Source organism: Cibotium barometz, chromosome 51, assembly GCF_041138505.1.
Source record: "Cibotium barometz isolate CiBa-2024 chromosome 51, ASM4113850v1, whole genome shotgun sequence".
NCBI classification, from domain to species: Eukaryota; Viridiplantae; Streptophyta; class Polypodiopsida; order Cyatheales; family Cibotiaceae; genus Cibotium; species Cibotium barometz.
Window position 1 is genome coordinate 40,174,732 of NC_141096.1, and position 72,089 is coordinate 40,246,820.

Below are 72,089 nucleotides of genomic sequence, written 5' to 3' on the forward strand. Positions count from 1 at the left end.
CGGCATACCATGCAACTTGAATACATTTTCCATGAATTGGAGTGCCACCATAGATGCTGAGTGTCTCACTTTTGTTGGTACAAAATGCGCAGCTTTTGTCAGTTGGTCAACCACCACATAGATGCTATCCCATCCCCTCTTGGTAGAAGGCAAGCTGGTACTGCAATATACATCCATTTACCCTCTGGAATGGGTAAATACATAGCAATATGCATCCATTTACCCTCTGGAATGGAATACATAGCAATATGCGTCCATTTACCCTCCGGAATGGGTAAAGGCTAAAGCAAACCACCGGGCTTGTGTGAGGGATCCTTGTTGCGTTGACAAGGCATACACTTAGCAACATATTCTTTGACTTCCATCCATAGGCCTTTCCAATGGAAACTTTTCCTTCTAGCATCTTAGGTTTTGAACAAAGCCAAATGTCCCGCCCCCATGGGAGTAGAATGCATCTTATCCATGACCTTTTTCTTGAAGGATGAGTGGGGTACAAGATACACCCTTTCCTTATAATAGAGGAGACCATTGTGCAATTGAAAATGAGGTAAATCATCAAAAACACCATGCTGTAATTTTTGCACTATTTGTGAAGCCTCATCATTGAAAAACACCAACACAAACTTGAAGAGGAATGGCTATGCACTTTGTTTATCAATGTTTGAAAAGTGGCAAGTGTATTACATAAACCAAACGACATCACCATGAAATAATAGAGACCTCTTTCGATACGAAATGCTGTGTTGTGCTCATCCCCACTTTTCATTCTTATTTGGTGGTAGCTGGACCGTAAGTCAATCTTGGTGAAGAACTTAGCACCCTTCAATTCATCCAAAAGATCATCAATTCTTGGGATTAGGTACCTATTGTTGATGGTAATTTTGTTAACATCCTGATAATCAATGCACATTCTAAAAGTCACATCCTTCTTCTTCACCAATAAAACGGGCGATGCAAATGGCGATTGACTCGGTTCCACCCAACCAATATCAATGAGCTATTTAACTTGCTTGCCACTTCATCCTTTTCCACTTTTGACAACCTACATTGAGGTTTGTTGACCGGTTTTGCATTTGGCTCCAACTCAATTGCATGATCAACCTCCCTCATTTGGCAGCAAGCACTTGGGTATATTAAACACATCTTCATACTCTTTAAGTAAATTCTTCATGCCCTCATGTGTAACGTTGCTCTCTTTTTCATTGTCTTCATCCTTACAAAGCTGTAAAACATACATATAGCCACTCTTCTTCAATTCCCTCTTGAGTTGTGTGCTATTAATCAAGGTTAACTTTGAGGTGCCAAAACCATGCAATGTATTAGTCTCCTTCCATGCATAAACCTCAAAAAGCCTTGCTTCAAATTCATGGAAAAGGTTCCAAGAGTTGATAGCCAATCACGCCCCAAACCATATCAATGGGTCCCATAACACACATACTTGATTGACCGATGATTAGTCAATACCACAAACTTGGAGCCATATAAATAATGCCTTCAAACCTTGAGAGCGTAAATGACATCATAAAGCTCCTTCTCGAGGATTGGCCAACGAGATTGAGTGTCGTCCAGCTTTCGACTCTCGAAAGCAATAGGTCTACCTATTGGAGGTGGAAATTCTTGTAGCTATTCTCGGGCTATTGCATGACTAGAAGTTGTGGTCGATTATCCCATATGCAAGAGCATGGCAAGTCGAAGAGCTATATATAGGGTGTGGTGGCACCTTGTCATAGAGATCTCCTCCGGCCGGGTTTTTGGGGGGGAGCAACGGCTAGGAGATGGGCTCACGGCTAGGAGATGGGAGCCCAGCAATTCAGCTTTGCAAGTGTACTCTTTTGAAAGCATCAATTCCACATTTCTGCAAATCATTGTACAATCCACGCTATCCCCATTTGCTACTTCAATTTTTCTTTTCATTGCCAATGCATCCGGGTACAATTTTAGATTTCCCAATGATTTGTAGTTCACAAAACTATGTGTGCTACCACTGTCCACCACCAACACAAATGCATCTCTTCCCTTGACCTTAGCCTTGAATCTCAATGTATGTTCCCCTTTGCAACTGGCATAATATTCATTGGATATGGAACAAAGAGAAGTATTGTATTCATATGCATTTGTAGCACCCAAAGTATGAGGTAAGCCATCATCATAATCATGAAGATCACCAAAAGAGCCACTGGGGTCAAAAGGAAACTTCCCATCCGGATCTAAAGAATAGTTGGCATCCACAAACTCACATGGCTCTTCAAATAGCTTCACTTCTTTGTCATTAGTGTCATCTACCACCTCCAAGTAAACCATATTAATCTTGACATTGCGGGCTTTGCACTCCTTCCAATGATCCTTGCTATACTTCCCACCACATTTGTAGCATAGGTTTTTGTCCCTCATCTCTTTAATGCGGTCTTCCTTCACAAATTTGGTCTTGGTGACCCCATCATTAGTTGGCTTTACACCCAGTTGTGAGCGAAGTATTTCCACCTTTGAAAGCACCCGCATTATATGGTTTTCCACCACTACCATAGACGGTAGGAAATTTGGGTACATTTAGGGTGGTAAGAGATGGCTTTGTGAAAGCATTTGACCCATGATTTGGCTGACGGTTCACCCTAGTATTTGCATACTTTTCTTCATATACTTCAGCCAAGATCATCAGATCCGTGAGAGTTGTTGGTCTTTGTGCCTTCACATCTGTCCCAATTGCATTCTTTAAGCCCTTGATGTACTTGACGATTTTGAATTCTTCACTAAAACCTTCAACTTGAAGCATAAGTTTGAGAAACTTTTGTGTATACTCACTCCTTCACACTCATGTATCTTTGTTGTAGATCATCCCACTCACAAACCATTTTGTCCTTGTGCATCTTGGAAGTGAATGTGTCTCTCATATCTTCTTTGAAAGCATCCCAACTTGTGGCCTCATAACCTTATGATTGAAGATGCCTCTACCATGCATGAGCATACCCTTCCAAGTGTAAAGTGGCGAAGTAAACCATAGCCTTTTTACTTCGAGGGTTCATCTCAAAATAGAGATCCAATTTGTTGACCCACTCCTCAAAGGCATTTTATTAATGCCTTCACCACTAAACTTTGAGAGGACAATCTTATCCTTCACACCCTTGAATTCATCTGCATTGCCATGACGGTCACCACGCCTATCTTCTTTGAAAGCATCCCAACTAGTGGCCTCATAACCTTATGATTAAAGATGCCTCCACCATGCATAAGCATACCCTTCCAAGTGTAAAGTGGAGAAGTAAACCATAGCCTTTTCACTTCGAGGGTTCATCTCAAAATAGAGATCCAATTTGTTGACCCACTCCTTAAAGACATTTTTCTTAGTGCCTTCACCACTAAACTTTGAGAGAACAATCTTATCCTTCACACCCTTGAATTCATCTACATTGCCACCATGATGGTCACCATGCCTATGCATAGGCCCATCCACATAATGATTGTAATCCTCAAACTCACCAAAGAAATCTTCCTCAACATGAGGTCTTGAAGCACCGCCTCGATGAGTATTCCCTTTGAATGGAACGTGACCATCACTCCTTGGACTCTTGGACGTTCATTTGGAGATGCATGACCTTTGCCTTTGGCTTCATTGGGTGAGTGTGTAAACATTGGGTTGCGCATAGCACCATGAGTAGAATGAAAATTTGGGTGATAATTCTCCTTGTCCTTAACATGAGCTTGTCGAACCTTGTGAGATGGTCCACCCTTGTCTTCATCCTTGGTCTTCATGTCTCCATGCATACCCCTAATCTCTTGCACAAGTGTTTTCGTTATGGTGCCCGTAATCTCTTGCATCATACTTTCCATCATGCTTCTCATCATCATCATCATTTGTGACATATCATTTGTCATTGTGGGCATTTCTTGTGCATTTGCTCCCCCCACATGATTTGATGCATTAACCACATTTGTAAAACTTGGCCCAATTTGCACATAATTAACCCTATGTGCCGCATTTGCAATGTTGTCATATTGTAGATTCACACCCTCATCAACTCACCAATCTCTTCTACACGATCCTCATTCACCATTTCCCTATCTTCTCTTATCTCATGAAGCTCCATTGCTTGCTTACGCGGATGTCCCCTTGGCATAATGGCTGAAAATAGGAATTGGCTAGTAGAAGGCTTGAATAATGTTGGAACTGAATGCTCTAGGGCTCTATTGAAAGCTCTTGATGTATAGAGTGCAAATATTCAAGAACAGAATTTTTTTGAATAGCCCTAATATTCTCTATTTTAGGTTTTTTACAACACTGCTGAAAATTGAAATTAGGCTATAGAGTACCCAAAAGTCATCGAATTCGGATGATATTTGATGTGTGGGCTTGTGATGACAAGTACTAACTATGCCTAAGAGGGTTTGACCAAAGTCAAAGTGTAGATATCCTCTGTTTTGACTTTTTGGTCAAAGTCAACCATATAGATTTGGCCCTCCAAACGACATCGGATTCGGGTGTACTATGGACTGTTGGGATGCCCTAATGATGTACATCCATCCTATGATGTCATTTGTCCCAAATAGCTCGCTGTTTCTGACTGGACACAAGTTTTACCTCAAATGAAAAATGGCAAGTTGGGGATTTAAATGATGTCAGAACGAAGATGTTTAAGGCTTGTTGGGAAGGTATAAGGGAGTCTTAAGAGCCTACATAATCACCCAAACTCCAGCCCTAATGTAATTTTACTGAATCATGGTTTTGTGAATCTGCAGATTTTGCTCATCAAAAGCTCCTTTGGTACCCATTTCCCTTCCACATGTACCACCCTTTGTTTCCAAGCATCTTTGGCATCCAAAAGTAACTTATATGTGTCCACAATTGCCCTCAATCCCAACCATGCATGTAAATTTTAAAAATTTTTGGCATGGTCTCCTTTGTATTAGTGACCAAATCTCAAATTTATGATATACTCAAAACACGACCAATGTTCTCTTGGCAATTGGCATAGCATCAAGGCATATCTTCATTGCATAATGCATTGATCAATGGCATAATACATGTGATCTTTGAGCTAATGAAGATTGAATGTTGATGGAGAGCTTTGTTTGCTAATCTCCTAGCCAAGCCTTCCCACCCTCTTACCAAAGTTTAGAGTCAGATGGCAAGAGTTGGGGCCATTTCTTCACTCCAGGTACCTAATCCTCTTCCTTACCGCTTTACCACCACAGCAAGGAAGATTCAAGTCATGCTCCCCTTGGCCTCTCCAAAAAATTGCCAAGGTACCCTTACACCAATCTAAATTCTAGAAATAGAATGTGGGTACAAAGTGGTGATTTGAATTTCAAAAGTATGGGTAGGATGACTTATAATGTTTTGCATGAACTCATGCAAAATATCATAATATCAATCCCTTCATGTCCAATGTCTTCCACAACACCATATGGCTCCAAAAGTATCAATCAAAAACACATGTATGCCTCTTACATAGGCATGTCAAACACATGGGCAATCAACACCTCCATGTACATGTGTATTAGGCATTCACATAAGCATACCATGTGACATTACAAGTATTGATTCATGCCTTCAATGCCAATCAATGCACTCCAATTTCACCTCAATGGTAGATGTAATGGCCATACAAAAGCTCCCAACTCAAGGTAATGCAAACCTTCATTGTATGTAGCATTCAAGAAGCTAGAGTAAGGGCATTCAAGAGGCTAGAATGCATTGATTAAGCCTTCATCTTGTTAAATCCCCAAAATACATGTCTAATTATCAATCCTTGCAACTTCTCCTTTTTAATTCACCAAATGAGAAACTTGATCATAAGGCAGAGCATAAAACTGATTATTCAAATTTATAAATGTTGATTAACACTACCATAAGGGAATCATACTTGAAGGTGTCGTTGCACACAATAGAGATTTGTAGATGTGAGGAGAGCAAGCCTAAGCTAAGCTAAGCTTAAGCTTGAGGTTATGCTTTGAATGCTGTAGATTCTTGACGGATTTTAGCCCGTGACGCCACGACCCCATTGAGGCGAAACGGCAGCCACAGCTCAGTCCCTCACGAAAAAAAACGTGTAGAGTGCTGTTGAAGAAGAAAAATGTAGTATGCATCATTATTAAGGCCTAAATGCTTGCATTAAGCTTAGCCTAAGCTTAAGTAAGCATACGAAGGCTGTATAGACACTAAATTCAGAGAAACAATTGCACAACCCCCTCAAACTGTGCGGTAATCAGACCAGTATTTCTCCATGAAAAAAAATCGTGAAGCACACATTATAAGGTTCATTGGAAAGATTCTGAGATCCTCTATCACAACCCAAAATCAATGATGCTCAATGGCTAGAGTGCAGACCTATTTTCCCTCAGAATCAAACATGTGGAGAAGAAGAAAAATCATAAACGTTTTGATTAAGAAAAAGCTAATCATGATTAGCAGAATTTTCCCCAAAATTTGGTCCCTTTTTTTAAATTTTGGAGCGATTGCCTCAAGATTTGGTCCTCAACCAACTCATAACCCCAAAACTTTAATCAATTCAAAAATCAAGGAGATTTCCAGCATTCCACACTCCCCATACCCCATTTCTTGATCAAGAAATCAAGCAAAATCAAGAAAATTTCTAAGAAACTCCAAGAAGATCAAGAAAATCAAGAAAATGCAGAAATTTTGAAAAAATTCAATGAATTTGGATAAAAGACAAAGCTCTAATACCACTGCAAAGAACTAGGGTTGGCCTTTCAAAGCATGGAGTGACAACATGGTTGTAAGAGCACCATCCATGAGGTCAAGATTGCCATGAAAGCTGATTAGCTTGTAAATTTGATTAATATGAGTTAATTGTGATTAGCTATTCATATTGGCCTATATACCATGGCCCCCATTTCACACACACTTACTAGTGTCCACCCCCACTTGGCCTTTGGTCCATAAGCCTATGGCCCCCTCAATTACAATTGGCCCTTTGGCCCAATACACAAGTCGTGTCCACAATTATGTGTCCACCGCTTCACTGACGCTTGGCCCTTGGCCTCATATGTACAAGTCGTGTCCACAATTATGTGTCCACCTCTTCATTACAAGAAACATCAAGTACTAGAAACACTAAAAAAACCACATGCATTTTAAAAAGAGAAACTTAAACTACATTCCAATTCAGCCACTTGGAAGTTAGACAACAAAAGTGCGCATACTTTGCACTACATCTGAATTTAGCCACTTGGAAGTTAATAGATGGTAAAAGTATGCATACTTTGCACACATATATATGGATGAAAGTATATTAAAAAAAGTTTGTACACAGTTTCATTACCTTGAAACTAAATCTAGAACTTTATTAAGAGTGGATGGAACTCCACAATGATATATATATACCAAACTATTTCCTTAGAGATTCCAAACCATTTCCTTAGAGATTCCATGCTCTTGTTTTGCTAGTTAGTCTTCAAAAGACTATTAAAACCTCCACATTTAAAAAATTAGGACCCTTAAAAAACTACTATCACACTCAACATGAAGAGACAAATCCAGTTATGTAGATGGAACCATGATTAAGGGTGTCGGTAGTAAGGAAATATTATTACATGAAGGTCAATATTCACCATCAAACAAGAGCATAGAGGGAAAGTTGGGTTTGTGTAACTTATCACATCACCAAATCCTCCAGATTTAGGGCAAAATAGAACCCTGATCTCACAGCCCTTAGATCATGTAAGAATGATTTTGATCCAAGTTCTCAAAATATTTGTAAATTATGCCCTCTACACTTCACCTTTCTCCAAACCTGGATCATGTAAGAATGATTTTGATCCAAGTTCTCAAATTATGCCCTCTACACTTCACCTTTCTTCCTCCTTCGGGTGTTATTTTTATTACTAAGAATGTGGATGGTAGAGTTTTGAATATTTCTCTTATTAAGAACCAAAATCATTATTTTTATATGAAAATAAAGTTTAAAAAAGAATATGAAAACCATAGAATGCAAAACTTCATCATAGATGGTTTGTAGAAATACCCCAACATAGCCACTTAACATGACACTTCCATGTCATGTTACCAAACTAGTCTTGATTTTACCTACCCATATCTTAGTTAGCTGCATTTGTGGGAAAGTGTTACTAGACATGTTTTTAGATCTATATCAGTGCAATTGACCACTTTTATAATAGGGGGCTATGAATGAACTTTATTGATTGAAACATTTGTACATTTCAATCTTTACTTATACTTTCAATGGTCCTTTATATGACATTATTCACCACTGCTTTCAATAGACAAATTTCATATACTTTAATTTATGCACTTGTCTACTTTATTATGTTTGAAATATAGTATAACAAGGCTTTTCTTTAAGTCTGTATCATTCAATATTTCAACTCCACATATAAATACACTTTATTGGGTCCTTTTAACATTTCAAAGTTAATCATTACTAATGCACTCATGAATCCTTTAGGATAAGATTCCATTTTATAATTAAAACTTCTACTAAACCAAATGAAATTTAAATGTATTGGGAATAATCAAACATCTTACATTCAAGAACCTCATCTTTGTGTGACCAACCATTACAATCATCTACTCATTCCATTAGTTTGACAATGCACTGTAAGACTTGACTATTAACATAACTCATCGATATAAATATTCCTTCACAAGTTAAATCATCATTCATTTAGTTTGAGCAATGCACTTTAAAGACTTGACTATAAATGTATTGGGAATAATCAAACATCTTACATTCAAGAACCTCATCTTTGTGTGACCAACCATTACAATCATCTACTCATTCCATTAGTTTGAGCAATGCACTGTAAGACTTGACTATTAACATAACTCATCGATATAAATATTCCTTCGCAAGTTAAATCATCATTCATTTAGTTTGAGCAATGCACTTTAAAGACTTGACTATTAACACAATTCATCAATATAAATGTTGATTTACAAGTCGGTTCATCTTGACTGATATTAAAAAGTGGCCACTATTCAATAAGTTCATTTTGCACATGCCCACCAATGGAGAAAAATCATATGCAATGTCTTTGCACGCAAAGCTTCTCCTCTAATAATACCTTAGAATCAATTATTAGTCCTTGATAATAATATAAGAGATGTTTAATAACCAACCTTAGAGCTTGTTGGTACTTTAGAAACTCTACTTTCCTCTACTCATATAAAGTTGGTGTAAATTATTATAAATTGGGCTTCGAAGTAATATATATTTACCCACGGGCATTATGGCGGGTTAGGTGAGAATGCCATGAACACAAAATTTCTAGGTTCAATCCATTGCCCACCACACCTGGTGAGGTGCAACCTAAAATGGCATTTCCCTCTCATGTAATGCAACACTTGCAGGTAAAAAGAACGAAATAAAGAAAGATATTTTAAGGTCATGTTGCACTTTATATGTGGTTAATAAAACTCATGGTTTTATAATAGGTGTAGAGGTTTAGAGTTTGAACCTATTACATAACTAAGAGCCCCCCCCATAACCCTTTAGTCTCGAAAGTTTACGGGGGGCAGCCGGTGGAAAGCTGATAGCATGTCAGCTTTTACCTGCTAACAAGGCCCTCTAGACGTGTGGAGGGTGCTTTAAGCACCCGCTACCCTCTATGCACCTACTATTACAGGAGGTCGACCACCCCCCACACCTTTAAAAGTGGAGGGCTATGGTGGCAGCCTCTAAGCTCTCAAACCAAGTTGCAAATGCCCCTTGGCAAAAGGATGCCTTGTCACTATGCCTTTATGTAGTATTATAAACAACTACTATCCTTACACAAACAATAGATGCTAATCAAAACATATCTACACCAGCTTCAAAAATAAAAATTACAAAACAAATCTCTTCCCTTGGATCACTTGGTGATTGACCCCAGCAACTTTGCCTGACCATTCCTCACAATGTCTTGAATAAGGAAAGACTAAATTACTCATGGTCTTAAATCTAACCTGGTACATTTTGTGATATATTATTGAGGGAAATTGTGTTAGTATCTATTGAGGGAAATTGTGTTATCCCATTAATTAATGCCCTAATTAACGTTAGTGCGTGCCCGTCTCTCTCACAGCCTCATGCCTGCCCGTCTCTCTCTCACAGCCTCATGCCTGCCCGTCTCTCTCTCCTCCGTTTGTCTCTCCCCCTCCTCCCTAACTCTCTCCGTCACTCTGTGTACACGTCCGTCCCACTCTGTCAACCTCCCTGTGTGCCCACCCCGCCCCCCTTCTCTCTCTGTCTCTCTCTCTCTCCCCCTTCCTGTGCGTGGGTCGCTCTCTCTCAGCCTATTGTCTGTTTTTTACCTTGCGCGCATCCTTCCCTCTCTCTCTCTCTCTCTCTCTCTCCCCCCCTCCCTGCTCTGCAATAATGAAGATTAGAAGGCCCATATCCTCTCGAACCTCCCAAAAATAGAAGGCGGTACCTAGGTGATCCGACGAGAATTCGGCGGCCAACTTTTATTTAAAAATTAAAGTCCTTCAAAATTACTAAAAAAACCTTAGACTTATGCTCCATTTATATTTAACTAAATACACAAAAAAGATTTTGGTCCCATATTGGAGCTAAACCATGTCCACAAATTGTGATAGGTATAATTTCTCTAAAACTCCTTACTAGTATTGGGAAAAAATTATTTTACTCCAAATTTCTTGGAAGAAAAGCAGATTGAAACTTAAAAGTATATATCTCTATCTCCATATTAGTATCTTAAGGAAGAGTTTCAAAAAGCAGCACACCATATTAATAACTATGGTCCAGTAATGAGCATCACTTGGCACCCAAAAAACATGTAGTCATGGCTATCCCGATTTCTATTGCAGCCCACTTGATTCTCCTCATTTGCCAGCTTCTTCTGAGAAGCAGTGATTTCTTGCCTATTTCTGAGAAGCAGCGGGAGCTTCTGATGGCTTTCTGACAGAAGTGAGTTTTAAAAAATAAGCTTTCCTGCGGGAAAACTCTCATCAAAGGCCAAAAGGGTGGGATGAAATCTCAAAAGAGGTGATTTTCTGCTCCATTCAGGGAAAATTAGGTTTTTGAACTGGCAGAGTCAGTTCAGAATCAATGTTTTTGACTCCACGTTTGTAGCAGTTAGGGCAAATTACGGGTGAATTGATGGGGTTTTGCAGGGGTTTAAGAATCAAATGAGATATGATTTGTGCTCTCAGTATATGTGGTTTTCCATCAAAATGAGTTGAAGTTCCAGATTTTTGGTCAGGGGTTTTCTGCCAAGAAGCCCGGTTCTAGGGACAAATTCGGGTTTTGGACTTGGAGAAAGTGTTATTAGGTTTCTCTGCGAAGTAGCCAGCAAATAGGTCAAAATTTAGGGTTTTCGATTGTATGAAGGTCTGCTTTGTGACGCTCAAATGTAGTCTTTTTTCTCTATATAGTAGGAGCTTCAACAAGTTCTTTGTGCATGCCTAGTAGCAATAGTAGTACAGTAGTAGAAGCCCCATTGCATCAGAGGCCATCATCACTGGGACAACATGAAAATGGAACTGGATTCATCAGCCCTTGTGCAGAAAGCCTTGAAACTCATAGATGACACGAAGGAGGCGGCGACACATATAGCCATGAACCGTGCAGATTTCCTTGTGATGGTCTACTATCTTCTGGAGCTCCGGCTGCTACTGAAGGAGCTGAGCAGACAACAAGATTTCCTGTCAGCCAATCCTGCCTGGCCGTCTCTGCAGCATTTCACCAACGTTGTGGAGGGTTTGAACACCTTCACCAAAGGCTGTGCTTCCAGAAGTAGGATTTATCTGCTCTGCCATAGCCATGACCTAGTCGAAGAAATGATGAAGACTTCAAAGCAGCTTGCGGAATGCATAACTTTAATCCTCGCGGAAAATTCTGAGATTCCGCCTAGCTGTCGCAACAGGGTGCTCGAAACCCAAGGAAAGCTCACCTCGCTGACTTTCTTCCAACAGCCTGGCCACGCTGAGCTGGCAGAGGAAATCTCATCAGGACTCAAGGATTGCCATGATGGTGGCAGTGATGATGACGCACAGTGGCGGCGAGCTACGGATCTTCTCAAAAGGATTGCAGAGCACATGAATGTACCTGCTTCTAAAGTATCGGAATTGAAGGTGGAGCTTCAGGGAGATCTGAAAGCAGCTGAGTTGGAAGGACGAGAGGCCGACATACAAGAACTCAAGGGACTGTGTGCCCTTGTCAATCCGGCCGAAAATCTGAATGACAAAAGAATGCGGGCATTTGCAGAGTCTCCTTTACATCATTCCATGTGTGTTTTCGAGATCCCGAAGGCTTTCTTTTGTCCCATCACCAAGCAAGTCATGCGGGAGCCAGTCATGGTTGAACAAGGCCACACATATGATAAGGCTGCCATTCTAGAGTGGTTCGAATGGGGTAACAAAACTTGTCCGGACACCGGCCAGGAGCTTCAAAGCCTGGAGCTGATACCGAATGTGAAGCTTCAACAGGCCATGGATGAGCATTTCAGCAACATGTATAAAAGCCAATTAATTCAGGCAATACAAGGGTTGAGAGCTCAAGGCATGGCTACAGACCTGGAGGCAACAATCAACACAATCAGAAGCATTCTTGATGTGGACTCGAAATACAGGCGGCTTCTGGTGTCTCTAGATGGCATATGCCCGCTGGTGTCAATTCTCAGGCCATCAGCGCTTCAGACCAGGGAAAGGATTCTACGCATTCTTTACAGCATCGCTCTTCTCGGAGGTCACTACAAGGTTAGTGATCTGATATATTCTATTAGTGTTTTGGGGATACATTTATCGAATTATTTGCGTGCAGGTTACCTACATAAAGGAACTGGATTAGCTCAACACAGGATTGCCAGAGATAATACAGCTTAAGGCAAGGCTACGGGAACCTTGCAACATCTAGCTTTAGGAGTGGTAGCATAGCTTATTGTGCCTCCTTTCAAGGCTAGGTTTGGTTTGGCTAGCTCACCACCCAGCTATACAGCAGGACCCACCTCTCAGGTATTAGGCTTGAGCCTCCGCTGTGGTGGTTTGATCTTCAGAGGTGGTCTACCAGAGATTAGTTTCTGGAGATCATTAGTTGGAGGAGTCCTTGCCTTTCCTCACATGTCCTCTTACTTGTGTGTCTGCCTTTCAAATGAAGCAGATTGCATGTAAGGGTGGATAGTGTCGGTGCAGAGTTGGAATATGAGGCATTGGATGGGCCCTCAGAGGCTTGCTAATAGTTGAGTTTCGGTGTATGCTTAGTGACAGGATCTCTTCCAAGATGCCTCCCTTTGGACTTGAGGACCATCGCACCAAGATTATCCCATATATGGAGCCTCCTTCTGTTCCTTGCAGGATGAGCAGGCCCAACCTCACAGAGCTTAGTCAATAGTTGGAGGAGATATTGGCAAAAGTTTGATGGTTTTGAGCTCTTCTCTGTTTGGAGCTTCGGTATTTTTGTTAAAAAGGTTGGGAGCATGTGCATGTGCGGCTTTGATCAAGTCCATCCAAAACAAGTTTCCTTTCCCCCGCATCAATAATCTGCCAGCTAGCTGGATCAGTTGTGTTTAGTAACCTGGAATTGAAGCCTGGCTATTATCAGGATTAGATCTATCCTGAGGACCAAAGGACAGCTGTTCAAGCATCTTTTGGATTGTTCCAGTTTTTGGTGAGGTACTTGGATTGACGATGTTCTGGTCTTTAGCAAGTCCAAAGAGGAGCACACGGTCCACTTGGAGGTCATCACAGGGCTGATGCACAAGAACCAGTTGAGGCCTGCCAATGAGAATGTTGAAGAGTGGAAGAGAATTGACTGAGAATACTGACATTGTAAGAAATGTCGGGTCAGTGAGGATGAGCAAAGAGAGCAAGAACTGTCCGGATAGTGGTGTATCTGGCTGTAGGGGCAAAAGTTTCCTCATAGTTAATACCCTCAATCCGAGAATACCCCTTTGCAACCCATTTGGCTTTGTGTTTGTCCAGAGAACTGTCGGCATGAAACTTGGTTTTAAAGACCCACATGACCCCAATAACTTGCGTATGCAAAGGCCGGTCCACAAGCTCCCATATACCATTCCTTTCAATGGAATCAATCTTGGTCTCCATGGCTGCCTGCCACTCAGGAAGAGCAAGAGTTTCTTTAGCTGTAGTAGGCTCATATGACTGTGCCAGTTTACTCATCAAGGCGAGGGTACATGAATGAAGAAGCTGCTGTAGTCTCTGTGCCCGTGTTAAAGGTGCTGCTGAGGAGTCAGCAAGTTGATGAAGATCAACATCTGAGAGATGAGAGTCACGAATAGTGGCTTCAAGCCATCAGGTATGCCTGGGGGCAATCCTCTATCGCGCAGACGCAAGAGGAGTAGGAGAAGCTGAGGGCGGAGAAACCTGGGATGGAGAAGTTGGGGGTGAAGAAGTTGAGGGGGGTGGGGGTGCCGGGGAAGAAGAGGAAGCAGCAGCAGGATGAGGAACCTCTATAGTAAGCTCAGGGTAAGATCGGGAGTCATCGTACAAGGGTTCAACAAAGTGAACATTGCGGGAAATCACTAAGGACTTCGTATCCGGATCCCGTAATCTGTAAGCTTTGGATTGAGAGCCATAACCAAGGAATTCGCACTTCCTGGATTTGGGATCAACTTTGGACCTGGTAGAATCACGGATATCAGCATATAGGATAGGCTTCACAACCGAAAACCTTGAGATGTGAAAGTGAGGGTTTTTGTCGTGTAAAAGCCTCGTCCAATGTCATATTAGCAACCGCCTTTGTGGGAGAATGGTTGATGATGTAGACAACAATGGTCACAGCTTCTCCTGAGAAAGGGAGGAAGATCGGATGAAGGAAGCATGGTACAGGCCATCTCCTGAACAGTCGTGTTTTTGCGTTCAACAACACCATTCTGCTGTGGAGTGCTAGGTGTGGAGAACTGATGGCCGATAGCTTTCTGTGAACAAAAGTTGTGGAAGGCTTTGGAGATAAATTCTCCTTCATTGTCCGAACGAACTTGTTGAACCTTCTGTGTGGTCGCATTCTTGAATAGAGCTGCTCATTCTTGAAACAGGAGAAAGCCTAAGATTTTCCTGCCAAGAGATACACCCAAACTTTATGTGAGAAATCTTCAATAATAAGCATGAAGTACTTGGCACCATCTTGAGTAGTAGTCTGCATGGGATTGCACAAGTCCATATGAATAAGCTCTAGGATGTGAGAAGCCCCATGAGCAGCATATATGGTTGCCGTGTAGATGAGACTGTTGAATAAGCATCTGGCATGATTCTCATGTTTGGTTCAAAACGTATGATTTGCATTAACACCTTGAACATCAGATTTGGTTTTAGTAATGGGTTGCCTGCCCTAATAAGTCAAGCCACACAAGTGGAGGGGGAGGGTTTCAGCTACAGAAGATCCTTGACCATCTGCCGAGAAGACACCTACTGAAGAGAAGCATAATTCAAGTGCCCATAGCGAGCATGCCATAACGCTGTATCCTCCTGAGCTACCAAGGCATGATAGCTTTGAAGAAGTTGTAGTAAATGAGACTGTGACTCATTCAAAGAGCCACCAAAGGGAGTTCGAGAAAATTGTGACAGGAGAATTCCATGCACATCATAAATGTTCCAGAATCTGATGAATCCACAAAGCTTCAGTCGTGGGGAGAAGGTAGTATTTATACTTAGCCTCAGTAGATGATGTAGTAACAATCTTCTGTTTCTGAGACTTCCAAGAAACCATTCCAAGCAGAAAATAGTATCCAGAAGTAGATCATTGAGAATCAACACAACCAGCCCAATCAGCATCTGTGAATCTCACCAAATCAGAACCACTGGAATAAGTGATACCATAATTGGATGTGCCACGAAGATACCGAAGAACCTGTAAAGCAGCTTGTCACTGACACCGTCGAGCCATAGAGGAGAACTGATTGAGAATACTCAAGGCATAAGAGATATTTGGATGAGTGTTGTTGAGGTAGAGCAATTAACCAACCAATTGCCAGTACTCAGTACAATCAACCAAAGGAGAATCATCGTCCTTTGAAAGTTTGGAATTAGGATCCATGGGACAAGAGAGCAGAGTATAATATGTCAAAACCATAAAGAGAAAGCAAATTGCCCACATACTTCTCAAGAGAAAGCAATTTGCGCACATACTTCTTCTAAGAAATAAAAATGCAATCATCGCACTGCCATACTTCAAGATCAAGAAAGTAATGAATGCAAGGAGGAGGCCCACTCATTACATGGAGTAGATAACATGAGTGTTGGTCACCATCCTAGATCTCATATGGGAGAAGCTCACCATGGATTCTTGAGCCATAGGCATGAAGGTAATGTATATTCATGAAAGAGATCAAAAAGGTACTTTACAACAATGAGCCATTGACTTATATACCTTGGCCCATTTCACACCCAAATGATTATGTCCATGCCCATAATCCTAGGCCCCAAGCCCAACATATGAACATGCCCATTGACCCATGGCCACCTCCACATTACAAACCATCCCCACTCAAATATGTTTCGTCCTCAAAACATTCTTCGACTTCATTGGTATGAGGATGTCCACTATGTACATGTGGATGCACCATGTAGCAAAACTGTTCCAAAACTGTCCAAGAGAGCATAGCCATGCTTAAGAGCTTCATAATCCCATGTAATGCTCTCCGAACAACCACCAAAACATAGCATCATGCAATACACACTCCCCATGAAGTGCATATATCAATAGCATCCCAATTGAGCATCATATTAGCCTCCAAACAATGAATCTCAGAAAGTTACAGCAAGCATATTCACTGTTACATGACTCAATTCTCCCCCTCGGATGCATTCAACAACTACTCATAACCGTCCAATATGTGGGCGGGCTGTCACATGCACTGTGCACTGTAGTGCATGGTGACAAGCCGGCTCATCATCATCATTGCAACTTTGTACAGTATTAGTTCCATTCAGGATGATATTTGTCATACGCCATGACCCCATTGTAATCCTCAGTCCAAGATAAGTCAGGCACGAGCTACATAGGTCATTCTCAACCATAGCAAGTCAGTCAGTCAGTCGAAGTCCCTTAACCCACTTAAAGAGACGCATTCATGCATATACAGTCAGTAGAAACCTTAGGGTTTGCATCAGAAAGCATCCTGCATATTGCACATCATTCATGTGTAGCATCTAGACCATTGCAGGAACCCAGATATCATCTCTAGAACAGTCCCAAACAGTCCCCCTCTTAGCCCTAGCTTTGCATCCCTCTCTCATTCCACTGGGAAGAGTGCATAGGCTCGAGATTGGACATCTTTGGTGCTTCTACAGCAGTGTACAGTTCAGCCCAACACTTGGTCTTCAGAAGTCTTGCGTTTGGCTTATCGTCAATCACACCGTCAGTCTCTTTAAAGATAATAAAGCAAATACTCTCGGTAACGGGATAGGGGGCCCTTCAGTGGGTAATTCGGGATCCCATACGATGTACAGTTCTCATCACTCTCTCTCATATCTCTCTAAAATTTGAAGTATTAAAGTGGATTGCTAAACTCGTGAAACTCAAGATACAGAAGACGGTCTGAGCACTTGTGTGACTGGATCCTCCAATACGAATACTTCCGCTGCATGTTACATTGGTATTAGATTCAGCTTGTCCACACACCGTATCCTAGCGAGAGGGCATCCTTGGATGGTCAGATTGCGTTCTGGCACGACCACCGACTTCAGCATCATGTCTACAGAGGAGAGTACCCATCAACCGGAAGAAGTCTCCCCTGAAGGAGACCTTGCTCTTCCGAGTACTGCAGACACCATAGCTCTTCTTAGAGCTTAGAACCAGCTGCTCATGGAGCTTAGAACCAGCTGCTCATGGAGCGTCTCCAACTCTTGGAGCCAAAGTAGCACGTCGTCCTCCGCCTCCAGCAGTCCCTGACTACATCTCCCTCTTCTTTCAGATGGAACAACAAACGAGAGAAGACGAGGCCCGAAGGAGAGAAGAAAAAGTAGAAGCAGAAGCTCGAAAGCAACAAGAAAAAGCAGAAAGACGGGACTATGAGGACTATGAGGAAGCCCAACGTAGGATCGACGAAGACCGACGTCAGGCTGAACTCGCCGCTCGGGAGCACCAACAAGAGGTCGATCGAGAACGTATGTTACTCGAGCACCAAAGGGAAAAGGAGACCATTCATCTTAGATACCAGCACCTCTCTTCAGCATCCCCCGCCTCAAGTGCCACCAGCCAACAGTCCGTAGCATCAACTACCGTCATTCGCAGTCAACCAAATTTCAGTAAGTATGATGGTAAGTGTGATCATTTAGCAGTAAATCAGTTTATTCATCAATTTACTGCTCATTTTCCATTGGCTAGGATCACAGATGCTCAGGATAGAGTCCACGTAGCGGCTCCCCATCTCACTGGTGAGGCAGTCACTTGGTGGCAGCATTGGTCTAATCTTTATACAGACCAGACCATAGGTGTCACAGCTTTTAGCTGGGATACCTTTGTCCATGACCTGAAGACCAGATTCCTCCCGCCCTAGTACATGACCGGTCTGGCAGAGGAGTTCTATGGACTTAGACATAACGGATCCCCAGTGCTTTAGTTTTCCAACAAGGTTATTACTGTAGCACAGTAGTTAGGGCTATCTGCGTAGGCCAAGATGGAGCAATTCATTCGTGGATTGGATCCTAACATTTGGTTCACAGTTCGCAACTTTGAACCCAATACATATGACCGGGCTTTGACTCTCACTCAGAATGAAGAAATGAAGATGAACGGAGGCAAGCCCAAACAGTCATCCCAGTCCAGTACCAAACCCCAACCAGGGAAGGATAATTCATCTTCTAAAGACACTAAGACAAACAACAGTCCTAGCTCTAGTTCAGGGGGTAAGGAATCCAAGCATAAGAAAACCCCTGAGGAAAAGGCTAAAGCAGGCATCACTGGAGGCTATCTTCCTCCAGAGGAGCAAAGATAGTATCAGTTAGAAAACCAATGTTTTTTCTGTCATATCATTGGGCATGGTAAGAAGGATTGTCCAAAAAGGCAAGTGAAGCAAGCCTCCAAAGAGCCTTTTGCCAACAGTTGCCGCAGTACCCTCGCTCCTCCAGACCTGCCTGCTACCACAAACGCAGTTCAGATCTTACCTTCTATGCATCCCATGCCATCCATGGTACTTGATGCTAAGCAGGAGGGTGAGGCAAAAACCACACAGAAAATAACCGCTGTCTCATCTTCTTCAGTCCCTCAGTTGGCAGATCTCCTTTCTCATTCAGACATTTTTAAGGATGATCTCCCACCCAGTATCTCACAGTTAGCAGAATCTCCTAGCAAGTTTCCCTCTTGTCTTTTCAAGACTTTCAAGGGCAAGCTAGAACAGCAGTCAGTTCTCAAACATTTGAAACCTGTTCCTTATGGACGCATTTTCACAGTCACCACAAACCACCAAGCACTTACGTGGCTCCCAACGATGCCAGGTGCCAAGTGGAGTGATCAGCACACTAGATAGGGTCAACTCTTCTACCAAGTTGGAGAAATGATCAAGTACATCCCCGGTCAGCATAACCTAGTAGCAGATGTTCTTGGTAGAAAGACCAGCATCCAGACCAGTTAGGAGTCTACCATTCTCAACATCTCTGGAAAAGACTTAAATAGCATAAAAGATCAATATGTAGATTCCGCAGAGTTTGGTACTCAACCCAGTTTGGCCCTCAGTTTTGTGCCTGGCCATTATTCAGTTCACAGACAGGCAAGTAAGTTTAGACGAGATGTCCACATCAAGGAAGGGGATTGGGTCTATTTGCGTATCATGAAACAAAGATTGAAACAAGTGGGCAAACGTTATCCCAAGCTTTCATTCCATAGTTTTGGACCTTTCCCAATAGTTAAGAAGTTAAGTGATGTCTCCATGAAGTTAAAATTGCCTACCAGTTGGACAGCAGAGAAGGCAGATTGTGAGCTGATGGGGACCCAGATGTTGGCGACCAGCAGAGAAGGTGCACTTGTCTGTTGCGTTGAATAAAGATGCGCCTCATATTTATAGTTAAGAAGTTAAGTGATGTCTCCATGAAGTTAAAATTGCCTACCAGTTGGACAGCAGAGAAGGCAGATTGTGAGCTGATGGGGACCCAGATGTTGGTGACCAGCAGAGAAGGTGCACTTGTCTGTTGCGTTGAATAAAGATGCGCCTCATATTTATATAGAAAGGGAGGGTGCTGGTCGGCCAGCAGATAAAAGTGAAGTCAAATGACCAAATAGCCCTTTTGGGTTGGGTAAAATACCCTTTTGGATACCCCAGATATTAATAACCAGCCCAATATGTGTGAAACTCTTTACTCACGGGGTGCCCATCCAATAAAATGTCTAGCCTTTATTAAAATAAGCATGAATCCCTTTATAAATACGAGGTGCCCAACTTATAACTTGTCCACCAAGTTATAAGTGAATGTGGACAGCCCAATAAGGGCTTGTTTCCCTGCCAAATCCTTCTTTTCACACTTCGGGCTTGATTAGGCATGCTTTCCACGTGAACAAAACCTCCATAACCATTCTCTTTGACCAATGTCTTCTGCTCGGGGCCTTAACCAAGTTCCGGGCACCATGGTTCTTGTAGTGGATAATCCCCCATTCACAAAGCTTGTACACCAGGATTCATTCACACAAGAGAGAGACTTGATGCACAGCACAACAATGATTATCTTATATTAATACTTCCACCATGAACAATGCTTTATATACACACCAAGACCCTATCTTATGTTCTCTTAATAAGAGGGTGTTCACACACCACTGGACACTTTAGTTCTAGACTCTGACATATCCAACACTGATGAAGCTCTAGAGCCCTTGCATCCAGGGGCACGTGGGGACTATACCTTGTGCAAGCGACGATGAGGACAAGTTCACGCTAGGTGTGTCAGAATGCACAGCGGAAATGAAGACAACTGCTGTAGAGAGCAATACACAGATGCAAGAGAGAGAGAAGCTAGTGTAACTCTGCTATATACACCAATAAATCCCGGAATACACAATGGAGAGTGTGGGGGGGCAAGGGGCCATTTTATATGGCCCCAGGCTGTTGGTCGGCCAGCACAAAAACAGCCGATAGCAGCCCACGACCAGTACAAGCCGAGTCGGCCAGTAGAAGGGCAGTCGGCTAGCACATCTGAAGTCGGCCAGGGCTGTATAGCAGGTCCGGTATCAAACAATCAGTCGGCTAGCAAACAGAGACAGTCGACAGCCCTCCCACACCAAGAAAAAATGGAAAAAATACATGGAAGTGAGGAAAAATGGGGACACACCAAAACTGGGCGAGCACACCCACAATAGAGGCTTTGACATAGTGTACAGACAGGAGATGACTACTAACACTCCCTCTCAGCTCCTGGATGTGGAACCAACCCTAGTGAGTTGGAGTGTTGTCGGAGCAAAGCCTGAGGAGACTTCGTGAAGAGGTCCGCCGCATTGTCCTCCGTCAAACAATAAAGAAGCAAGATGTCACTAGCCAAGATCTTCTCACGAACAAAGTGATATTGTATCTCTATGTGCTTGGTCCGGGCATGGAAGACCGGGTTCCGAGCAATAGCGATACAGCTTTGGTTATCGCACTGGATGATCGTGGGATCCTTCTGTGGAAACCCAATCTTGCCAAGCAACCTCCGTAGCCACACAACTGTTGAAATATACAAGTAAATGGGTGTGTGTGGGAACAAGCCCTTAGCAAGAGGCTGTAAAAGAGAGTTTGTAAATGAGTGAGTAGCAGTGAAAAGGTGAGAGGTATCTACTGGGAGATAATAAAGGGTAGCATGAGAAGTTCTAGGATGTGTGGAGTTATTCTGGGAAAAGTGAAGAGGTGGAGAGAATCAAGCAAAAGAGGTGGAGTGAATTAAGGAAAGATCAGTGGAAAAGCAAGGTGGCTATGTTTGCCTAGAAGCATTTACCCTAATGTTAAGCTTGGAGGGAGATCAAGCCCCTCCACTAGCTGGAGGTACAGAGAGCTTGTTGAAAAAGACTAAAAAAGTGATTCTCTTAATCCTAATTAATAAGATGATTAGCAAGATAAATAAGCTCATAAATTGGATGGATCCTAAGCTAGGCTCTGATACCATGTTAAAATGCAAGCAAAGTGATGAGCTATGGTGGATCAAATGCAAGAATCAACATCATTAGTAAAGTGATTAGACGATGATTAAGACAAGATTAGTGAGCAATTAACTGATAGCTTAATGTAGGCATGGATACTCAAAAACCAACAAATTACTCATTAGACCAATGCAGCATTCAATGTTTGGTCAAATCTTTTGTTTCTTGGCTTGATCCTCTACTAGACTAACTGCTATTGATGCCTTTGAAAGGAGTTGAGCTCATTTGAACTCTAAGGCCCCAGATCTGGCCTCCCCGCACACACTGTTTTGTGCACACAAAACAGAGGATTATTTTACTAATCAATGATTAATCAGCACTAATCACTGTATTTTGGTGCAATTGAGGGTTCAAATTTACCATTGGGTATCTGATACAAATTCCTATCACTTCAGATTGCAATTCGGAGATGGTTTGATACTCCAACCATTCAGTACAGATCAACTACACTTGGCTTTATGTAATTTTTGGTGAATTTATGCTGATAAATCTGTTGTAATCATCATCTTGCATTTGCCCCTTGGTTAATGCCTGCAAATCACACTCAAATTCAAGTTATTCACAGCTAGTATTGCATTTGGGATCATTGTAAATATGGGATTAGACACTACCCTTGTCCAGAATAAGGCAAGAGGTAAGACCTCCCGCATAGATTTGGGTTTGCATTGCATAATTAAAAAAATGACAAAATTTACGCAAGATAAACATCAAAAGCACAAAAGATCTGTCAACAATACATTAAAACATGTTACTCACATGGAGCAAGAGCTGAAGGTCAAGCTCGTGGCCCCAGCCATGAAAGAAGAAGAACATCTCTTTTTAAGAGGAGGATCAACACCGAGAAGAAGAGCTAGACGAAGCATTGAAGGAAGACATGGACGCGTAAAGAGAAGCTGCCACAACAAGAAGACTGAAAGAAGAGCTAGACAAAGCATTGAAGGAAGACATGGACGTGTGAAGAGAAGCTGCCACAACAAGAAGACTGAAGACAAGAGAAGATGTGAGGCTCCAAGAAGTGAGGAGCCATGTGAAAATCTGTAAGGAAGAGAGAGAGCAACCCCACAACCCAATGTAACCTACCCCAATAGAGTAAAACCACCTTTGAGCCACCGATGATGTAGGCCATGTGGTAGATGTATGTGTGAGCACATGCACTTGTAGTAAGCCTTGGACACATAGAGAGAGAGAGTGTCAAGGACTATGAGTTAGGAACTTGAGGCACTGGTCGCGGACTACCAAGTAACAGGGAAACTTGCTATAGGGTCCAGGTGTGCTAGGATTATTCACTTGAGGGGAGGTGTTGAAATATACAAGTGAATGGGTGTGTGCGGGAACAAGCCCTTAGCAAGAGGCTGTAAAAGAGAGTATGTAAATAAGTGAGTAGCAGTGACAAGGTGAGAGGTATCTACTGGGAGAGAATAAAGGATAGCATGAGAAGTTCTAGGATGTGTGGAGATATTCTGGGAAAAGTGAAGAGGTGAAGAGAATCAAGCAAACGAGGTGGAGTTATTTAAGGAGAGATCAGTGGGATTAGATGCTTGGCATCTTGTGGATGTAAACACTATAAATCGAGGCATTGGCCTAATAAGTAATTTGTTGGTTTTTGAGTATCCATGCCTACATTAAGCTATCAGTTAATTGCTCACTAATCTTGTCTTAATCATTGTCTAATTACTTTACTAATGATATTGCTCCTTGCATTTGATCCACAATAGCTCATCACTTTGCTTGCATTTTAACATGGTATCAGAGCCTAGCTTAGGATCCATCCAATTTATGAGCTTATTTATCTTGCGAGTCATCCTATTAATTAGGATTAAGAGATAATCACTTTTTTAGTCTTTTTCAACAAGCTCTTTGCACCCCTAGCTAGTGGAGGGGCTTGATCTCCCTCCAAGCTTAACATTAGGGTAAATGCTTCTAGGCAACCATAGCCACCTTGCCCATGATTCAGTCCATCTAATCGGCGCGCCAAATCGCTGCTCGTAGCTACCGAATTTCGCGAATGTGCAGGCGCCTATTTCTGGAAGAAAAACCTAGATCTACAATTGAACAAGGTGAATTGGTCTAATTCGTCTTGGTCCCAGGGGTTTTTAAGGGTGCTCTACATGGTGATGATGTCAGATTAGGGGAAGTGGCATCAAGCTCTGCATCAAATCTGCATCTTTTGTTTCTTGACTTGATCCTCTACTAGACTAATTGCTATTGATGCCTTTGAAAGGAGTTGAGCTCATTTGAACTCTAAGGCCCCAGATCTAGCCTCCCCGTATACACTATTTTTTGCACACAAAACGGAGGATTATTTTACTAATCAGTGATTAATCAACACTAATCACTGTATTTTGGTGCAATTGAGGGTTTAAATTTACCATTGGGTATCTGATACAGATCCCTATCACTTCAAATTGCAATTTGGAGATGGTTTAATACTCCAACCATTCAGTACAGATCAACTACACTTGGCTTTATGTAATTTTTTGGTGAATTTATGCTGATAAATCTGTTGTAATCATCATCTTGCATTTGCCCCTTGGTTAATGCATGCAAATCACACTCAAATTCAAGTTATCACAGCCAGTGTGGCATTTGGGAATGTGCATAAGAATGAATGCTATATGCATTATGTATTGGACACACATGGGTGATTACATCATTGTAAATATGGGATCAGACACTACCCTTGTCCAGAATAAGGCAAGAGGTAAGACCTCCCGCATAGATTTGGGTTTGCATTGCATAATTTAAAAAATGACAAAATTTACACAAGATAAACATCAAAAGTACAAAAGATCTGTCAACAATACATTAAAACATGTTACTCACATGGAGCAAGAGCTGAAGGTCAAGCTCGTGGCCCCAGCCATGAAAGAAGAAGAACATCTCTTTTTAAGAGGAGGATCAACACCGAGAAGAAGAGCTAGACGTAGCATTGAAGGAAGACATGGACGCATAAAGAGAAGCTGCCACAACAAGAAGACTGAAAGAAGAGCTAGACAAAGCATTGAAGGAAGACATGGACGCGTGAAGAGAAGCTGCCACAACAAGAAGACTGAAGACGAGAAGATGTGAGGCTTCAAGAAGTGAGGAGCCATGTGAAAATTTGTAAGGAAGAGAGAGAGAAACCCTACAACCTAATGTAACAACCCCAACAGAGTAAAACCACCTCTGAGCCACCGATGATGTAGGCCATGTGGTAGATGTATAGTCAAGGTCACGAGCACTTGTAGTACGCCTTGGACACATAGAGAGAGAGAGTGTCAAGGACTATGAGTTAGGAACTTGAGGCACTGGTCGCGGGCTACCAAGTAAGAGGGAAACTTGGTATAGGGTCCAGGTGTGCTAGGATTATTCACTTGAGGGGAGGTGTTGAAATATACAAGTGAATGGGTGTGTGCGGGAACAAGCCCTTAGCAAGAGGCTGTAAAAGAGAGTCTGTAAATAAGTGAGTAGCAGTGAAAAGGTGAGAGGTATCTACTGGGAGAGAATAAAGGGTAGCATGAGAAGTTCTAGGATGTGTGGAGATATTCTGGGAAAAGTGAAGAGGTGGCGAGAATCAAGCAAAAGAGGTGGAGTGAATTAAGGAGAGATCAGTGGGATTAGATGCTTAGCATCTTGTGGATGTAAACACTATAAATTGAGGCATTAGCCTAAGGAGTAATTTGTTGGTTTTTGAGTATCCATGTCTACATTAAGCTATCAGTTAATTGCCACTAATCTTGTCTTAATCATCGTCTAATCACTTTACTAATGATGTTGATTCTTGCATTTGATCCACCATAGCTCATCACTTTGCTTGCATTTTAACATGGTATCAGAGCCTAGCTTAGGATCCATTCAATTTATGAGCTTATTTATCTTGCGAATTATCCTATTAATTAGGATTAAGAGATAATCACTTTTTTAGTCTTTTTCAACAAGCTCTTTGCACCCCCAGCTAGTGGAGGGGCTTGATCTTCCTCCAGGCTTAATATTAGGGTAAATGCATGTAGGCAAACATAGCTACCTTGTCCACGATTCAGTGCATCTAATCGGCGCACCAAACCGCTACTCGTAGCTGCCGAATTTCGCGAATCTGTAGGCGCCTATTTCTGGAAGAAAAACCTAGATCTACACTTGAACAAGGTGAATTGGTCTAATTTCTCTTGGCCCCAGGGATTTTCAAGGATGCTCTGCATGCTGGTGATGTCAGATTTGTGAAATTCCTCAAGGAGAAGTGGCATCAAGCTCTTCATCAAATTTACAAGTGACTTTGGTAAAACAGAGATTAAGCATTCAATGTTTGGTTAAATCTTTTGTTTCTTGGCTTGATCCTCTAGTAGACTAATTGCTATTGATGCCTTTGAAAGGAGTTGAGCTCATTTGAACTCTAAGGCCCCGGATCTGGCCTTCCCGCACACATTGTTTTTTGTACACAAAATAGAGGATTATTTTGCTAATCAGTGATTAATCAATACTAATCACTGTATTTTGGTGCAATTGAGGGTTTAAATTTACCATTGGGTATCCGATACAGATCTCTATCACCTCAGATTGCAATTCAGAGATGGTTTGATACTCCAACCATTCAGTACAGATCAACTACACTTGGCTTTATGTAATTTTTGGTGAATTTATGCTGATAAATTTGTTGCAATCATCATCTTGCATTTGCCCCTTGGTTAATGCCTGCAAATCACACTCAAATTCAAGTTATTCACAGCCAGTGTTGCATTTGGGAATGTGCATAAGAATGAATGCTATATGCATTATGTATTGGACACACATGGGTGATTACATCATTGTAAATATGGAATCAGACACTACCCTTGTCCAGAATAAGGCAAGAGGTAAGACCTCACGCATAGATTTGGGTTTGCATTGCATAATTTAAAAAATGACAAAATTTACACAAGATAAACATCAAAAGCACAAAAGATCTGTCAACAATACATTAAAACATGTTGCTCACATGGAGCAAGAGCTGAAGGTCAAGCTCGTGGCCCCAACCATGAAAGAAGAAGAACATCTTTTTTTAAGAGGAGGATCAACACCGAGGAGAAGAGCTAGACGAAGCATTGAAGGAAGACATGGACGCGTGAAGAGAAGTTGCCACAACAAGAAGATTGAAGACAAGAGAAGATGTGAGGCTCCAAGAAGTGAGGAGCCATGTGAAAATCTGTAAGGAAGAGAGAGAGAAACCCCACAACCCAATGTAACCTACCCCACAGAGGAAAACCACCTCTGAGCCACCGATGATGTAGGCCATGTGGTAGATGTATAGTCAAGGTCACGGGCACTTGTAGTAAGCCTTGGACACATAGAGAGAGAGTGTCTGGTCGCAGGCTACCAAGTAAGAGGGAAACTTGCCATAGGGTCCAGGTGTGCTAGGATTATTCACTTGAGGGGAGGTGTTGAAGTATACAAGTGAATGGGTGTGTGCGGGAATAAGCCCTTAGAGGCTGTAAAAGAGAGTCTGTAAATAAGTGAGTAGCAGTGAAAAGGTGAGAGGTATCTACTGGGAGAGAATAAAGGGTAGCATGAGAAGTTCTAGGATGTGTGGGGATATTTTGGGAAAAGTGAAGAGGTGGAGAGAATCAAGCAAAAGAGGTGGAGTGAATCAAGGAGAGATCAGTGGGATTAGATGCTTGGCATCTTGTGGATGTAAACACTATAAATTGAGGCATTGGCCTAATGAGTAATTTGTTGGTTTTTGAGTATCCATGCCTACATTATCAGTTAATTGCTCACTAATCTTGTCTTAATCATCGTCTAATCACTTTACTAATGATATTGATTCTTGCATTTGATCCACCATAGCTCATCGCTTTGCTTGCATTTAAACAACAACCTCGCAAGCAGTACTACAAGCAGCCCGGTACTCTGTCTCTGTCGACGACAAGGCAATAGTTGACTGCCTCTTGCTGCTCCATGAAACTGCTCCTGAGCCGAGAGAAGAACTGTAGCCTGATGTAGATCTCCTAGTGTCTGGATCTCCTCCCCAATCTGAGTCACTCCAGCCTTGGAGTCGAACTCGTTCCTTCATTTCACCTCCAGTGGTGTAGAAGAGTCCAAGATCCTTCGTACCCTGCAGATACCGCAAGATCCACAATCCTGCGTCCCAATGAGACTTTAACGGCGTCTACATAAATGAGCTCAACAGCCCCATAGGAAAGCTCAAGTCCAATCTGGTGTTCAGTAACCAGATCAATGAACCAATCAGCTTCCGGTACAGAGAGCATCAACTGGCTCACAAGGATCATTCACTGTAAGCTTCGTGTTCGGGTCCATGGGTGACGCGATAGGCTTGCAGTTCTCCATCCCAAAGGCCTCAAGCAACTCATGAACATACCATTGCTGAGAGACAAAGAACCCCCTCTGGGTCTGCCAGATCTCCAATCCCAAGAAGAAGTGGAGTAAGCCTAAATCGGTCATTTCAAACTCCATATGACCGCCGGTGAGAATGAGGTCATCCACATAAAGGATGATCAACGTGACCATGCCGCGTTCCCGAAAGAGATATAGGTTGGGATCTACAACCGATCTCTGGAATCCAGTCCGTAGAAAGAAGGAATCAATCTTTTGATATCAAGCCCTGGGAGCCTGCTTAAGACCATACAAGGCCTTTCGCAACCTGTAAACCATCCCGTTTGATCCTGGAACCTCAAAGCCTGGAGGCTGTTCAACATACATCTCCTCCGGCAGGTCACCATTAAGGAATGCAGATTTAACATCCATTTGAAATACGAGCCACCGTTGAGAAGAAACAAGGTCAAGAACGGTCTGAATCGTGTTATCCTCACTATCGGTGCAAAGGTATCCTCATAGTCGATGCCAGGCCGCAGAGCATAACCCTTTGTCATGGCCCTGTGAAAATGGAACAGCACAAGTGTGGGCATGGTGGTTGCAGAGTCAAAATATTTTATGATTCACATGGGGGGTGCCCGGACAGAGTTTAAGATGTGTGGACATCCCTAGGTGTGAAGGGGGGAACTAGAAACATTAAACTTTAATGTTTATTAAAGTTTGCCCCTAGGCCTTAGTGGCCCTAGGGACTTATTAAAGTTGGGGGCCCTAGGGATTATTTTGGGGAGGAGCCACTTTTGGAGTAGTGCTTCTCTCTCCTCCCCCTCTCTCTAGCTTTTGGGAAAGGAGTCGTGGAGGAGCCTTCAAGCGCATGTACACAAGCGTGGAGAAGTGGAAGAGCAAGTCGACTGCAGATTCTGGAGTGCTGCTGCTGTTTTTCTGAGTGTAAATCAGCCGTACAGCACTGTACGGCCAGATCTGTGCAAGTACACTTTCTCTCTCTCTCTGGTACAGGCTGTGGGTCTTCTTCTCTGCTGGACTGGCTGCGCACAGGTCCTGTACAGGCTGTGCAGACTAGTTTTCAGCAGTACCATACTGTACGGGTGCCGTACAGTGTACGGACAGCCAGGTACAGCAAGTACAGTTGCTGCAGGCGGTGCAGCCAGGTGCTGGACAGGCCTGGTTACACAGATTCAGGTGACCAGAATCAGGACAGCAGGCTGCTTGTGCAAGTACAACTTCTGGCACGTATGCCGAGGTGGTACAGACGGGTACGGGGCTGTTTTTCAGATCTGTACATTCAAAGTCGGCACAAAGGTGGACAAGGGCTGGTTTTCCATGAACATAGACATCATGTCGATGGCGTTCAACTGATGGAACTTTCAACTTCTCTTTGTTTTGGATTCAGGACTGTTTTGGGACAGTTTACGGGCTGTGTTTGTGTGGCTGCAAATTCAGCTATGTGTGCTTGGGTTTTTTGGCTACAAGCACAGGTCTTTTGGTAGTGTTTCTTGGCATGGGAGTGAAGCAAGCTCGCATGGCTGCGTGCTCATGGAGCAGATTGTTTTCTTCCTGCTAGAAAGGAGCAGTGGGACCTACAGTTATGGACATCTCTATGTTGCCAGATGTTTCATGAGGGAACAGGTAACTAGATGTATGCCGTTGTTGACGAGGAAACATGTTTTTGGGTTTCTCCAGGAGATAGGTCACATGCAGGCAGAAAGTACAGGAGTGGACACATGTTTGGTACAGCCTTGCTACTGATAGGACAGGGGACAGGGAATCCATGACAGAGATGGATAGTACCCTTGGAGGGTAGAGAGGGTTTGTACAGGTGTGTCGATTGTATGGTATGCTGTGCTGTGATACTCTTTTGAGAGACAGTTTGGGAGTCTGTGTTGTGATGCAGAAGCACTGGATGTGTCAGGGTGTGATGCTGTTCATAGTGTGAGAGGCTATGGATGGTTGTGGCAGCCTTGATCATGGGAGAAAGCTTCTGTATGCAGACTCAATGTGAGAGAGTCTTTCGATGTGAACAATGGCTGGACTTGTTTGTGGATGCCGTGTGGATTAGAAGCCAGATGCAGGTTCTTTGCAGGCTTCAGGAGTTCTACTGGGACGGCTGAATTACCAGCCTTATATTGTAATCAAAGCTCTTAAAATCAATTAAAGAAATACCGCAAGGGGCGCCACTGCGGTTTGGGGCCAATCGGTGTCCGTGTACTATTTGTAGGAGCACTCTAGCTCCCCCTGTTTGTTTTCCTTTTCTAGGTCCTCAATGGCGTTGAAGTGTTTTATGTGCGAGTGTTTGTTTCACCGCCCTTTGGTTTTCTGAAGGCCGGTTTACAAGGTTCCGTTGCCGGGACACATCGTCGACTTTTTCAAGGAGGCGAGTCAGTGGTTGCTTTGGTCGGGACAATCGCCAACTTTCCTAAGGGAGCGAGCTCGTGGTTGTCTCATGAGAGTCACATCAAAAGCTTCAACATGAGGAAAGTGAAAAGGAAGTGCAGGACACAGTACAGGATCTTGTCTTTGCCTATATGAGGTGAAGAGCAAGAGCTGAAGATGAAGCTCAGGAGAAAAGACACCAAGGACAAGAAGTAGTCGACCAGGAACAAGAAGCAGTTGAAGTGTTATGGTGCAGGAGATGCGTTGAAGGCTATGGCTTTCGACGGTTTGTCACCAGTGGTATCTTCATAGAGGCTTCATGGGTTCGGAAGACAGTTTCCTTCTATGTTTAGCAGTGGTGATCTACTATGCTTCATCGAGGACTTGTGCTTATCACTTGGGTGGAGTGCAAGCAGGTTTTGGGTGCCTGAGGATGTATCAGATGAGGCTCAGATGGAAGTGGAGGAACTTGACGAGGTTCTTATTCCTGAGCATATACTGGCACATAAAGGAAAGAAAGATACAGGGTAAGGTTTCCGGTCGCTATCTTGTGAAGTTCAAGAGCTGTTCACTGATGGATACGAAGTGGATAGAGGAGGTTCACTGATGGATGCGAAGTGGATGGAGGAGGGTGACTTAGCAGTTTCACCTCAGGAGTTGCAGCTTTATCTTGATGCCTATGAGTTGGAATCGACTCTTGTTACGGCTCATTCAGGTTCAGCAGAGCATAGGTCTGGAGCATTGCCTGATGCTCAAGAGGGGGGTAGCACCTCCGCTCCCTTGTTGTTACAGACAGGCTCATTTGTTATCTAGGAGTCGCTTGGTGACATCTTTGTATTCACCCGAAGGTACTGAGGCTGACAGTACATCTGCTTATGGGACTTCTATGATATTGTGTTCTAGACACATGAGATGGTAAAGTTGGCAGTCGCGCGCACCTTGAACTCTAACTGCAACTATGGCTAACTCTATGGAGGGCATAAGTCTTGCGAGCAGTCCTAGAGTTGGTTTGGTTCATGGAAATATGGATCGAACTCTGTTTGTGCATGTATGCATACACTTTTTGAGGTAGAGGTATTTTTGTATTCTGGTGCCATTGGATCCTGGTACCATAATCCATTGAGAATACATTGGGAAATACTCTGCATTGTGTCATGTGCTGCATGTATGTTGGTATGATACATCAAGTGCTTTATTATGTTCATGGATGCACCATTGGGTGTAACTCCTGCGGGATGGCCATGAAACATATGTGGGAAAGTACTTAGTGGATGTAGTGTTTGGATGCATTGAGTGCTTTCATATGCTTATGTTTTACCATCAGTCGTGGGTCCTGCGGGATGCCCATGGGCGTAAGGCTTGCGAGCAGCCCTCAGACTGTTACTTTGGAGTAGGTAGAGCATTTTGAGGAGCATATTGTTTGCGAATGCATGTATGTGTCATGCATATGTTTGTCATATGTAGAATGATGCATGGTTTTGTTTTTGGCTAACACACTTAACGTGTTTCCATTTGATTTTAGACTTTTGCTGTAGGTTCTGAAGGAACAAGCAAGAGGACAGTGTGGCTTATTGTGCAGGATGATTGTTCTATCATCCAGATGCATTGGAAGGCCATTGTTTTTGCCATATGGGGTGTCTTTGCTCATGAGATGCTTTTCTATGCCATTGGTTTGCAGTGAATGATGATACATGTGTATGGCTTTGTCACGTGCATCCCGCACTTGGATGCCACGTAGACATTCTGTACAGAAGGTGCAGGACCTGGGATGGTGAACTGGTCCCATGTGAGCCCAGTCCGGGACGAGTCAGCCAGGGATCCATCTCAGTCGTCCAAGGTCAGGTGTGCATTGTCCTGCACATGAGTCCAAGGTCAGGTGTGCATTGTCCTGCACATGAAGCAGTGCCAGTCCGCGCTGTGAGTCTCCCTCTGGAATGATGTCGGATGTGCTGTGTATCTGGTTTGCAACTGGATGCCAGACATCTGTAGGCATGTAGTTTGCATGTAGAGATGGGGTCAGCCCATAGGGCTACCCCAGTGTAGGTATTTGCATGTGCATACTTAGCATGGGCATGGGGGAGGTGTAGAACCACCCCCAAGGGGCCAGGAGGGCCCAAGACTTTGCCCACCAGCCAAGGCAAGGGCTGGAGGGGCAGTCGGCCAGCTCCAGATCCTCTGGACAGGCAGCCGACAGAGGGTAAAGACCCTAGGACAGAAGGCGGCCAGGTGTAGGGGCAGTCCCCACACCCATGCGCAGCATGGCCAGCAGCCAGGGGCTGTCCCAGAGGCATGCGCAGAATGGCCAGATATATTGTCTAGTGTGAAAACACTTTATTAAAGTGTGGACACAATTTATTGATTAAATTCAGTCGTGGGACTGTCCTGCAGCCAGCCGACTGCATGAAGGGAAGGGTATAAAAGCCCAGCCCATAATCCCATTATCTCATCTCACAATTCACCAAGAGCTCCAAGCATTCAAGGGCCAGGACAGCCAAGGGTTTGCTAAAGCTAAGGGGTGAAGGACTGAAGGTCAAGGGCAGGTTTTCCAGCCAAGAAAAGGTCAAGTACTTTGTATTTGTTTCAGTTTTACATCATTCTAATAAAGCAAATACACCATCCGTGGTGGGGGCCCTACAGAGGGTAATTGGGACCCAATACTGTGTCCTTCTCCATCTTTCCCTTCTCTCTCTATTTTTCTGCACATCGTCTTTCAGTTGTGCGTTAATTCCGTCGCGAAAAGAGTGCTGTTTTCTGAGTTTTGAAGTACCGATCCTTCTCCGAAGCTTCCGCATATTACAGTGGTATCAGAGCCTACTTCAAGGACGAAGATTCAGCAAAGAAAACCAGAAAATTTTTCGCTCGTGTGGTTGGTTTTTAGACGCCGGTGGACTACCCCTTTCGGAGTGACTCCTGTCCCTCGAAGGACGGTTGGTTTTTAGCCTCCGGAAGCCTCCGGAAGTCTCCCACACAGATAGTGGATGGTCAGATTGCGTTCCGGAAAGGAACTGCATATTCCCGCTATGGCGAGCTTTGGCGACGAGAGAGAACCAGAACCATGGGACCAGAGTGCACCAGGCAGCCCAGCTAGGGCACCCGGCTTGAGTGTACAAGACATGTTCCAGCAGATGATGCGAGCAATCGCAGACCAGACAACCAAGTTGGACGAGCAGAAGGCGCGGATTTTGGCTCTGGAGGAGCGTTCTCGCTCTCCAGCGTCGCGTTTTCCATCTCCTCCTCCCTCTCCTTCCGTACCCCAGATACCAGATCCTCGTCACAGGGACCCTCTCGAGGGGTCACAGCCGCAGTCAAGCTCCTTGCTTGAGATGCAGATACGGGCATTGGAGATTCGACAACGAGAAGACGAAGCCATGCGACGAGTGGAACACGAGCGTTACCTCCGAGCTTTGGACGCCAGATTGACACCGGCGGCGCCCTCGAATCATTTTCCCGAGAAAATGAACTTCAGTAAGTATAATGGTAAACTCGATCCCACTACTCTGTATTCATGGTTACATCAATTTGAAGCTTACTTTGCCGCAGTTAGGAAATCAGATATTGACAAAGTGATCTTAGCCAGTTGGTATTTGGAAGGTGAGGCCATTCCTTGGTGGACTCAGTGGGCTCATGCCCACACCAGATCAGGTATGGCAGCTTATGGGTGGGACGAGTTCGTCCGTGACCTTAAGCAGCGGTTTTTACCGCCCCACTACCTTGAGCGACTCGAAGACGAGTTCAGGGGTGCGCGTCAGAATGCGCAACCAGTCCTTCAGTTTGCCAATAGAATTTCGACCTTGTGTCTACAATTAGGCTTATCTGATGCGGACAAGAAAGGGCAGTTTTTGTATGGCTTGGACACGCACATCCAATGGGAGGTGCGTATGTTTAGACCAGCCACCTTTGAGGACGCACTCTCGCTTGCGCAGAGTGCAGAAATGAAACACAATGGTGGCAAGCCCAAGACTTCCCAGCCGGCTTCTCCCAAGGCTAACACCTCGGGGGGCAAAAGCCAGAACCAGACGGGGGCTTCCCCAGGACAGAGCCCGGGAGCCTCTGGCTCCAAGAACTCGAACAATGCGTCTAAGCTTACTCCAGACCAGAAAGCGGAGGCAGGCAAGACAGGTGGCAAGTTGAGTGCTGAGGAGCTTGCTCAGTACAGGAAGGAGGGTAGATGTTACTTTTGTCACACAAAAGGACATACTTCTCGGGATTGTCCGAAGAAGCCTCCAAAGCCCGCCGCCGCCTCCACAGCTTCCGTGGTGAGCACAGCTCCCACACAGACCCCAGTGGCTACCCCTAGTTCTTCAACCCCCGGTGCTTCAGTTGGAGCAATTATTAGCCGGGAGCTCGAAGATAAGCAGAAGGGCGCCCATGACCAGGAGTATGAGCGCAACGAATTGCTCAAGTCCTTTGGCTACATAGGTGGCCAGAGAGTCGTTGTCTTGTTTGACAGCGGCAGCACGGAGGATGTGATCACGGAAGAGGCCGCTAGGCGTGCCCGCTTCGAGCTCACTCCGGTGGACAAACAAGTTGAGGGTTTTAGCACAGGTATGACTACGAGCGTCAAGTATGAAGCTCTAGGTGCTAAGTTAGTCATTCAGGGCATAGAGTTTGTGCGTGACTTTATGGTTGCCCCTCTTGTAGGAGCAGACATAATTTTGGGTATCCAGTGGTTTCACAAGTTTCTTCCTGATGTCAAGTGGGACAAGCACACGTTCCAGATTGATCGGAATGTGTCAAACACCCCTGTGACCATTAAGTGTGAGCCAGGTATTCCAAACTTTCCGCTCATAAGCCACTTGTAGGCTAAGCGAGCAGTCAGGAAAGGCGCACAGTGTGCGATGATTTACGTCCAGACAGCCCAGACGGTGGCCAGTGCTTCCGAGAAGTACTCGGTTCTCCATGAAAAGTTCCAGAAGATTTTTCTTCGGGACAGTCTCCCTCCCCAGCTTCCCCCGTCCAGACCGGAGGATCACAAAATTGATCTCCTCCCAGGCTCGGAACCCCCGAGCAAATTTCCGTATCGCCTTTCTAAGGCAATGGAATCGGAGTTGGACCGCCAACTCCAAGAATTGTTGCAAGCTGGCTTCATCCGCCCCAGCGTGTCGCCGTTTGCAGCACCGATCTTATTTGTCCGAAGATGGGTCTTCTCGGTTGTGTGTCGATTATCGTGCACTCAACAAGCTGACTATCAAGAGCAGATTCCCGATGCCTCGAATTGACTATATTCTCGAGAGGCTGAATGGAGCTAAGGTGTTCTCTAAATTGGATTTAAAGAGTGGGTACCACCAGGTTCGGATTGTTGAGGGGGACATCCCCAAGACAGCTTTCCGTACAGAACGGGCCCACTATGAATTTGTGGTCATGCCATTTGGTTTGACGAACGCCCCAGCTACATTTAACCGCATGATGATGCGTATTTTCCGGGAGTTGATTGGAGTGTGTGTGTTCATATTTCTGGACGACATACTCATATTTTCAGCTACAGTTGAGCAGCATGACATTGATGTGGAGAAAGTCCTTAGGTTGCTGGAAAGCAACGAGCTCTATGTCAATGAAAAGAAGTCAGAATTTTATCTGTTCCAGGTACATTACTTGGGATATATAATCAGTGCCGAAGGCATTCGACTTGATCCGGCTAAAGTGGCCGAGATTGTTAACTGGGAAGTACCTCAGACTGCTTATGACATTAGATCATTTGTGGGTATATGCCAGGCATATTCCACCCACATTGACAAGTTTTCTGATCTCTCGGCAGACCTCACCGATCTGCTAAAGGGAGTGAAAACAAGGAGGCAAAAGATTCGAATGACTCCACGAGCGTTGGAGGCATTCCAGAACCTCAAGGTGGCTTTGTCTGAAGCGCCTTGTTTAGCCCTTGCCTCGTGGGACGAACCATTTCAGGTGATCACCGATGCGAGTAACATCGCAATTGGCGGTGTATTGCAACAGAATGGTCATCCAGTAGCTTACATGTCTCGTAAGTTACTGCCCGCCGAAAAGAATTACTCAGTCTACGATCGTGAACTCCTAGCAGTCATTCAGGCCTTGAAACATTGGAAACATTTCTTGTATGGCCGTGACTTCGAGGTTCGCACTGACCATCAGGCATTGCGCTGGATTCAGACGATGCCCAGTGCACAGTGGAGTGATCGACAGCACCGCTGGAGTCAGATATTCCAGCAGTTTGGTGGCATGATTGAGTACCTTCCAGGAAAGGCCAATCCAGTGGCCGATGCTTTGAGCAGGAAGGGACAAGTATCTGCGATTCAGACCACTAGACTGGACCTTGTTGGTACAGGACTAGAAGACATGAAGCACACGTACGCGGATTCCGAGGAATTTGGTACACAGTGGGAACAGGCATTGGATGCCACAGGACCATGCCATTTTCTGATACGCGATGGTTGGCTTTACTACAAAGGCCGACTGTGTGTCATGAAATCATTCCGGGCAGCTCTTCTCCATGATGCCCATGACGCCATTACAGGTGGTCATAGGGGCATGAATTCGACTCTGGAGAAGTTAGAACGGCAATACTATTGGCCAAAGATGAGGCGTGATGTGTTTACTTATGTACAACGCTGTGACATTTGTCAAAAGGTGAAAGCTCCTCGTGGAAAGAAGATAGGGTTGTTACAGCCTTTGCCAATTCCTGAGGGTCCTTTCCAAGACATTTCGATGGACTTTGTCACAAATCTGCCTCCCAGTCCGAGTAAGCGTAATACACAGTGTTTGACTATTGTTGACAGGTTCAGCAAATTTGTGATGCTTATTCCTTGCAGGGCCAATGTGACCGCCGAGGATGTTGCCCAGCTATTCATTCGGCATTGGTACCCGATTGGTGGGATTCCTAGGACCATAGTGTCAGACCGAGATGCCAAGTTTACCAGTCATTTTTGGAGGGCATTGTTTGATAATTTTGGTACTAAGTTGAATTTTTCCAGTGCATTCCACCCACAGACAGATGGCCAGACAGAGATATACAACCAGTTGGCCTTTGATGTGCTGAAGTGTTATGTCCACGATCAGCAAGGTAAGTGGGAATCGTTTTTGCCTTTAGTTCAAGCTGTTCTGAATGACTCTTTTTCTTCAGCTATTGGCAGGACTCCTTATGAGGCAGCGTTTGGAAGACCTTTCCAGTCGTTGTTAACCAGGACGTCGTCTTCAGTACCGGAGGCGAACAGAGTGACGGAGTCTTACCAGGAGATCCTAGAGTCCGTCAAAGACAGATTGGCTAAAGCGCAAGATGCCTACACTCGACAGGCCAATAAAGACCGAAGGGACATGAAGTTTTCGGAAGGAGATTTGGTATATCTTCGGATTATGAAGCAAAGATTAAAGCAAGTGGGCAAGCGATGCCCAAAGTTGTCTTTCAGGAGCTTCGGACCATTCCCCATCCGGAAAAGGATTAATGAGGTGTCTATGCAGTTAAAGCTACCTCCGAGTTGGACTATGCACGATGTATTTCATGTCAGTTGGTTAAAGCCATATGGAGGTCCACCCCCTTCAGAGGTCAAAGACGAAGCGGAACCAGACATTATTGATGAAGCAGAGGTAATGGTTCCAGAACAGATCCTTCTGCACCGTTTCAAGCATGGCTCAGGCCGAAGACTACGACAGTTCCTCACGAAGTTTCAGGACCGAGGAACTCATGAAGCGGTATGGCTCGACAAAGAATTTTTCGAAGACTATCCGGCTTTATTGACGGATTATTTGGAGGCTATGCAGCTTCCGTCAAGTTAAGCAGAAGGGGATGTCACGTGCATCCCGCACTTGGATGCCACGTAGACATTCTGTACAGAAGGTGCAGGACCTGGGATGGTGAACTGGTCCCATGTGAGCCCAGTCCGGGACGAGTCAGCCAGGGATCCATCTCAGTCGTCCAAGGTCAGGTGTGCATTGTCCTACACATGAGTCCAAGGTCAGGTGTGCATTGTCCTGCACATGAAGCAGTGCCAGTCCGCGCTGTGAGTCTCCCTCTGGAATGATGTCGGATGTGCTGTGTATCTGGTTTGCAACTGGATGCCAGACATCTGTAGGCATGTAGTTTGCATGTAGAGATGGGGTCAGCCCATAGGGCTACCCCAGTGTAGGTATTTGCATGTGCATACTTAGCATGGGCATGGAGGAGGTGTAGAACCACCCCCAAGGGGCCAGGAGGGCCCAAGACTTTGCCCACCAGCCAAGGCAAGGGCTGGAGGGGCAGTCGGCCAGCTCCAGATCCTCTGGACAGGCAGCCGACAGAGGGTAAAGACCCTAGGACAGAAGGCGGCCAGGTGTAGGGGCAGTCCCCACACCCATGCGCAGCATGGCCAGCAGCCAGGGGCTGTCCCAGAGGCATGCGCAGAATGGCCAGATATATTGTCTAGTGTGAAAACACTTTATTAAAGTGTGGACACAATTTATTGATTAAATTCAGTCGTGGGACTGTCCTGCAGCTAGCCGACTGCATGAAGGGAAGGGTATAAAAGCCCAGCCCATAATCCCATTATCTCATCTCACAATTCACCAAGAGCTCCAAGCATTCAAGGGCCAGGACAGCCGAGGGTTTGCTAAAGCTAAGGGGTGAAGGACTGAAGGTCAAGGGCAGGTTTTCCAGCCAAGAAAAGGTCAAGTACTTTGTATTTGTTTCAGTTTTACATCATTCTAATAAAGCAAATACACCATCCGTGGTGGGGGCCCTACAGAGGGTAATTGGGACCCAATACTGTGTCCTTCTCCATCTTTCCCTTCTCTCTCTATTTTTCTGCACATCGTCTTTCAGTTGTGCGTTAATTCCGTCGCGAAAAGAGTGCTGTTTTCTGAGTTTTGAAGTACCGATCCTTCTCCGAAGCTTCCGCATATTACAGGCTTACAGAGATTGGGACGCTGATCTTGCCATATTGTATATTTCACTCTGGATATTTTGATGCATCACCAGAATGCAATCGAGGACGCTTGCCATTTTTCAAGAGGGGGGTATGTCATGGCCCTGTGAAAATGGAACAGCACAAGTGTGGGCATGGTGGTTGCAGAGTCAGAATATTTTATGATTCACATGGGGGGTGCCCGGACAGAGTTTAAGATGTGTGGACATCCCTAGGTGTGAAGGGGGGAACTAGAAACATTAAACTTTAATGTTTATTAAAGTTTGCCCCTAGGCCTTAGTGGCCCTAGGGACTTATTAAAGTTGGGGGCCCTACGGATTATTTTGGGGAGGAGCCACTTTTGGAGTAGTGCTTCTCTCTCCTCCCCCTCTCTCTAGCTTTTGGGAAAGGAGTCGTGGAGGAGCCTTCAAGCGCATGTACACAAGCGTGGAGAAGTGGAAGTCTGAAGAGCAAGTCGACTGCAGATTCTGGAGTGCTGCTGCTGTTTTTCTGAGTGTAAATCAGCCGTACAGCACTGTACGGCCAGATCTGTGCAAGTACACTTTCTCTCTCTCTCTCTCTCTCTCTCGTACAGGCTGTGGGTCTTCTTCTCTGCTGGACTGGCTGCGCACAGGTCCTGTACAGGCTGTGCAGACTAGTTTTCAGCAGTACCATACTGTACGGCTGCCGTACAGTGTACGGACAGCCAGGTACCGCAAGTACAATTGCTTTGCAGGCGGTGCAGCCAGGTGCTGGACAGGCCTGGTTACACAGATTCAGGTGACCAAAATCAGGACAGCAGGCTGCTTGTGCAAGTACAACTTCTGGCACGTATCCCGAGGTGGTACAGACGGGTACGGGGCTGTTTTTCAGATCTGTACATTCAAAGTCGGCACAAAGGTGGACAAGGGCTGGTTTTCCATGAACATAGACATCATGTCGATGGCGTTCAACTGATGGAACTTTCAGCTTCTCTTTGTTTTGGATTCAGGACTGTTTTGGGACAGTTTACGGGCTGTTTTTGTGTGGCTGCAAATTCAGCTGTGTGTGCTTGGGTTTTTTGGCTACAGGCACAGGTCTTTTGGTAGTGTTTCTTGGCATGGGAGTGAAGCAAGCTCGCATGGCTGCGTGCTCATGGAGCAGATTGTTTTCTTCCTGCTAGAAAGGAGCAGTGGGACCTACAGTTATGGACATCTCTATGTTGCCAGATGTTTCATGAGGGAACAGGTAACTAGATGTATGCCGTTGTTGACGAGGAAACATGTTTTTGGGTTTCTCCAGGAGATAGGTCACATGCAGGCAGAAAGTACAAGAGTGGACACATGTTTGATACAGCCTTGCTACTGATAGGACAGGGGACAGGGAATCCATGACAGAGATGGATAGTACCCTTGGAGGGTAGAGAGGGTTTGTACAGGTGTGTCGACTGTATGGTATGCTGTGCTGTGATACTCTTTTGAGAGACAGTTTGGGAGTCTGTGTTGTGATGCAAAAGCACTGGATGTGTCAGGGTGTGATGCTGTTCATAGTGTGAGAGGCTATGGATGGTTGTGGCAGCCTTGATCATGGGAGAAAGCTTCTGTATGCAGACTCAATGTGAGAGAGTCTTTCGATGTGAACAATGGCTGGACTTGTTTGTGGATGCCGTGTGGACTAGAAGCCAGATGCAGGTTCTTTGCAGGCTTCAGGAGTTCTACTGGGACGGCTGAATTACCAGCCTTATATTGTAATCAAAGCTCTTAAAATCAATTAAAGAAATACCGCAAGGGGCGCCACTGCGATTTGGGGCCAATCGGTGTCCGTGTACTATTTGTAGGAGCACTCTAGCTCCCCCTGTTTGTTTTCCTTTTCTAGGTCCTCAATGGCGTTGAAGTGTTTTATGTGCGAGTGTTTGTTTCACCGCCCTTTGGTTTTCTGAAGGCCGGTTTACACCCTTAGTCACAAGTCTGGCTTTGTGTTTGTCCACCGACCCATCTGACGTATACTTGGTCTTAAAAACCCACTTGACACCAATGACAGACTGTTTCGACAGCCTCGGAACCAACTCCCAAGTGTTATTCTTCTCAATGGCATCCAGTTCCACCTGCATGGCTTTCCTCCAAGTATCCTGTGCAAGGGCTTCCTTGACGGAAGTGGGCTCTTTGTCCCGCATGATACGAGACATCAAAGCATAGTTTAACTGTAAAAGCTCCGCTGAATGACTTTTATCACGAACTCTATGCGATCTTCGAGGTCCATCCTATGTGGTCCATTCGGAGGGAAGCTCCGTGACACCTGACTTCCGAAGGGTGTCTACCAACCACCTAGGTACTCGAACAGAACGCGGAGCCTCCCGCTGTTGCGGGGGCTCATCTCCAGCCGCAGGCTCAACCTCCTCAACTGACTGAGACTATTCAACTGGAACAATCGACTGGCAATCATCATCAGAATCATCTGGGTCACCAAGAAGTGGCGGCTCATCAACAGTGGAAACCGAAACATGTTCATCAAAAACCACATCCCTGTTGACGACAACCTCGTTCCTCTCTGGACCATACAACCTGTGTCCCTTGGAAAGAGAGTTATATCCCACAAAGACAAGCTTTTGGGACTTTGAGTCTAGCTTCCCTCATTGCTTCTTCGGAATGTGAGCATATGCATCACTCCCAAACACACGGAAATGGGAGACATCAGGTTTCCTGCCAAAATATGCCTCAAAGGGAGTCATGTTCAGTACTGAAGTCATCGGAGAACGGTTGAGTATTGTTGTTGTTATGGCCTTTCAACCGTTGGCCAGTCAAAGCCTCAGAACCTCCGCCTTGTGGAGGGTTCGTGAATCGCTCTTCCTTGTCAAAGACCATGGGCACAAGCTCCTCCCATGTGATGGTGCTGAGCCTGCCATTGGTGATCAAAGAGAAGTAAAAGGGATCAAAGAGAAGTAAAAGGCTGTGTACTGAAAGGGCAAATGTGACAACAACGTTATGGCCATATCCTTTGACGATATCTCTTTCCCAGCCTGGAGAACTTCCTGCTAAAGAGCCTGCAGCTTGTTGATGTGCTCCCGCATCGTCGACGACTTTGCAAGATTCATTCAAGCCACCTGGGGCTCTGATACCATGTTAGAATGCACAACGGAAATGAAGACAACTGCTGTAGAGAGCAATACACAGATGCAAGAGAGAGAAGCTAGTGTAACTCTGCTATATACACCAATAAATCCCAGAATACACAATGGAGAGTGTGGGGGGGCAAGGGGCCATTTTATATGGCCCTAGGCTGCTGGTCGGCCAGCACAAAAACAGCCGACAGCAGCCCAGCCCAGTCGGCCAGTAGAAGGGCAGTTGGCCAGCACATCTGAAGTTGGCCAGGGCTGTACGCAGGTCGGGTATCAAACAATCAGTTGGCTAGCAAACAGCGACAGCCGACAGCCCTCCCACACCCAGAAAAAATGGGAAAAATACATGGAAGTGAGGAAAAATGGGAACACCAAAACTGGGCGGGCACACTCACAACAGAGAGTGTACAGATAGGAGATGACTGCTAACAAGGTGACCCATCTAGCAGTAGACGAAACACTGCCGGACTAACCCCAAAAACTCGACTCTCCACAAGAATTCCGCGTCATCGAACTGGTGGATAGCCACGTGTCAACGGAGGTTCTCTGGAGAGGCAATAAGGACATGGAAAATCGGGAGTCCTGCTGCAGCTGATGTGTGGGGGGATTGAAGAACCTGACACAAAGAGCACCCTATCACCGGCAGCAGAGCATGCAGCATGGTATTTCTTTGGGAGGCTGGGAAAGCAAACCAAGATTGGGAATCCTGTAGCTCCTGCTAACCATTCAAGAGTCCTAGTCCAGAGATTACCTGTGCTTCCACTTGGTGGAGTATACTCAGGAGCTGTGTACTTCGGAATGGGCTTGATGGCAAGGTCTTTTCTTCTGCAAGGGAAGCCGAGTCAAACTCAACCCAGATACATCTGTTACCAAGAAACTTGAAATTTGCGATGTGCTCCTGCTCGCCAACTAGGATGGCTTGCATGAGGTCTCGAATTTGTCCCCAGGACAGCCTGCTTCTGATGAACTTGCAAATCAGCATGGTGGCTTCAAGGGCGGCAATAGAAGAGGCAAGGAGCTGGAGGTCCGCGTTGGAAAATTGACAGCCGATGGCATCCTCGGACAGAGTAGATGGGGTGGTTGTCCTCAGGGGGAAAAGTAAAGGGCACTGACCAAACTGCCGTGAAGTGCAGCGTAACCAAAGAGCAGCAAAAATGGAGGGGAGGGGCATGTAAGCGGACAGAGGTGAGGGCGGAAGGTGGGCGAAGACAGGAAAAGGGAAAGGGCGGAAGTGCACGAAGAGGAGGCGGTTGGTGATGGTCAACACAGCAGGCAGGGAAGGGGGAGGGGCTGCGCAGGGCCCAGGGGAGGAGGCACAGAACTAGGCGAGTGGTGGACTGTGGGGGAGGGGGGGGGTGTAGGGGGGGTTGTTGGGGTTTCTGTGTGTCACACCAGAGCTCCAGCTTCAGATGTACCCATGGACTCCATCAATCTAAACATTCTTAAACCTCAAATTTTTCAACCCTTTCCTCAATTTTCTGGACTCTTATTAAGCTCTTGAATCCGAAAAGGATTAACTGGTTATTTGTTTGAAGTGGGTAAAGATATTAGCGAGTCATGTGATGAGAAAATATTGAAGATTATCTTACTGGTTGAATTTATTCATGGATATTCAGTTTTTGCTTTTAGTTTTTACTATACTGAAGTTTTTTGTTCTTATGGCCATGTGAAGCTTTCCATTATAGAAGCGGATGCCATTCCTGTGTTTCTACGCATACTGCAGAAGAGTCCGGCAGAGAATGGTGGACCAGTTCAGCTCCTGTGGGAACTTTCCAAGTGTGAGGCTGGTTCGAAGGCAATTCTTTCTGAAAAAGGATCAATTTTAATCATTGCTAGTGCCTTCAATCTGTGCCAAAATGACCAGAAGCTACTGGCTGAAAAACTGCTTGAGAATCTATGTTGTTATGATGAGTCTGTCATCATCGAAGCAGCTAGATCAAGTGTTTTTGGCCCATTGATCACCAGTTTGACTACTGGTATGTGGAACTTGTTGGTTGTGCGCTTCCTTGGAAGTTTTTTTTTTGGATTTCAGTCTGGGTACACAAGAACCACTGGGGGCCGTTAGTGAGGGCCCGTCAGGCCGTCCCCATCAGGGATGGATATACAATTTTTCCCTTCCTTGCATGTGTGAGTAACCAACCTTAGGCTGGTCAGTGGTCACACAACAAACCCTGCCTGTTGTCAGGAGGGGCTCATCCCAGGCCGCTTGTCTTGTGTAACTAGGCTTATTTAGTGCAATCTGAGATGGCCTTGTGAAGATCTTTCTCATAGCTTTGGCCAGCCTTATTGTTTTTTGGAAGTGATTCTTTTGGTCGTGTTTTTTCGTCTGATTGCAGGAAATGAGACATCGAAATTGAAAATGGCTACTGCAATCTCTGCCTCTTTGGACCTGAATGAGCATAGTGGTTCAGCTCTTGTCAAGGCAGGTGTGGTTCCTCCATTATTGCATTTGTTGCAATATGGGTCATTTGAGAGCAAGCAAGCAGCAGGAAGTGCATTGCATTGGCTTTCTACAACTGATGCAAACAAGATAGCGTTTACAAATGCCGAGGCCATTCCCATCTTAGTGAAGCTGCTAGATACTTCTCTTCCACAATTGAAAGTTGATATCTTGGCTATCTTGTCAAACTTGGCAACAGATCGCAGGAATGCTGCTGAGATAGACCAACAAGGTGCAGTCACCCACTGTCTTGGAATGCTGCTATCAGAAGACACTGTGATGCAAGAATACTCTTTGAAAACTCTTCAATGCATGGCAAGGGATAGTCATACAGTGCGTGCATCGATGGTGGATTTGAACATGGTCCCTAGAATCTACAGACTGCTACAAAATCAGGGGCTCTCTAGCAACTGTCGAGGCAGCATATTGGGTCTTCTTGGCTACCTTACCGAAGATCGGCTAACCCGACATGCCCTTGTAACATCCACAGATACGGTTAAGTTTCTGATTGGTTTAACGGAGAGGAGCACGACTGAAGATGAGAAAGAGGTGGTGCTGAGCTTGATGGCCAGCCTTTTAAAGATAGAGGAGATGAAGTCCCAAATGCTCTCAGAAAGCCGACTGTTAACGATGTGCACAGGTTACTTGAAATCGAAAGGTAGCCACAAGTTGCAGGAGTCTGCTGCTGTGATTTTATCACGGCTATGTGATCCTGCCTTGATCGAGCCAAGCATTCAGATGGCCCTTTCAGGGCAAGGGTTGATTCCTACTCTGATGGAGGTCCTTAGTAGCAGCTCTAGCACAGAACGTGCCAAACAATATGCTAGTATGACGCTTGGCCACTTCTCCAAATGCACTCCGCTTCTCACCAAACGGCAGTCCTTTCTCAAGCAGCTTCTGGCCCGGCTAGGTGTGAGGAGGTTTAGAATTTGCGACGTCCATTCAGGGAAGTGCGATGTGAAAGGGACCTTTTGCATCGTGGAAGCAGGAGCAGTTCCTCTACTAATCAATGTGGTGAAGGAAGGGGGTTCTCACAGTGCCGAAGAAGCCCTGGAAGCTCTCAGCACGTTGCTCGGCAACAAGGAGAACACAGACCGAGGTGTGGAGTTTCTTGTGAGAGGCGGCATCATACCGCCACTGCTGTCAATGGTGGGTAGGAGTGAATTGTCAACTGAGAAGGCGTCAAAGGTGATGGAAGTGATTTTCCGAACAAGGAGGTATCGTGATGATCGATACTCCAAGGCTGCCAAGGGGAGCCTTGCTACAGTTCTTGCAACTGGGACGGCCGACGCCAGGAAGGCGGCCGCCACTGCCTTGATGCATCTCAAAGAAGTACCCAGGGATTCTGTCTACACCACATCCACCTAGATTTTTTTACCTCCCCCCCGCCCCCTCCCTCTCCTCTGCCATTTTAGCTTCCTCCTGCATCTGGACTTGCTCTTGCCAAAGCTGCCAGTTGCTGTTGTGGGCATCCCATACACGGCTCCACTATACATACCGTGACCTGTACTAAACATACATTTAGTCTTGTAACATTACTTGACTGGATTGACTAAAATCCAAGTCTTAGCATTAGCAATCTCTCTTGGCATTTTGCCAATACAGTTGAGAATAATAAATGCCACACGCTCACCCTTTACCTATATCCCGCTGTTTGTTCCTAACAAAGTTTGCATGGTTAAGATTGGCGACAATGTGCAAGAAAAGAAGCTACATAGCGTCGATGTGTTTGAAAACATGTGTATGTTCCAAGTAGACCATCGTGCAGCATTTCCATCATAGAGAGAGAGAGAGAGAGAGAGAGAGAGAGAGAGAGAGAGAGCTCCAAACATAACTATTCATATAGAGCAATAAGTGGCATGGACCTAGGGGTAGGTAAAAATAAGTGCATTGCAATAGGACCAACTCAAATGAAGACAAATAAATCATTGAATTAATTTGGTTAAACCCTTCGTGAGGCCTTCTGAGAGTCCATGCTGGAAAACTTACTTTCCTATGCCCGTCTTTGCACCAAGCGTGGAGGGAAGGGTTTTGAACAAAATCTAATCGTAGATTGGAGAAGTATTCGTAGTAGCGAAGGGTTTTGCATATGGTCACCATTCACGCAATACTAGCTTTTTTTGGTCATGGAATCAATGTAGATGGATGCGAAGTCAGCCTTTCTAAATGGGCATCTCAAGGAGGAGGTATATGTTGAGAAGGCACTAGGTTTTGTGATTCTTGATTCAGAAGGCAAGGTATGCGAACTTCGGAAGGCATTCTACGGGCTGAAAAACCACCCCCTAGAGCTTGGTATGAGCAGATTGACACACATTGGCATTGGTCTTTCTAAAAGCCTTTTTAGATACAAATTTATATATTTTCTTTGAGTAAGGCAAGTATATGATCATAGTCCTTGTGTCCTTGTGGATGACCTTATTTTGATAGGGAACCATGAGGAGAAGATTTTGTAGACGAAAGAGTTGGTGTGTTCAGAGTTTGAACTGATAGACTTTGGTCTTATGCACTTTTGTTTGGGGATAGAGGTCTGGTAGGAGCCAAATTGCATCTTCATTTCTTAGAAGAAGTATTGAAGGCATTTTGGTATGGCCGAGTGCCACTAATGCAAAGTTGTCTAGGAAAGACACTTCTCCAATGGTGGATGTGAAGGAGTACACAGAGCTTATGGGGAGTTTGATTTTCTTATGAAATACGTGGCTTAGTTGTTGTATTGAGCACATTCTCAAAGAGCTCCTAGAGAACCTTTGGAAGTCATGGATGAGGGTGTTGAAATACATATTGGACGTACACCAAAGTACGGCATCAATTATACCTCGGGTAAGACCTTGATTGGATATTGTGACACATATCAGGTAAGAGATTGTGATAGCATAAAGTTAGTTTCTAGTTACTGTTTTTCACTTGGGTTTGGAGCTAACACGTTGATCAGTAAAAATAGCCTACACTGTTCTTTCTTCTACTACAGAGGCTCAGTAGTACAAGAGGCTTCATGTGAAGGTGTGGTTGAGGAGAAATTTAGGGGACATGGGAGCTTCATAACCAATGGAGTTATGCGACAATGAAAGTTTCAAGAAGCACATTGAGATACAATACTATTTTATGTCTGAGTTGATCATGTATGGAGAGGTCGAGTTGGTCTACTATCCAACAATGTGGAGATATGTTCATAAAGAAGCAAAAATCTTCAATTTTGATGAATTTCTTAGATTAAATTGGTAAATTGATGCATCAAAACACAATCTATGCACTCAAAACCATCATTCACATCCAAGAACTATCTGAAGCTCAATATTTTTGAGTTTTTTAAACACTTTTAATGAAAAAAATAGTCCGTTAAGAGTAACTAGCAAAATGATTTTAAATGGTTTATTTTTTTCTAGAGTTAAGCTTCTTACAATGATTGCTAATAAATGTTTACAACCAAATATCATAAAAACTATTAAAGTGTAAAAAGAAGCTATTTTACTCTATATAAATATAAAGGAAGCTAAAAAATGAGTTGTCGCTTCTCCCCCACGATTGTAGTCACATCACCACATTAGACTACAAGTCAACGTCCCTCCTCTCAACTCACACACCTTCACACAAGCTCACTAGTATGCAATTAGGAAGATAATTTTAGAGAACAACAAGGCTTAATTGCACACAATAGGAGACTATCCTTGCATATTATGAGAAAAGATAACTTATATACAAGGCCTTATGTGTTCACACACACTTAAAAGGTGGCTAGTCATGGGCACCCATGGCTCGTAATTGGCCTTTTGCTTATACCATGCTTAATCTCATTGAAATAAATCGTTAGGAAATTCATCCTAGCTTGTTGCCACACGCTCTTGGAGAAGGAATCACCATAACTATGTTGAATATCAATGCTTCCTCGTATTATATTACCTAGGCACTAACTGACTCATGTTTGTACGGTCCCCATTATGAGGAGTAGCCCATGGTTGGGGAGTACGAGTACCCCGCGGCATCCTCGTGGAGTTTTTTTGATTGGAGATGATAGTGTTTTCCCTTGGAGATGAAAGATTCATCCACTTAGTTTTACCAATCTATGTATCCACACGGGAAGGCGATCTTGGAGATGAAAGATTCGTCCACTTGGTTTTATAAATCTATGTATCCACACAGGAAGGTGGCCTAGGAGGCCAAATAGTTTAGAGATAGCTTGGATTACACTGCCAAATAGGCTAAACGCTACACTAGACTGTTATCTCACAACGGTCCACACATGAAGTAGGTAGACTTAACTTTTAGATACAGTTAGCTAGAATGGTATGAAGGTAAGAAAGGCTATAAAGGCAATACAAGACTAGACTAATTAGATTCAAGGATAGTAGCTTACCTCACAAATGTTAGTTTGAGTCCTTCCAAATAGTGTACACAATTGTTTGGAAGGTAGGGGCCACAATGAGACGAGATTTGGAGCATTACCAAAACCAAAATTAGTCTTGACATGTAAGAGCCTCATGATGTGTGTATCCATATTCAATTTTCCCTTCTTTCTTTTCTTCGTAGGATGTAGTGTTGTGTGTATACCTACTCTCTTCTTTCTAAGCTACTATAATATAATGTTTGTGGCCTATGGATTTTTTTTTAAAAAATTGCAACTTGCTAAAGTTTGATGATGACAAATCAATGTATGAGATTCTCAATGGTGACAAATAGTATTGATATTTGTTCAATGTCGCCTTCTCATGACACTAGGCCAATTTTACCATGTAGAAATGCTATATTTCAACGAAACCATCATACAATAGCATAATACGTTAGCATATGTGTATGGGGATGCCTTATTCTACTAGACCTTTTAAGAAGAGCGAAAACAAATTGTCTACTGTTTTGAGCCATTCCAGGGGTACTCACATGCTTAAACATGCATGTAGGATAGGGATAATATGGATATACACATGTGGGACGCTGATCTCATCATCAAAACCCATGTTCAAATCATCCCAAGGGTCTAAAACAAGGAAACTATGAAGTGTAATTTTTTGTGCTTTGCTATCACTTGCACTAGCTCTTTTGGGAGAACTAGACATCACATTTTGGATTGAGGTTTGACCTATGTGTTGTGCAACATGTGAACCAACTACTATTGTCATCACACGTCCTATTTCTGACTTTTGCTGCTAGCTGTCCAACCCTATTTCCATGGGCTTTACATGATCCCTCTAGTTTTAATATTAGGCTAAAGACGGTGAGGTTTCACATCCATTGCTTCTCTAGCTCTCGAAGAACCGGTACTATAGCTTGCATCTACACTATTATCTACACTATATGCTCCAATGTGCCTTATGTCATTTTCTTATCTAGAGCTTCTCCTCTATCATTGGCATAGAACCCATGTGATTGGTGGTTGTCGCATTACATCAACATTATATGGTTCACGAGTGGGCCTCAAGTCATTTTCTTATCTAGCTTCTCCTTTATCATTGGCATAGAACCCATGTGTCGGAGGATGTCACATTATATCAACATCATGTGGCTCCTGTAGTGTATACATATGGGTTTTGTTTGTCAATGCCTATGTTCTATCTCACATTTATGATTATCCCCCGTTTGTTTACCATACAATTAGCAAGTCATTAGAGTATTATGGATCTAATTGAATTAGAAACCACTCAATTCTCCAATGGTTGGGGTATTACCGGCAGTTTTATTCAGGAGAGATCCCCCGTTCCATGTGGTTGTGGTTTGATGATTTTTGTTCATTCTTTTCCTTGAGGAGTGGGATGCTATGTGTCCTTCAAGGTTAACTCCTCCAAATTCAAGGGAAAGTTTAAGGAGGATCCGGATACTCACATTGCATGGCATCATGACAAATCAACCTTCCTTCAAGGTTAACTTCTCCAAATTCAAGGGAAGTCCGGATACTCACATTGCATGCCGAGCCAATCAAATGATGGTGATAGATTAGGTGAAGTTGAAATGGTTCCCTCCCACACTCAAAGATGTAATCAATTAGTATACTCAGTTTGGATCTATGAGATTCATGCTGTGAAGGTGGAATTTCTGGATAGGTTCCAAACACATTAACTTCAATGTAATTGTTGCACAAACTGTAGACCAGTCCTCAAAAAAGCTTTGAAACCATTGAGTAGTATGGTTCAAAACTCCACACAATTAATGACTGGCTGGATCTAAATTCCAAGCATGCAGACTACCTCGTGGCGGAATGGTTCGTCCGAGGAATTTTTCATAAGTTAAAAGGTATTGTCACCTCGAAAGATTTTACAAGGAAAAACTTTGAGCAGGTTATGGCGGCTGCAATCTGTTCAGAGTTGATCCACTGATTCACTCAAGAGGGGTAAGGATGAGAAGAAGAGGAAACTTGAATTTTTGGACTTTGATTTGTCTGGTTTTGAGTGTGGGAGGGAACCATTTCAACTTCAGAGAAGTCAGAGTGTGCACCATGGAAGCTGCACCGGTAGGAATTGCAGAATAATGCGATTCCATAGGTTGCTGAGGGAGCCATAACAAGATAACCCCTTACCATCAATGTGGTGTTCATTGAGCCGATTTTGACAAGAACGAACATCTTCAAGTGCTCGCAATCACAAGATCAAAGCTTACCAAGGAAGACGATCACCTCAGATCCGGTGGAGCTTGTTAATAGACAAAAAAATGTTGGAGCAGATGGTGCCATTAGAGGTATAACTGCAAGACTCGGTGATCCCGACTAAAACTTCTACTCTCCCCTCTATCCATACTTACATAGAATAAACTGGGACTCAACCAGATATTAAGACAGATACAGAAAGATTGTTATTCTCAGTAGGAGCTATTGTGATCATGATGGGTGCATCATGGTATCTCTGGCTCGACCGTTAGTGCTAAGCTGGTAGACCATTGGCAATGAACCCTTCAAGCTGGTTCTCACCCACCAACACCTGGGACGCTCGAGGGACAAATCCCATAGTTTGCATCTTCAACTTGTCTCTGGGCTGGGAGGCTATTCCGGGTTGATTATGTTCTGTCCCAGCCGAGGTGGCTGGGCGGGATCCTCCTGATTGTTGCTTCCAGACATGAATTATATGTGTCTGGCTGTACTAGCTCTTTGGTGTACCATTCATGAAATTTGTTTTTCAGCTTCTCCTCAGCAGGCTGGCTATTTCCTATTTAAGATTATTGCAGAGAATTTCTGTCCATGCCACCTTGGTCCGTGCTTCTAGTACCTAGATGATCCCATAATTCCTCCGAGACACAAAATAGGGATTGTGCACTAGGTTAATCATCTCCACCACAAAGCGCATGCACTTTTGCTTGTTTTCATTTGAGCTCCCTATGATTTTGTATTCCTTTGATGTCTTTAGAGCTCCAAATTGCCTTATTAAGTCCCTTTCCTGTGCCAAGGGTTATGCTTGTGTGGGCAGCTTGAATACTTCAACCACATAATTGGTTGTAAATGAGAGTGTTCTGTTAGATGGCAGCATGATAGTTCCTCTTTTGTAGCCTTTCTAGCTATTCATCACCGCATGGAGGCTGATTTGCAAACTCTCCCCATGGTAGTTTTACGAATTCCCTCAGGCCAACTTTCTCCAGCCACTCCTCATGCCTTTATGTTTCATGTGGGGCAAGGTTGAAAAGAGGTGCTCAAACTCCACCATTCTTGCTACACATGGGTTGTTGAGGAAAGCGAGCAAGGTGTGTAGTGGGCAAGGTCACAGAGGGCAAAAGCAGTTGGCAAGCATAGAGAGATAATTAGGGAGATGGGGTTGTTCATTTAGGCTAAGAGAGGTTCATCGATGATGCCGTTGGCGGTTGGTCCTTGGGCTATGCACTGACTGCCAACATCATGATCTTTATGATAGCCCACAATCTTTGCTTTCCTTGTGATGGCTGCATAAATAGCACAAAACATTATGGAAATAATGAGTGGATAGGAATTTCTTTTCCCATGCCATCCAAGAAATTTTGCATATGGCCCTTTCTTTCCCTATTATTAGGGTTGCAAGTCTGACCTCTGACTCTTTCTTTCCCCAACATACCTCAATCATCAACAACTAGTCCCATTTTGGGTTGCTCCTTCTTCTAGTAATTTACCAATTTTGGTAACGTCGGGATTGGGGTTTTTTGATGCTCTTACCTGGAGCCAGGCCATGATATGGCTTGAGCCAGTGTACACATCCACATCCATTCTTCACATACACATCCACATCCATTCTCCACATACACATCCACATCCATTCTTCACATACACATTCACATCCATTAATTGGTTTGTTTAGGACTAGCCCATCCAATGTTTCTAGCTCAAAGGTCTGAGTCCCTAAATTCCTAAGGATTTTGTATGGTTCAATCCAGCTCATTTTCAGCTTGTGGTCCCATTCTAATTAAATAAGAGAACTGTATCTCCTTCTTCAAAGATTTTGAACTTTTTGTTTCTATCCACCTGCTTCTTCCTTCTCTTTTGCACTATCTCAGTGGTCCAAGCGCTCAATAGCCTTTTACCACCCAGTTCCAGCAACAATTGCTGAAGTCTATGGTTCTCTGAGTCTTTTGGACTTAACCTTTCCATGACATCTAAGTCTTTTGGACTTAACCTTTTTGTGATAGCTATCCTGAAATTAGGCACCAAGAATTCCATGGGTACTACTGCCTCTAGGCCATACACCATGCTCAAAGGTGTGAGGCTGATTGTATTCTTATAGGCTATCCTAAAAGCTCTTAGTGCAGAGTGTAGCTTCTTATGCGAGTCAATTCTATTCTCATTCACCATGTTGATCATAATTCCTTTTAAGATCCTATCGGTTGACTCACCTTGGCCATTTTTCTGGGAATAGTACACTGTGGATTTTTTGTGCATCACCATGTTTTGTTTTGTTAGTTTCCTAATCACCTTATTTAGGAAGTGTGGGTGCCTTGATCACTTAATAGCTCAATTGGGCACCCAAATCTTGTCATGATAACCTCATACACGAATTTGTCAATTGAGGCTGCCTTGCAATCCTTCATAGCCTTTGCCTCTACCCATTTGGTGCAGTAATCTGTTGCCACCAAGATGTACATGTTTCTTTTCTTCTAGGCTAAGATTTGAATGGTCCCAGAAAGTCCAAGCCCCACTTCTAGAATGGTTCCAAGGGCAATATGGGTTGGTGGGGAATCTTGTTTGTTGTCTTGTCCCACTCTTTGATATGTCACACTCCTTTACAAATTTGTCACCATCATTAAATATGATGGGCCATCATAGTCTGGCTTGAAATCCATTTTTCATGTTATGTCTCCAATCATTCCAAAGGTAATATGGGTTGGTGGTGGGGCATCCTGTTTGTTGTCTCAATGGGTTGTCCCACTCTTTGACACATGTCACACTCCTTTGTAAAATTTTCAGCATTGTTAAGTGTGGTGGGCCACTATAGTCCTACTTGAAACACACTTTTTCTTATTATGTCTCTGGAGAAGTGACCTCCACTTACACCTTGATGTGCTTCGGCTAGGACAACTTACTGTTCATGATTCGAGACACATATTCGTAATATTTGGTCTATGCCCATTTTGTACAGCTACCCTACTATCCTCATGAATGACTTTCTCCTCTCAAGACTAACATTTTTTGGTGATCTCTATCCATATTTTTTGAAAAAGAGAGATCTATCAAGAATTGTAGCATCTCATCATACCAGTTGCCCTTGTCTTGATCTACCCAGAAAAGATGTTCATCATGGAAATCATCTTCTCCTCCCTTCACCAAACTCTAGTCTGGATAGGTAATCTGCCACCACAACATGTTCCTTCCTGTTGGATTCACGTAGTTAGGAAGCTAATCACCAATAGATGTTGTGATAGCTTGTAGCAGCAATACATCAACCAATGATTAAACTATTGAATACTCATTAAGTAGCAATGATAGAGATCTAACACATGTTATTGTGGCTACTTAACACATGAAGTTCATAGAGTACTCATGAGAAAGCCAAAATGATGACAAGAGCCAAGGTTTCACAAAGGAACTAAAAAGACCAATCTGAATCAACAATATTAGCCTCCTCCTCAAATTTTCTTTGCCTTTTTCTTTGTCTATGGAGTTCCCTTTCTCTTCATCTTTCTTCTTTTTCTTGCATTCTTTGATCATCTGCCCCTTTTTTCTGCAATAATAGTAGATTCTTGGAGCCTTCTTTTTTTCTTGATCTGTAATTAAAGCCTGTTCTCCCAAGAGAGGAGATGCAGTTGTAGATGATGAACTTGCCTCCATTCTTGTTTCTTCTAAAATTAGAGATGATGCTATTGAGACAAGTGTGAGGTTGGCTTGATTAGAAATGACAGAAACACATTGTTCAAATGTTGCATAAAAGTACAAAAATAGATTCTTCTTCTTCTTCTTCTTCTTCTGAGATGGTAATACCTACTCCAAAGAGTTGGTCAATGAGACACCTAAGATCATTCATATGATTGACGATTGATGTCTTTTCAGCTTTCTCTCACCTGTAAAGACGCTTTCTGAGAAACAGATGCTGTAGCATTGGTTTGACCAAAAATAGCTTTAAGTCTTAGCCAACCTTCATATGCACTAGATGCTGAGCTGACCTGATGTATTTGATTGTCACTAAGATGATGAGTGAGAAGGCTTTGGCATCACTTTCTTCCAAAATTTGAATTGCCTCTGGGTTTCTTACTGTGGGTTTCCTTTCAGTCCCACTTTGCAAGACCCCATAGATCTTTATCTATCAGGGACATTTGCATTTTGATAGCTCAAGTATGGTACTTTATGCCATCAAAATGGTCAGAAGGGTGGGGCTTCTTGATGTGGAGGGGTTTTTGAGCGTTCATGCTCAACCACATGCTACTGGCTCACCAAAACAATCCTTAAAGAAAAGTACATCCAAATTCCAACAAGAATCTGTTGCATTAGCTGGAACATCTACATCAGCGCAGGCAGGCTTGCATCTAGCACCTCTACATCTTTCTGAGTTGTCATAATTTTGCACCAATATGGTTTTAACCTATAACCATTGACTCTCTTGGAATGCAGCTAATCATCCAAGTCAGCTAGTTGATAAGTACCATTCTTATATATGTACAACCTTGAAGGGACCCTCTTGCTTAATCTAAAATTTGGTCTAGAAGGTGTTTTCCAGCTTGTTGTTGTATCTGAGCATCATATCTCCTTTGATACCTTTGTCCTTGATAGTCTCATTGAAATTCTCAACTCTCTTATTGCTTAACTGAATATAATGGTCCAAGGTTTCCTCTCTAGTTAACTGTAACTCCTGAAGATACAGTAACCTCTATTCATCTAGATCCCTTTCTTGATGTTTTAGAAGAAATTGTAAACTTGAAATCTTAACTTCAATAGGCGTCATACCCTCTTTCCCAAAAAATAAGATGAAAAGGTGAATTTGACAACTGTCTTGTAAGCCCACAGAGCTGAGGAAACATGAAAGTCCCATTGCTTGGGATGCTCCTCTAGACACCTAGTTAGCATTGTACACAACTCTCCATTGAATCTTTCTACTAGCCCATTGCATTGTGGATAGTAAGGAGTAGAGTACCTATGTGTGATATGTAATTTCTGCATAAGCTCCTGTACAACCTCTCTTTTGAATCCAGTCCCTTGATCTATCAATAGCTCCAATGGCATGCCAAATCTGGCACATATGTCCTCAAAGATAAAATTTGCCACCTCTTTAGTAGTTACATTCTTCACACATCTAGCTTCAACCCATCTAGTCAGATAGTCTACTCCAGTCAAAATATAGGTCTTGCCCCTAGCAGTAGTGGGCAGAGGTCCAATTGCATCCAATCCCCACTTTTCAAAAGCCCCATATGATACAATACTGTTCAATTCATATTGCAAAACCTTTCTGCCTTGTTTCTAATAGGGCTCATGGCTTGTGCACCGGTGATACACATCGCTTCTCAGACTAGGCCATACATACCGAGCTATTAAAATCTTCCTCAGTGTCAATTTTAGGGCAAAATGCCCTCCACCACAGACCCCTTCATGGCAGGAGGCCATAATGGCAAAGATTTCCTCCTTGTTTAGAACTCTCCTCAAAATCAAATCCTTGCCTTTCATATACAATTGATCATTCAAAATAGTGTACTGTAGAGGTTTCCTTATAAAACCATATTTTTGCCTTTCATATACAATTGATCATTTAAAATAGTGTACTGTAGAGCTTTCCTTATAAAGCCATATTTCTGCCTTTCGGATAACTCTGCAAAGTACATGACCTGTGTGTAAAAAATCTTCAATTGCCTATAAATTCTCTCTTCTAACATTTTTGGTTTTCCAAACAGTTTGAACTAGATAATGACCAACAAGCTAACTCCTTTGATAATCAGTCTTCTGATTCCCCTCTTGATACACTGCTGAAGCCCATATTCCAAGGTAGCATACTCAGCTTCATTTCTAGTCTGCACTTGCAATTTAATACCTCTCTTGGAATAGTTCTTTACCCTTTGGATCCAACAAGACTATTCCTCCATTGGCCACTCTTGAGCTTCTCTTGAAAGCCCCATCAAAAAATAGAGTGAAAGCATATGACAACCATGTTTCAAGGTCCTTCCATCGGGGCACCATACAAGTAAAATGAAACTCCTGCAGTTCAATCAACCACTTGGAAAATCTCTTGAAAGGAATGTCTGACTGGATCAAATGAGGAAGCATAGAATAATGTTGGGTAAGAATAGTAAATGGCTTTGGGAGTAAATAGGACCTAAATTTTCTCAAAGTAAACACCATGGCCACCATCACCTGCTCTGCCTCAAAATTTGTCCTCTCCCTTGTGTCTTTGTTTTGCTGACAAACTATGCAGGCCTCATATAGGAATGTTCTTTCCCTTGTTGCAATAGCACTACTCCTGCAACATCCTCACCCACACTAGGGTTCACAAAAAATTCTCTGCTCCAATCAGGAGGCATGCCCACTAGCAAAGTACTCATAATCTCTTTTACTTGCATAAAGGCCTCTTCCTCCTTATCTTGCCAACTAAAAGGATCCCTTTGGGATGTCTGCTGTAATGGATATAAAGCTTGAGATAGAAGAAAGATGAACTTGGCAAGATATCTTACCTTGTGGGTAAAAGTCAGCAATTGCTTCACATTTTGAGGAGCTTCCAATAAAAGAAAAGCTTTCACTTTTTTAGGATTAGCTTCAATTCCATTTTATGAAACCACATGACCAAGTAGAGTCACCTTGGCTTGAGCCAAATGACATTTATCTGGATTAAGCTGCCCACCTAGATCATCAAGTCTCTTCAAATCCAACCTCAGCTTCTCACAATGAATCCATTTTCCACTGTATATACAAAAATCATCAACAAACACTCTCTGTGAAAAGGACCCTAGATAGGGCTCAAACACCAAATTCATAAACCTTTCAAAGATTGCAGGGGAATTTGTTAGCCTAAAGGGCATAACCCTATAAGCAAAAAACCCCCATGGGGGTAATAAAGGTGGTTTTCCTCTGGTCCTCTAGAGCAAGTTAGATCTAAAAGTATCCTGAATAGCCATCACATACACTATATCTTTCATGCCCAACCACACTATCCAAGATCTCATCTTGGAAAGGTAGTGGGTAATGATATCTTTTGGTTACTGCATTCAAAGGTTTAAAATCAACACATACTCTCCATTTACCATTCTTCTTTGAGGTGATTACTACTATAGTGAAGCCCATTTAGAATTATTAACTAGGTATATAAACCCTGCTTTCAACAATTTATCCACCTCCTCCCTCAACACCTGCTACTGTGTACAACCCCCAATGTTCTCAACCTTTGTATAAGTGGCTTAGCCTTTGGCTTCACCTATATCTAATGTTGCACTGTAGACACTCCCCTAACCTGTGTAGGAAGAAATAAATAGGTCTAGAAATTTTTGCAACCTGGCCAACATTTTTGTAACACCTCTCCACTTGACTGTACTCCAACTTCAGACTTCATCTCCTTCCCTTCCTCTGTACATAGCTGTACATACATACACATAAGGTCAGAATCAGGCTCCAACAGCAGAGCTAGAACTCTTCCCCATCATCCTCTGAGATGACCTCCTTTGTTTCTGAATCCTATGTAGAGCTGGTTCCCTCATCATCTTCTTCTAATGTACTACTCTCTGGAATAAACTCCTTTCCTTTAGCCATATCATATTTGACTCTTCTCACAGGCTGGTCCAACCCCAAAATTAGATGTCCTCTCCCCACAAGTCCTGTCCTGCCCTCATTGCAATTAGCCATGGCCTCCCAAGAATCAATGGGTATCAGACTTTGTTGGCATCACATGCACACCTAATTCTGCTTCCAATCCCAAAACGTTTACCTACAACCTTTTTACAATTCCCAAGCATCTAACTTTAGCACTATTTGCCATTCTGACCCTAAACTCAGATGGGGTTCCAACCTTCAGTCTTAAAGCCTCCATTGTCTGCTGCTGGGTCATTACATAGACTTGTGCACCACCATTAAATAATCTTTGTCTCCCTTCACCTGCACTATATTAATCTAACCTCCCTTCTTCCCCTTCCTAGGGCGTCTTGTGCTGACCAATTTTCTCCATGTTTTCTTGAGTTTGGGGCACAACAGCAAAAGCTAGGGCCATGTCAGACTAGGACCCTTTGCTGAAGGTCTTTCATCAAATCATACTCTTCCTCATGCACACCCAAAGGAAACTCCTACATGCCAATGTGTCTTCTAGACCTTGCCTTCCTCGGGTTGATCATCCACTTGTTTCCCCTTCTTCCTCCTAGAGATGGCCATGGTTCATCTACCTCAGCCCCTCTAGTCCTTTTGTTGGCTAAAATGAGTGCTTCCTCTTCCACTCCAATCAAATTGACTTCTCCTTGTCTAGGTCCATTTACTAGGCTATTATTGAGCCTATGGCACCTACATCTCCTCTGCCCTCTTGACATCTTACCTTTCTTCCCTCTTAGGTGCTAAGGGATAAATATCACCTCCCATTCTCCTAGGATAAAGGCAATGAGGAGATATATGAGCCCTCTCCATACAATTAAAACACTGAACATTCAAGTTTGGGCCTCCTAGGATAAAGGCAATGAGGAGATATATGAGCCCTCTCCATACAATTAAAACACTGAACATTCAAGTTTGGGCCTCCTCTTCCTCTGCATCTCATGCCATTTCTATCCCGTACCCTAGGGAAATTTCTGCCTCCCTGCCTCTCTGATGCCATCTCTATCTCCACTAGGGGAATTTCTACCTCCTTGTGCAACATATTCAAATTAAAATTTTCAATCTACTAAGTCAGATGATTAATACCCTGTATCAATTGAGACTACAAACAATCGCGATTACTAGAGTACCTCTTTCTGGTCTTCTCTCCCCACGCACAATTGGCCCTCCTTCAGTCTAAAATTCCCTTTATTTTTGGGCCATCCTTTGCAACTTCCACTCCTTCTCTCTGGCTATCCTCGAGGCCTCTTCAAAGGTTCTGGGTCTCTTCAACTCTACTCTCTCCTTTAGATCTACATGAAAGGACTGGATAAACATATCCTTCTTAATGAAGAACATGCGGATGCTCAGTTCCCAAAGAAGTGTCCCATCTTCCCCCAAAGGTCTTCAAATTGGTCTACAAATCTGTCAAACACATCAGACAGATTATGCTTTAATTTTCTGGATTTCCTGCTGCCAGTGGAGCGTCTGGGGATTCACAATGCTTGTAATGTTGCACCAAAGCCACTTTGATGTCTTCATAAGCCTCACCCTAATTTAGCTAATCTCTCCACGTCTGCAGCCACCTTTTGGCATCTCCCTTTAACATAGACAATATCATTTGGTGTATAACTCTTGCGACACATGGAGTCACGTGCTTTAAGTATGTGTCTTCAAGTTATCAAAGATGATGTGTATCTCAAAGAGATTTTGGTGTTTAGAAACATTGTTTTGAAGCTTCAGTGACAACCATTTCAAATCACCAACAACAATAGATCTCCATTAATCACAAATACATGTTCAACACTTTTTATTACACTCAACATGTTATAATCATTATTAAGTTAATTTAAAAAAGTTGTGACCATTTGAACTGCTTCAATTATTTGTCTTCAAAATTTCTCAGAGAAAATGAATCTTAACAACATGAACATCACTTATTAAAAATCTAATAACTTGATATATGATACTTGTGTCCACTTGAGCCAAGGTACTTCAATTCAGTGTTCTCAATTGATTCATCAAAAGAAAGATTACAATATTACATCACCATGGTGCAACTCTATTTTCCAAGTAAGTATTTTATCCAATCCCACAAACCAATGAAAGAATATTTTCCAAGTAAGTATTTTATCCAATCCCACAAACCAATGAAAGAATGTTGTCTATCCTACAAAACAAATTAAACCATGTGTAAAATAATTAACCATTTCCTTAGGCCTTATGACCAGTGTCCATAAGGCCGGTCTACTCATGAAAGTGTCCTTTAGTTGTCATTGTGGCATGAGGCCAAGGAGGCCTTTGTCTATCTAGCCATAGGGGTCTCATCCTTTGTATTAGCAAATTGAGACACTAATACGCATTGCCATCAAAATATTAATAAAAACCAATCAAATAATTGTTCATACAAATCAATTTAATATTAATAACATTGATTGCCACAATTTTGGAATTAAGGATTCAAGATATATATCACATAATATAAGCTATTTCAGCATATCAAATTATTACATGAGAAGACTAGAGCCACCGAGTTGATAGAAAACAAGAAATTGAAAAGGGTGTGGTTTTTTTGCGAGTTTTTTTGTTAAATTTGCGAGCTTTTTGGGCTCATGGTATGAACCATGAGCTTTTCCTAGCGAGCTTTTTTGTTAAATTGTGAGGTTTTTGGGCTCATGGTATGAACCATCTATATTTTCCATCTCTTTGGGTGGGTAAAGAGGATACACAAAGCTGATAGAAGATAAGCTAACCTTGTTGTTTTCAGATTTTGGTACACACATGAACTCTCATGAAAGCCAATAGAAAATAAGCTAACCTTGTTGCTTTCAGATTTTGCATTTTTTGGCAACTGGTCGCTTTGGCACCCGGTGTGGACATAGTATCTGCCATATCTCTTGGCTAGATGCTGGATGGTCCAAAGTGAGATCCAATGGGATAGAAAGTTTTAGGGAGGTTTCCTTTGCATGTCTGGGAAGCTCCATCTTAAACGGAGTCCATTTTCTCCAAGAACCCCCCTCCCCCCCGGCATATCGTCCGACCACCAAGAGAATCCACTTGGGCATCCTCGCTCTGGAGCCAACTTTGGCAGTGCACCATTTGAAGGGCATAAAATATTTTGGTAGGCCGTTTGGATAGGGAGGTAGAAAAGGACTACCCTTGCACGGAGCATTGGCCTCATCAAACCTTTCCTCCATGGTTTCCCCAACAGCCCAAAAACAACTCTAGGCCACTTTTTTCAACTTGTGTTCTAGACGACAATGGATAATAGTCAAGCATCATCGTAACAATGTCGAACTCCATCCTTCCAAAAAGGTAAAGTGCCCAGTTTTTCTTGAGGATTGCAGCTGTGCCGTCCCATCTGGCATAAACATTGAGGATTATCGCAACCAAAGGATCTTTTCCTTGACGACGTAGTTCTTGGTGGCCCGAGATGGGCGAATTCTCTAATCAGGGCCTAATTCGACCTGTCCATGTCAAAACCCAAAATGATCTAGAACATGCACTCGTAATGGTATGCTCATAGAGGATCCAGGGCTCCATCCCCATCCGACATCGTTTTTGTAGGGCCACAACGGCTTCTGGCATCTTGTGGCTTCTGGCATCTTGTGGCTTTGACATCTTGTGGCTTTGACACCTGCGCGGACATAATATCGGCCATATCTCTTGGGTGGATGGTCCAAAGTGAAATACAGGTTTTTGCAGGGCCACAACGGCTTCTGGCATCTTGTGGCTTCTGGCATCTTGTGGCTTTGACACCTGCGCGGACATAATATCGGCCATATCTCTTGGGTGGATGGTCCAAAGTGAAATCCAATGGGCTAAAAAGTTTGAAGGTGGTGTCCTTGGCATGCCTACAAAGAGCCATCTTAATCGGAGTCCATTTGCTCCAAGTTCCCTCCCCCCACCCGGGGCATGTCGTCCGGACCACCAAGAGAATCCACTTGGGCATCCTTGCTCTGGAGCCAACTTTGGCAGCACACCATTTGAAGGGCATAAAAGATTTTGATAGGCTGTCTAGATAGGGAGGTAGTCCATACAAAGGAATACCCTTGCGTGGAGAGTTGCCGTCATTGGACCTTTCCTCCATGGTTTTCCAACAACTCAAAAATGGCTCTAGGCCACTTTTTCCAACTTGTTTCCCGCGACAACAATGGGGAAAGGTCAAGCATCGTAGCGATGTCAGACTTGATGAAAAATAGATCAAGAGAGAGGGAGCACACATAGAAGAGCAAACCCTAATGTATATTGCAAACCCTAACCAAAGAGGGAAGCCATCTCCCTTCTCACACAATGCATAAAGCCATAATCCTTAATCTACAACACACACTGTGTTGTATTGTGTCCACACACTGCTAACCCTAGCTAATGTCCACACAACTATGACTAGTTGGACGCGGTCATTTATGTCTCACGCATGTTACTACCTTACATGCCAGCACATAGTGCAACTGGCATAAGCTGACATCAAGCTTGAATCTCAACAACCCCTCTCAAGCTCATGATGTACTGCCATAGATGAAGATGTAGATGAGCTTGGGCTATCAAAGCTCTCAACACTCCCCCTCAAGCTCATCTCATGTACTCCCAACATATAGTACTACGGAAGTACTCAAACTTCTCCCTGCTAAGTGGCTTTGTAAAGATGTCGGCCACCTGCTCTTCAGTCTTCACATACTGCAAATCCACTGTACCATCCAACACTTTCTCTCTGACAAAATGATAGTGGACCTCTATATGTTTGGTTCGTGCATGAAAAATTAGATTCTTGGCCAACTATATGGTGCTCATGTTGTCACAATGAATGACAGCCTTACCATCAATAGGCTCACCCAAATCAGCCAAGAGACTCTTTAACCATACTCCTTCACATGTAGCAATGGGTGCACCCCTGTATTCAGCCTCTGTACTAGATAAAGCAATAGTAGGTTGCTTGTTGCTGATCCAACTCACCACTGCACTTCCAAATGTAAAGGCATAACCACTAGTAGACGTCCTGTCATACGAGCTACCTGCCCAATCTGCATCTGTGTAGCCATGTACATCCAAGCCTTTACCATGCTCATAAAGAAGACCATAATGTGCAATGGTCTTTACATAGCGCATAATGTGTCTCACTTCATCCAAATGAGGTTTTCTAGGGCTTTGCATAAATTGGCTTACTAGCCCCACAGCATAACTGAGATCCGGGCGTGTGATAGTCATGTAAATAAGATTGCCAACTATCTTTCTATACATAGATGGATCATCCAACTCTTCACCAAAATCAGCCCGTAGCTTCACATTCTACTCCAAAGGTGTACTCATTGGCTTACACCCTGTCATCCCATATTTTGCCAACATATCCAATGCATATTGGCGTTGCACTAACCATGTCTCTGCATGGTCTTTGATCACTTCAATCCCAAGAAAATATCTCAATTCACCCGTCTTTCATATCAAACTGCCCACTCAATGCCTTCTTGACATGCATAACATCTGTAGCATGATCTCTTGTGACAATCAAGTCATCCACATAGATGACAAGTAAGACAATCCCATGATTTGCCTTCTTCACATAGAGTGAAGAATCTGCTGAAGAAACTTGAAATCCAAGGGAGATAAGATATCGACTCATATTATCACTCCAAGCACGAGGTGCTTGCTTCAAACCATCTTCAAACCATATAATGCTTTCTTTAATCTGCATACATGAGTGGGATACCTCGGGTGTAAATATCCTTCTGGCTGTGCCATATAAACTTCCTCTTGTAAATCACCATTTAGAAATGCATTTTTCACATCCATTTGTTGATGCATTTCCCAACCATTTACTGCAGCCATAGCAATGACTGCTCTCATTGTCCCCATCTTTGCAACTGAATGTTTCATCATAGTCCAAGCCTTGGGTTTGTGCATAACCCTTAGCTACCAACCGCGCTTTATGGCGCTCAATGGAACCATTTGATTTTTTGCATTTCACCTTATAAACCCATTTGCAACCAATGACATTTTTGCCTTGTGGTAAGGGAACCAAATCCCATGTTTCATTTTGAACCAATGTGTCCATCTCAACATCCATTGCCTTCTCCTATACATGCTTCCCAATAGCTTTTGTATAGCATGTAGGTTCCACATGCTTCACCAAAGAGGTCATATATGCATAATGCATAGCAAAGTCATGATATGTCAACCTGTCAACTGGATACCTGACCCTTTGGGACCTCCGCAATGCATGTGGATCACTCTGAACACCTGTCACTCTAGCATGTGGAGGCACATATCTATCTTGCCTTGCACCTGGTGTGCATAAAATTGGTATGCCAAGTTCCTCATCCAAACTCTCTGAACTTGACGACTCATAACCTGTAATGCCAATTCCTTCAATCTTCTTTTTCCCTTTATCCACAACACTACTCCTAGTGCTCACACTCTCATGTCTCAAAGCGTCCTGACCATGGATGTATAGTGCTACTCTCAGACTCTGTTGGCCCAGACATAGAAATAGAACTTGCTTGTGGCAAGTTCACATGCACATTAGCATCAACGAAATCAATGACACTCTCATCCTTTGCCTTGTACCAACTACTAGCAAGTTCATCAAACACCACATCTTGTGAGATAACCACTTGCCTAGTTTGTGGATTGTAACATTTATATGCCTTGCGATCCTGTGCATACCCAACAAAAACACACTTTTCTACCTTAGGATCCAACTTCCTCCTTCTCTCATCACGCGCATGTACATAAGCTATGCAACCAAACACTTTGAGGTGTTCAATGTCTGGCCTAAAACCTGTAAGCCGCATCTCTGGTGTACTTCCATGTATGGCTGATGTGGGTGTCTTATTAAGTACATATACCGCTGTGGCACATGCTTCTGCCCAATAATAGTCTGGCATGCTCTTTTCATTGAGCATCGCCCCTGGCCACATCACAAATGACTCTATTCTTTCCCTCAGCAACACCATTTTGCCGAGGTGTGTACCTGTAAGTTAACTGCCTTCTTATGCCATGCTTTCAAGAAATTCTCAAAAGCATGTGAAGTGTATTCACCACCTCCATCTGTCCTCAAACATTTTATCCAAGAGCCATATTTCTTCTTTACAAAAGCTTTGAAGTCCATAAACTTTCCCAACACTTCACTTTTCTCTTTGAGAAAGTAAATCCAAGTCATTCTGCTGAAATCATCAATGAATGTCACATAATACAAGCTGCCTTTAATGGATGGGTTTTGTGCAGGACCCCATACATCACTATGAACTATCTCAAGTGGCCTGCTACTCATGTTGCCTTCTTTAGGAAACGACAACCTTGCTTGCTTTCCAAACTGGCAAGCATCACAAACATGCATATTCCCATCATACTTGAATCTAGGCAGCCCACTAACAATGCCTCTTGCCTGCATGTTCTTTAACCTTTGTATGTTCACATGTCCAATCCTTTTATGCCACATGTCAATGTCCTATACCACATTTCGGCTTTTAGACAACATGGCTGATTTCAACTCAGGAATTCTAGCATCCAACTTAAATAACCTGCCTTCTTTCTTGCCTTTGGCAATGACTCTACATCCATTTTTGAAATCCTCAAACGAAGCATCCATGCTCATTGAAACAAACCTGTAAACTTTGTTCCACCATTTGACCAACTGAGGCCAAACTTTTTGTAATAGAAGGCACATACAAGACATCTGCCATAGACTTTGTTTCACCATTGTGCATAACCAATGGTACACTTCCAACATGTGTGATAGCATGTTGGGTATCATCTCTTATCGCCACATAGCCTTTCGCATCCATAGGCTTTATATGTTCAAACCATTTGCCATGACAAGTCATATGGTTTGATGCTCCAGAGTCCATATACCAAGTGTCATCACTGTCACAATTTGTCATCAGAGATCCCACGACATGTTTCATGGCAAACAAGTGATTTGCGCTGCCATCATTACTGCTTGATGCAAAATTTTCACCATTTGCATAATTTCCACCATGTTGTGCATAATGTCCACCATGTTGTACTCTACCCCCTCTCAAATCATTTTGTTTGCGGAAACAATCACGTGCCATATGACCAAATTTCCCATAGTAATGGTATTCCACATTTTGCATAGATATTAGTTGGCCTTGCCAACGTCCTCTACCATGAGGATTACCTCTGTCTCTCTGAGGTGTATATCCACGACCACCTCTAGCACCATATGTAGGCTGAAAATTCTGTTGTGGTGACCTATCCTGCCATCCACGACCATTACCACAACCATGTGATGCAAATCTCCCCCTGCCTCTAAATCCCCTTTGTGAATAGAAAGCCTGATTTCTGCCATTATCATCATGGGCTAGTAGATGCATCATGAAACGAGTCACTGAGTTTGATTTCCTCAACAAGCAAGAGTGAAACCAACTCATCAAAATCTGGTAAACCTGTACTCCGAACAAAGATAGATGTATCAAAAGACTTGTACTCCTTGCCAAGACCACGCAAGGTGATGTCTACCATCCTTGGGATTCTCAGCATCATGTATATGTATGAGTATAGCATCCAAGATACATATAGACAAGTAATGCAAGACTTTGTATGCTCTCTCTGACCATTGCTTATGAGCTACAACCTGTTGTTGTGTAGGTTGTCGGGGTAGTTCTGGCTCTGGCTCCGCACCTGTAACAAAGTTCCAAAACCCTTTTCCTTTCAAAAAGCTTTTAATCCTATACTTCCATGCCCGGAAGTTCTTCCTATCCAACTTTTCACCCACAATCTGTACTCGGTTTTCTGACATATTTGCTCAATGCAAATGCACCTTCTGCACATGTCCAAATTTGTAAACGAGCCTTCCTCAGCTCAACCTAATAAGTGTTCCAGATACTCCAAAGTACTCAATGAACTTCACTGTTAATGTGGAAAATCAAACTAATTGCATCCAAATTGAACTTCACTATTGATGTGGAAAATCAAACTGATTGCATCCAAATTGAACTGGCATACATAGTACAAAGTACCCTTTTTGGCACGCTTTTCAAGGCTTCAAATTGCAATATAGTGGTTCAATCAAGTGTGGATAACTTGCATTGACATCTAAACAAGCACAATGTTGCATATCAACACCAACCAAGGTGCGTACATACCAAATTTATCAAATCCCCTTCTCTATTTTGAGAAAAACTAGTAAAACTAGTATTAATCCCGCTCTAATTTCTTTAATCCTTGTCCAAATTGAGAGCCCAAGAATTCATTATCTTAGCAATGATGTGTACTAACTCTGTGTAAAAGGAATTAGTCTAATTGTGAATAACGAGTGAGTAATTAGTCGATTAATCACTCAATATCTCATTAATCACTATTAATAGCTCTGCTAATCCTTCATTAATCAGCTCAAATCTTCATATTTCTCAAGGTTGAACTTGCAAAGACCTTCTCCGATTCAATATATACCCAATTGCTAAGCTTCCCATGTATTCATATCATCCATTTCGCATCAAAAGACCTCAACATTGTGAACTATTTGCAAAGAATGCACTCCTGCTTGCAGAATTCAGTGCTGCCTACTTGTAGGGGTTTTTGGAGAGTTTGTACACACAAATGATTGCTCATAAGCCTTAGCAATGACCTAAGGTAGGTTGCCAACAAGTCAATGCATTGATTTGATGCAAAAACCTTCACAAATCGCTTCAATTTTGAGCATGAGGAGGTTTCAAAACCAAAATTTTTCTCTTATTTTAATGCATAAATCTTGTTCCAGATTTACTCTAGGGTTTGCACATGAGTTGCCAATACATTAATCCTTGTCACATACATGTTCCTTTGCCATATTGCATCCATTTTCCCAATACATCACTGCTTTCAAGCTCCTATGGAAAGCTTGCAAAAACCAGATTTTTTTTTTTGCTTTGGGCAACCCTGATTTGCCTTGTTTGTGCTTGAATCACCTACAATCTGCTCAAGGGTGTTTAGCTTTGCCTACCTATGGTCCTTAGCTCTCAAATTTGTTGTATTTGTGTGCTCCAAGCTTCACGGCTCCAATGGTTTGCTTCACAATAGCTTCTCTTCACAACTTCTTCTCCCTCTTCTCACTCTCACTCATAAACCCTAATTAGAGAGCACCAAGCTCTGGTACCATGATGAAAAATAGATCAAGAGAGAGGGAGCACACACAGAAGAGAAAACCCTAATGTATATTGCAAACCCTAACCAAAGAGGGAAGCCATCTCCCTTCTCACACAATGCATAAAGCCATAATCCTTAATCTACAACACACACCATGTGTTGTGTCCACACACTGCTAACCCTAGCTAATGTCCACACAGCTATGACCAGCTGGACGCGGTCATTTATGTCTCACACATGTTACCACCTAACATGCCAGAACATAGTGCAACTGGCATAAGCTGACATTGAGCTTGAATCTTAACAGGACTCGTCCAAAAAGGTAAAGTGCCCAGTTTTTCTCAAGTATTTCAGTTGTGCGGTCCCATCTAGCATAAACATCAAGGATTATCTATGGCTGGAGGATCTTTGCCTCAGCAGCGTGGTGGCCCGAGATGGGCATATTCTCTAATCAAGGCCTAATTTGACCTATCCGTGTCCAAAACCCAAAATGTCTTGGCACATACACTGGTAATGGTATGTTCATAGAGGATCTAGGGCTTTGTCCCCATCCGACATTGTTTGACAGGGTTTTGTAGAGCCAACAAGGGCTTCTGGCATCCTGCCTTCCTTGGGTTGATCATCCACTTGTTTCCCCTTCTTCCTCCTAGATGGCCCTGGTTTATCTACCTCATCCCCTCTAGTCCTTTTGATGGCTAAAATGTGTGCTTCTTCTTCCACTCCAATCAAATTGACTTCTCCTTGTCTAGGTCCATTCACTAGCTATTATTGAACCTATGGCACCTACATCTCCTCTGCCCTCTTGACATCTTGCCTTTCTTCCCTCCTAGGTGCCAAGGGATAAACATCACCTCCCATTCTCTTGGGATAAAGGCAATGATGAGATATATGAGCCTTCTCCATACAATTAAAACACTTAACATTCAAGTTTGGGCCTCCTCTTCCCCTGCCTCTCATGCCATCTCTATCTCATACCCTAGGGAAATTTCTGCCTCCCTGCCTCTCATGCCATCTCTATCTCATACCTAGGGGCATTTCTATCTCCTTGCAAATAAATTCAAATTAAAATTTTCCATCTACTGAGTCAGATGATTAATACCTACATCAACTGAGATTAGAAACCATGGAATACCTTCTTCTAGTCTTCTCTCTCCATGCATAACTGGCCCTCCTTTAGCCTAAAATTCCCTTTATTTTTGGGCCATCCTCTACAGCTTCCACTCCTTCTCTCTGGCTAGCCTCAAGGCCTCTTCAAAGGTTCTATGTCTCTTCAACTCCACTTCCTCCTTTAGATCTGCATGAAAGGACTGGATAATCATTTCCTTCTTAATGAAGAACAGGCGGATGCTCAGTTCCTAAAGAAGTGAGTGTCCCATCTTCCCCAAAGGTCTTCAAAGTGGTCTACAAATCTGTCAAACACATCAGACATATTATGCTTTAACTTCTGGATTTCTTGCCATGGAGCGTCTGAGGATTCACCATGCTTGTAATGTTGTACCAAAGCCACTTTGATGTCTTCATAAGCTTGACCCTGATTTAGCTAAGCTCTCCATGTCTGCAGCCACCTTTTGGCATCTCCCTTCAACATAGACAATATCATTTGGTGTATAACTCTCGCGACCACATGGACTCAAGTGCTTCAAGTATGTGTCTTCAAGTTATCAAAGATGATGTGTATCTCAAAGAGATTTTGGTGTTTAGAAACACTGTTTTGAAGCTTGAGTGACAACCATTTCAAATCACCAACAACAATAGATCTCCATTAATCACAAATATATGTTCAACACTTTTCACTACACTCACCATCATGTTATAATCATTATTAATTTAATGTAAAACCATTTTGACCATCTGAACTGCTTCAATTATTTGTCTTCAGAATTAGAGAAAATGAATCTTAACAACATGAACATCACTTATTAAAAATCTAATAACTTGATATATGATTCTTGTGTCCACTTGAGCCAAGGTACTTCAATTCAATGTTCTCAATTTATCAAAAGAAAGATTACACATATTACATCACCATGGTGCAACTCTATTGTCCAAGTAAGTATTTCATCCAATCCCACAAACCAATGAAAGAATTTTGTCTATCCTACAAAACAAATTAAACCATGTGTAAAATAATTAATCATTTCCTTAGGCCTTATGACCAGTGTCCATAGGGTCGGTCTACTCATGAAAGTCTCCTTTAGTTGTCATTGTGGCATGAGGCCAAGGAGGCCTTTGTCTATCTAGCCATAGGGGTCTCATCCTTTGTATTAGCAAATTGAAACACTAATCAAGCATTCCCATCAAACTGAGACACTAATCAAGCATTCCCATCAAAATATTAACACACACAAACCAATCAAATAATTGTTCTTATCATACAAACCAATTTAATATTAATAACATTGATTGCCACAATTTTGGAATTAAGGATTCAAGATATATATCACATAATACAAGCCATTTAATCATATCAAATTATTACATGAGAAGACTAGAGCCACCGAGTTGATAGAGAACAAGCAATTAAAAAGGGTGTGATTTTTTTGCGAGCTTTTTAGGCTCATGGTATGAACCATGAGCTTTTCCTAGTGAGCGTTTTTGTTAAATTACGAGCTTTTTGGGCTCATGGTATGAACCATCTATATTTTCCATCTCTTTGGTGGGTATAGAGGATACACAAAGCTAATAGAAGATAAGCTAACCTTGTTGTTTTCAGATTTTGGTACACACATGAACTCTCATGAAAGCCAATAGAAAATAAGCTAACCTTGTTGCTTTCAGATTTTGCAAGCTTTTTTGGCATCTAGTCGCTTTG

At 43.3% G+C, this 72,089-nt stretch overlaps 1 protein-coding gene across 1 annotated transcript; it reads left to right on the top strand.

Moving 5' to 3' along the window:
* Positions 1–10,736: 10,736 nt before the first annotated feature.
* On the top strand, positions 10,737–46,724 carry LOC147609620 (U-box domain-containing protein 44-like). Its single transcript, XM_086787586.1, has 4 exons — positions 10,737–10,961; positions 11,090–12,673; positions 44,314–44,617; positions 44,978–46,724. The coding sequence occupies exons 2-4, from the start codon at positions 11,447–11,449 to the stop codon at positions 46,447–46,449; spliced, it is 3,003 nt and encodes a 1,000-aa protein (XP_086643712.1). The 5' UTR covers positions 10,737–10,961; positions 11,090–11,446; the 3' UTR covers positions 46,450–46,724.
* The last annotated feature ends 25,365 nt before the right edge of the window (positions 46,725–72,089 follow it).

Coding starts and splice junctions, on each gene's coding strand:
- LOC147609620 (XM_086787586.1), top strand. CDS start 11,447: ATGAAAATGGAACTGGATTCATCAGCCCTTGTGCAGAAAGCCTTGAAA. Junction 12,674..44,313: donor TTCTCGGAGGTCACTACAAG/GTTAGTGATCTG, acceptor GGCCATGTGAAG/CTTTCCATTATAGAAGCGGA. Junction 44,618..44,977: donor GATCACCAGTTTGACTACTG/GTATGTGGAACT, acceptor GTCTGATTGCAG/GAAATGAGACATCGAAATTG.